This window comes from Mytilus edulis, chromosome 13 (assembly GCF_963676685.1).
Source record: "Mytilus edulis chromosome 13, xbMytEdul2.2, whole genome shotgun sequence".
NCBI classification, from domain to species: domain Eukaryota; kingdom Metazoa; phylum Mollusca; class Bivalvia; order Mytilida; family Mytilidae; genus Mytilus; species Mytilus edulis.
In genome coordinates this window covers 14,712,472-14,784,560 of record NC_092356.1, presented here as the reverse complement: position 1 = coordinate 14,784,560, position 72,089 = coordinate 14,712,472, and the positions used below count along the sequence as shown (strand labels likewise).

Below are 72,089 nucleotides of genomic sequence, written 5' to 3'. Positions count from 1 at the left end.
AGAAATCCATCTAATACAACCTTCATATATACAGAGTCAATGATTTGGTTGACTTTTATAGTCATTGAAAGACCAGGGAGATCTCAACCTCATTTAAGCGGTCTCGGGTCGATTTTTGATATAAAATTTGAATATCCAACTGGCACTTTGGGCGTACCGTAAACATAGAAGACAGGAAGTGTACCCAAATTCCTTTTAGCCACGTTTGTATCTACCTATTGACTAAATGTCTGTAAAATATTAGAAAGATTGAGAGATCAGGGGGTTCTCACCATTACATTGTGCCCTTTGTCCTAAAAATTTGACATTTTTTGACTAAAAAGTGACAATCTTAGCCCTCCGTAGATATTGAAGATGACGTTATTCTCAAAAATCCATCTAATACAACCTTCATATATACAGAGTCAATGATTTGGTTGACTTTTATAGTCATTGAAAGACCAGGGGGGTCTCAACCTCATTTAAGCGGTCTCGGGTCGATTTTTGATATAAAATTTGAATATCCAACTGGCTCTTTGGGCGTACCGTAAACATAGAAGACAGAAAGTGTACCCAAATTCCTTTTAGCCACGTTTGTATCTACCTATTGACTAAATGTCTGTAAAATATTAGAAAGATTGAGAGATCAGGGGGCTCTCACCATTACATTGTGCCCTTTGTCCTAAAAATTTGACATTTTTTGACTAAAAAGTGACAATCTTAGCCCTCCGTAGATATTGAAGATGACGTTATTCTCAGAAATCCATCTAATACAACCTTCATATATACAGAGTCAATGATTTGGTTGACTTTTATAGTCATTGAAAGACCAGGGAGATCTCAACCTCATTTAAGCGGTCTCGGGTCGATTTTTGATATAAAATTTGAATATCCAACTGGCACTTTGGGCGTACCGTAAACATAGAAGACAGGAAGTGTACCCAAATTCCTTTTAGCCACGTTTGTATCTACCTATTGACTAAATGTCTGTAAAATATTAGAAAGATTGAGAGATCAGGGGGTTCTCACCATTACATTGTGCCCTTTGTCCTAAAAATTTGACATTTTTTGACTAAAAAGTGACAATCTTAGCCCTCCGTAGATATTGAAGATGACGTTATTCTCAAAAATCCATCTAATACAACCTTCATATATACAGAGTCAATGATTTGGTTGACTTTTATAGTCATTGAAAGACCAGGGGGGTCTCAACCTCATTTAAGCGGTCTCGGGTCGATTTTTGATATAAAATTTGAATATCCAACTGGCTCTTTGGGCGTACCGTAAACATAGAAGACAGAAAGTGTACCCAAATTCCTTTTAGCCACGTTTGTATCTACCTATTGACTAAATGTCTGTAAAATATTAGAAAGATTGAGAGATCAGGGGGCTCTCACCATTACATTGTGCCCTTTGTCCTAAAAATTTGACATTTTTTGACTAAAAAGTGACAATCTTAGCCCTCCGTAGATATTGAAGATGACGTTATTCTCAAAAATCCATCTAATACAACCTTCATATATACAGAGTCAATGATTTGGTTGACTTTTATAGTCATTGAAAGACCAGGGGGGTCTCAACCTCATTTAAGCGGTCTCGGGTCGATTTTTGATATAAAATTTGAATATCCAACTGGCTCTTTGGGCGTACCGTAAACATAGAAGACAGAAAGTGTACCCAAATTCCTTTTAGCCACGTTTGTATCTACCTATTGACTAAATGTCTGTAAAATATTAGAAAGATTGAGAGATCAGGGGGCTCTCACCATTACATTGTGCCCTTTGTCCTAAAAATTTGACATTTTTTGACTAAAAAGTGACAATCTTAGCCCTCCGTAGATATTGAAGATGACGTTATTCTCAGAAATCCATCTAATACAACCTTCATATATACAGAGTCAATGATTTGGTTGACTTTTATAGTCATTGAAAGACCAGGGAGATCTCAACCTCATTTAAGCGGTCTCGGGTCGATTTTTGATATAAAATTTGAATATCCAACTGGCACTTTGGGCGTACCGTAAACATAGAAGACAGGAAGTGTACCCAAATTCCTTTTAGCCACGTTTGTATCTACCTATTGACTAAATGTCTGTAAAATATTAGAAAGATTGAGAGATCAGGGGGTTCTCACCATTACATTGTGCCCTTTGTCCTAAAAATTTGACATTTTTTGACTAAAAAGTGACAATCTTAGCCCTCCGTAGATATTGAAGATGACGTTATTCTCAAAAATCCATCTAATACAACCTTCATATATACAGAGTCAATGATTTGGTTGACTTTTATAGTCATTGAAAGACCAGGGGGGTCTCAACCTCATTTAAGCGGTCTCGGGTCGATTTTTGATATAAAATTTGAATATCCAACTGGCTCTTTGGGCGTACCGTAAACATAGAAGACAGAAAGTGTACCCAAATTCCTTTTAGCCACGTTTGTATCTACCTATTGACTAAATGTCTGTAAAATATTAGAAAGATTGAGAGATCAGGGGGCTCTCACCATTACATTGTGCCCTTTGTCCTAAAAATTTGACATTTTTTGACTAAAAAGTGACAATCTTAGCCCTCCGTAGATATTGAAGATGACGTTATTCTCAAAAATCCATCTAATACAACCTTCATATATACAGAGTCAATGATTTGGTTGACTTTTATAGTCATTGAAAGACCAGGGGGGTCTCAACCTCATTTAAGCGGTCTCGGGTCGATTTTTGATATAAAATTTGAATATCCAACTGGCTCTTTGGGCGTACCGTAAACATAGAAGACAGAAAGTGTACCCAAATTCCTTTTAGCCACGTTTGTATCTACCTATTGACTAAATGTCTGTAAAATATTAGAAAGATTGAGAGATCAGGGGGCTCTCACCATTACATTGTGCCCTTTGTCCTAAAAATTTGACATTTTTTGACTAAAAAGTGACAATCTTAGCCCTCCGTAGATATTGAAGATGACGTTATTCTCAGAAATCCATCTAATACAACCTTCATATATACAGAGTCAATGATTTGGTTGACTTTTATAGTCATTGAAAGACCAGGGAGATCTCAACCTCATTTAAGCGGTCTCGGGTCGATTTTTGATATAAAATTTGAATATCCAACTGGCACTTTGGGCGTACCGTAAACATAGAAGACAGGAAGTGTACCCAAATTCCTTTTAGCCACGTTTGTATCTACCTATTGACTAAATGTCTGTAAAATATTAGAAAGATTGAGAGATCAGGGGGTTCTCACCATTACATTGTGCCCTTTGTCCTAAAAATTTGACATTTTTTGACTAAAAAGTGACAATCTTAGCCCTCCGTAGATATTGAAGATGACGTTATTCTCAAAAATCCATCTAATACAACCTTCATATATACAGAGTCAATGATTTGGTTGACTTTTATAGTCATTGAAAGACCAGGGGGGTCTCAACCTCATTTAAGCGGTCTCGGGTCGATTTTTGATATAAAATTTGAATATCCAACTGGCTCTTTGGGCGTACCGTAAACATAGAAGACAGAAAGTGTACCCAAATTCCTTTTAGCCACGTTTGTATCTACCTATTGACTAAATGTCTGTAAAATATTAGAAAGATTGAGAGATCAGGGGGCTCTCACCATTACATTGTGCCCTTTGTCCTAAAAATTTGACATTTTTTGACTAAAAAGTGACAATCTTAGCCCTCCGTAGATATTGAAGATGACGTTATTCTCAAAAATCCATCTAATACAACCTTCATATATACAGAGTCAATGATTTGGTTGACTTTTATAGTCATTGAAAGACCAGGGGGGTCTCAACCTCATTTAAGCGGTCTCGGGTCGATTTTTGATATAAAATTTGAATATCCAACTGGCTCTTTGGGCGTACCGTAAACATAGAAGACAGAAAGTGTACCCAAATTCCTTTTAGCCACGTTTGTATCTACCTATTGACTAAATGTCTGTAAAATATTAGAAAGATTGAGAGATCAGGGGGCTCTCACCATTACATTGTGCCCTTTGTCCTAAAAATTTGACATTTTTTGACTAAAAAGTGACAATCTTAGCCCTCCGTAGATATTGAAGATGACGTTATTCTCAGAAATCCATCTAATACAACCTTCATATATACAGAGTCAATGATTTGGTTGACTTTTATAGTCATTGAAAGACCAGGGAGATCTCAACCTCATTTAAGCGGTCTCGGGTCGATTTTTGATATAAAATTTGAATATCCAACTGGCACTTTGGGCGTACCGTAAACATAGAAGACAGGAAGTGTACCCAAATTCCTTTTAGCCACGTTTGTATCTACCTATTGACTAAATGTCTGTAAAATATTAGAAAGATTGAGAGATCAGGGGGTTCTCACCATTACATTGTGCCCTTTGTCCTAAAAATTTGACATTTTTTGACTAAAAAGTGACAATCTTAGCCCTCCGTAGATATTGAAGATGACGTTATTCTCAAAAATCCATCTAATACAACCTTCATATATACAGAGTCAATGATTTGGTTGACTTTTATAGTCATTGAAAGACCAGGGGGGTCTCAACCTCATTTAAGCGGTCTCGGGTCGATTTTTGATATAAAATTTGAATATCCAACTGGCTCTTTGGGCGTACCGTAAACATAGAAGACAGAAAGTGTACCCAAATTCCTTTTAGCCACGTTTGTATCTACCTATTGACTAAATGTCTGTAAAATATTAGAAAGATTGAGAGATCAGGGGGCTCTCACCATTACATTGTGCCCTTTGTCCTAAAAATTTGACATTTTTTGACTAAAAAGTGACAATCTTAGCCCTCCGTAGATATTGAAGATGACGTTATTCTCAAAAATCCATCTAATACAACCTTCATATATACAGAGTCAATGATTTGGTTGACTTTTATAGTCATTGAAAGACCAGGGGGGTCTCAACCTCATTTAAGCGGTCTCGGGTCGATTTTTGATATAAAATTTGAATATCCAACTGGCTCTTTGGGCGTACCGTAAACATAGAAGACAGAAAGTGTACCCAAATTCCTTTTAGCCACGTTTGTATCTACCTATTGACTAAATGTCTGTAAAATATTAGAAAGATTGAGAGATCAGGGGGCTCTCACCATTACATTGTGCCCTTTGTCCTAAAAATTTGACATTTTTTGACTAAAAAGTGACAATCTTAGCCCTCCGTAGATATTGAAGATGACGTTATTCTCAGAAATCCATCTAATACAACCTTCATATATACAGAGTCAATGATTTGGTTGACTTTTATAGTCATTGAAAGACCAGGGAGATCTCAACCTCATTTAAGCGGTCTCGGGTCGATTTTTGATATAAAATTTGAATATCCAACTGGCACTTTGGGCGTACCGTAAACATAGAAGACAGGAAGTGTACCCAAATTCCTTTTAGCCACGTTTGTATCTACCTATTGACTAAATGTCTGTAAAATATTAGAAAGATTGAGAGATCAGGGGGTTCTCACCATTACATTGTGCCCTTTGTCCTAAAAATTTGACATTTTTTGACTAAAAAGTGACAATCTTAGCCCTCCGTAGATATTGAAGATGACGTTATTCTCAAAAATCCATCTAATACAACCTTCATATATACAGAGTCAATGATTTGGTTGACTTTTATAGTCATTGAAAGACCAGGGGGGTCTCAACCTCATTTAAGCGGTCTCGGGTCGATTTTTGATATAAAATTTGAATATCCAACTGGCTCTTTGGGCGTACCGTAAACATAGAAGACAGAAAGTGTACCCAAATTCCTTTTAGCCACGTTTGTATCTACCTATTGACTAAATGTCTGTAAAATATTAGAAAGATTGAGAGATCAGGGGGCTCTCACCATTACATTGTGCCCTTTGTCCTAAAAATTTGACATTTTTTGACTAAAAAGTGACAATCTTAGCCCTCCGTAGATATTGAAGATGACGTTATTCTCAAAAATCCATCTAATACAACCTTCATATATACAGAGTCAATGATTTGGTTGACTTTTATAGTCATTGAAAGACCAGGGGGGTCTCAACCTCATTTAAGCGGTCTCGGGTCGATTTTTGATATAAAATTTGAATATCCAACTGGCTCTTTGGGCGTACCGTAAACATAGAAGACAGAAAGTGTACCCAAATTCCTTTTAGCCACGTTTGTATCTACCTATTGACTAAATGTCTGTAAAATATTAGAAAGATTGAGAGATCAGGGGGCTCTCACCATTACATTGTGCCCTTTGTCCTAAAAATTTGACATTTTTTGACTAAAAAGTGACAATCTTAGCCCTCCGTAGATATTGAAGATGACGTTATTCTCAGAAATCCATCTAATACAACCTTCATATATACAGAGTCAATGATTTGGTTGACTTTTATAGTCATTGAAAGACCAGGGAGATCTCAACCTCATTTAAGCGGTCTCGGGTCGATTTTTGATATAAAATTTGAATATCCAACTGGCACTTTGGGCGTACCGTAAACATAGAAGACAGGAAGTGTACCCAAATTCCTTTTAGCCACGTTTGTATCTACCTATTGACTAAATGTCTGTAAAATATTAGAAAGATTGAGAGATCAGGGGGTTCTCACCATTACATTGTGCCCTTTGTCCTAAAAATTTGACATTTTTTGACTAAAAAGTGACAATCTTAGCCCTCCGTAGATATTGAAGATGACGTTATTCTCAAAAATCCATCTAATACAACCTTCATATATACAGAGTCAATGATTTGGTTGACTTTTATAGTCATTGAAAGACCAGGGGGGTCTCAACCTCATTTAAGCGGTCTCGGGTCGATTTTTGATATAAAATTTGAATATCCAACTGGCTCTTTGGGCGTACCGTAAACATAGAAGACAGAAAGTGTACCCAAATTCCTTTTAGCCACGTTTGTATCTACCTATTGACTAAATGTCTGTAAAATATTAGAAAGATTGAGAGATCAGGGGGCTCTCACCATTACATTGTGCCCTTTGTCCTAAAAATTTGACATTTTTTGACTAAAAAGTGACAATCTTAGCCCTCCGTAGATATTGAAGATGACGTTATTCTCAGAAATCCATCTAATACAACCTTCATATATACAGAGTCAATGATTTGGTTGACTTTTATAGTCATTGAAAGACCAGGGAGATCTCAACCTCATTTAAGCGGTCTCGGGTCGATTTTTGATATAAAATTTGAATATCCAACTGGCACTTTGGGCGTACCGTAAACATAGAAGACAGGAAGTGTACCCAAATTCCTTTTAGCCACGTTTGTATCTACCTATTGACTAAATGTCTGTAAAATATTAGAAAGATTGAGAGATCAGGGGGTTCTCACCATTACATTGTGCCCTTTGTCCTAAAAATTTGACATTTTTTGACTAAAAAGTGACAATCTTAGCCCTCCGTAGATATTGAAGATGACGTTATTCTCAAAAATCCATCTAATACAACCTTCATATATACAGAGTCAATGATTTGGTTGACTTTTATAGTCATTGAAAGACCAGGGGGGTCTCAACCTCATTTAAGCGGTCTCGGGTCGATTTTTGATATAAAATTTGAATATCCAACTGGCTCTTTGGGCGTACCGTAAACATAGAAGACAGAAAGTGTACCCAAATTCCTTTTAGCCACGTTTGTATCTACCTATTGACTAAATGTCTGTAAAATATTAGAAAGATTGAGAGATCAGGGGGCTCTCACCATTACATTGTGCCCTTTGTCCTAAAAATTTGACATTTTTTGACTAAAAAGTGACAATCTTAGCCCTCCGTAGATATTGAAGATGACGTTATTCTCAGAAATCCATCTAATACAACCTTCATATATACAGAGTCAATGATTTGGTTGACTTTTATAGTCATTGAAAGACCAGGGAGATCTCAACCTCATTTAAGCGGTCTCGGGTCGATTTTTGATATAAAATTTGAATATCCAACTGGCACTTTGGGCGTACCGTAAACATAGAAGACAGGAAGTGTACCCAAATTCCTTTTAGCCACGTTTGTATCTACCTATTGACTAAATGTCTGTAAAATATTAGAAAGATTGAGAGATCAGGGGGTTCTCACCATTACATTGTGCCCTTTGTCCTAAAAATTTGACATTTTTTGACTAAAAAGTGACAATCTTAGCCCTCCGTAGATATTGAAGATGACGTTATTCTCAAAAATCCATCTAATACAACCTTCATATATACAGAGTCAATGATTTGGTTGACTTTTATAGTCATTGAAAGACCAGGGGGGTCTCAACCTCATTTAAGCGGTCTCGGGTCGGTTTTCACTATATATTTCTTTTTTGGGCGTTCCATAAATATTTCTATTCATATTTTTTAATGTTTTCTAGAGTAAGCGGGTTTTCTTATTGTTTTAAGAATTATCATGTAGAAAATAAATCTTTGCAGTTTTTTTATTGATACCAATTTATATTATATAAAGACAAATTTGCAACTTAGAAAAGGGTTTATATTCGAGGACAACGAGAACTTACAACAGCTTGAAGAGGTCATTTTGATAAGTTCCTACGTATCTTATCAGTCATCTTAACTATGAAAATCATGTTTTTAATGTTATCAAGTATTTTTTTTTATGATTTTCAACAAAATTTTGAATATCCAACCGACTGCTAGCAGCCGGTTGGATATTGAATATCGAATAACGAATAACGAACCGGCTGCTAACTTCACATACATGATTTATACTCCTTTGGTATGTATTCCATATGGCGGTGCTCCTACTTACAGGAGGCTTATACACCGAAGAAGAACCCGAGCGCCATCTGTCGTCATAATGATCGTTAGCATAATACAACGATGACATTTAACACTTCGACATTTCGCACATCGACAATTCACGAATCGACATGTCACATGTTACAAGTTTCAAAACATCAATATACAAAAAGACAATTTACCAATAAAGAATTTTGAATTCTACAAGTTACAAATTGACAATTAACAAATGAAGAATGTTGAATTTTGATACAAAGATACATGTTACAAATCGACAATTTACGAATGAAGCATTATGATGAAATTGCACAGTTACAAGTAACAAACTGACAATTTACCGATTAAGAATGTTGAAACTACAAAGGTGCAAGTTACAAATTGACAATTTACGAATTAAGCATTATGAATTTCACAATAACAAGTAACAAATTAACAATTTACGAATTAACAATTTAGAAATTGCACAGTTACAAGTTACGAATTGACAAGTTACGAATTAAGAATTTTGACCCCGTTGGCTTTCAATAGATCTCGTGACCAATTTGATGAAATTCAAGTACGGCTTAGTGATATCAAATTTAAACGTGATGGTGTGAAAGTCAGTTACCACTCCTTTAAACAGACCTTGAAAAAAATATAGTAAAAAGCCTCGCAACCGTAGATTTCGATGAAAAATTCATGTTACGGCCAATCCCAACAACACAGTTGTCAATTTGTCAACAGTTTCTTTAACTGAGAATGAAACCAAAGTCTTATCTAAGGGTTTGAATTTTTGCCCTACTCCTAGTAACATAGATAATTTGAAACTGGAAGATGACCTCAATAACTTTGCCAGAACCCTCAGAATTAAAGAATACTTTGGTAACAAGAATAAAGAGGAGGATAATGAGGAAGACACAGACACGTCCAACTCGGAGGACGAAATCATAATTCCGCATTTTAAAAAGAAGAGTTCATGGATTCCAAAGCCCAGCAAATCTGCTACACTGGAAGATGTTATTGACAAAATCAAATCGGATGTTGTTCATCTAGCCAGCAACAAGTCCTCGTCGTTTTATAACACCTCTTCTGACGAGAAAAAAGCCATACAATCGCTGAGAAACCGAGATGATATTGTTATAAAACCAGCAGACAAGGGAAGTGCCGTTGTGATAACGGACAAAGCCAACTACATCGCGGAAGCAGAGCGTCAGCTCTCTGAATAGAGAGATTTTATAAGAAACTTGACTATGACCCTACTTCCGAGTTTAGTTCCAAAAGTATCACTGCGTTACAAACCATGCACAATGACGGTCACATAGATGAGGATACAATTGGATATTTAAAACCAGAGAACGCCAAGCCTGGTCGATTATATCTTCTTCATAAAATACACACGGTTAACAACCCTGGTAGACCCATTGTATCCGCTAACGGCCACCCGACTGAGAAAATCTCGGAATTTGTAGACTTTCATTTAAGATCTCATGTAGAAAATCTTCCTTCTCACATCCAAGACACTACAGATTATCTTCGCAAAATGGAATCCATGAACCCTCTTCCTCCGGAAACCCTCCTTGTCACTTTAGATGTCACCTCATTATATACCAACATACCTCATGATGACGGAATACAATCGTGTAGGGAAATATGGGACTCGCGCAACACTTTAGAACCACCTACCGAATGTTTAGTCCAGCTGCTTACTCTGGTCCTGAAATGAAACAATTTTACCTTTAATGGTGAGAATTACCTTCAAATAAACGGGACAGCGATGGGGACGAAAACGGCACCGTCTTACGCCAATATTTTCATGGGCAAATTAGAGAAACAAATTATTTCAACATCTTTAACCAAAACTCGTCTTGGTTCCGTTTCATCGATGATGTTGACATGAAATGGATTGAATCCCAACAAAAATTGGATGCTTTTATCAGACATGCAAACAACGCACACCAGTCAATTAAATTTACTATGAAATATCAGACTCTAAGATATCTTTCTTAGACACAACTACATCTATAAAGGACGGTGTCATATCAACAGACCTCTACTGTAAACCTACAGATAAACATCAGTACCTTTCTCCCCAAAGCTGTCACCCCAAACACTGTACAAAAAGTATCCCGTACAGTCAAGCTCTCAGAGTAAAGCGAATTTGCTCCTCTGATGAGGCTGTCACTCAGCGGTTACAGGAACTTCGCGGATTTTTAATCAAACGAGGTTATAAGAAATGGGACATAGATAAGGGGTTTGCGCGTGCTAACAATAACAGCCGCAATGACCCGTTACAGTACAAAAAGAAGAGGCGCAGCAAAATAGTTCCATTTGTTTTAACATACAATACCGCCTTTACTAACCTTTCATGTTTGATCCGTGCCAATTGGCAAAGTATTGCCAATCACCCAAAATTATCCAAAATCTTTCTCGATCCTCCTGTCTTAGCTTTTCGGAGACCAGCAAGTCTAAAAGACTTATTTGTGAAAGCTGCCGTCTCCTCTAATAAACGCTGTTCAACTACAGGATGGTGCAAGTCATGTGGTAACAAACGATGTCTGACTTGCCAACAAATACTGAATACTCAAACATTTACTTGTCACTCCACTGGGTCTGTGTACACACTATTTTGTAATGTAACTTGCAAAACCCAGAATGTTGTATACATTCTTCAGTGTCGATATGGCATGCAGTATGTTGGCGAGACAGAACAGCCATTCAACAAACGCATGAATGGTCATCGTAGTGACTACACCTGCAAGCCCGACCTCCCCGTAAGTCGTCATTTAAGATCACATGGGCATGACCAAGCTGATCTAAAAAAAACTTACCATCACCATCATAGATCACAACAAGGATTGGTCAAAGGCCGACAGACTTGCTTGGGAAAGTTTTTGGATAAGAAAGCTCAGGACAGTTTCCCCAGAGGGCATAAATTAAAAAAACATAGAAGAGTCACTCACCCTACCATCACTAACTTCCTGCCATCACCCGTGTCCAGCAACTCCGTCTTCCGTACTGGACACTTACACTTTTCGTGAATTTTTGAATTATACTAGTTTTAATTACAGTTGGCAGGGATGTGTAAATACACAGCCACGTTCTATTACTTAACCTTAATAAAAATTTATTACTCATTTTCTTATTATCAAATTACCATATATTTGGGATGTTTAAACATTTAAATACGCAGTCTCTGTTGCAATTTTTCTACCGCTGTCATATTTTAAATATTATACCAGCGTAGATCGGTCAGGACTGTTTATTGGGACTCACTGTATTCCCACGCAGTTGTTTAACATCTCAACTATCACCACCTTTTGAAATTTAGAGTTGTGCCAGTTCACATCGTAAATAACTATTTTTATTTTGGCATATCTCTGTAGTCTTTGCGCCGTGTTTGGAAATTTTAAAATTGTTCAAGCGTTCGCTTAAATTGTATTAATTTCAAGATTTGGAGTCTTAATTTGAATTGACATGATTCATTTGTCATCGTGCTATTACCGAGGAAGGATATCTGTTATCCGAAATATCTAACATATTGTTCGTTTTATTGTGTTTTTGGTGATGTTGTACCCTTTTAGACTTGTTATATATTATTTTTTGCAGTGTACTGAATCATAATTATATGATCCATCGCCTTGTAAGATTTATCGTTGACTATTTATTCAGTCATTTAATATATATATATAATATATCCAACTCGTCTAAATATCAACCCAACAATGTTAGATCTGTAACATATGAATTAACTTTTGACTGTATTTGCTTATTGGTCAGTTGCAAGTAGTTCATGCTCATTTTGAGCGAACATACAAATAATTCTTGTACAGCATTTTTAAAAATCTTGACCTTAACCAAAAACTGATATGGTTAATGAATAATGTTTTTATGTCATATCGCAACCTCCGTATATTTGGTTTCCTCGGAAATGTTTTTACACGAGACACGATGTATTTTCTGGAAAATAAACTGTACTACAAAGACTGTGCAATGTCTTGAGAGAAAGCGAAATTCAGAGAGAGAAGCACATTAATTTATTGTCTCATATAATTAGATCTCAAAGGAAGTTGAATAACGGATACTGGCGAAATACAAAAATTGAACAAAAAAGTTTGCAAAATTATAAAGAATAACAACGGAAAATAAAAAAAATATTTAATATAATAGTGTAGACCATGTACAGAATTAAGAAATCATGTAATGATAGAAGAATTTTACAAAATCGTTAATTGAAGATTTTACAGAATAAGCATTGTATTTAAAGATAAAGAACATTTAGGTCCACAGTTCATATGGACCCTTAAAAATCGTTGGATTATCTCGGTGTTGCTGGTCAGTAATGAATAAAAAAAATCACTGGTCAATTTAAAGGTTGTTGTAAGTGATGCAATATATTCTTATTTTCCTGTTCCCCTTATGTAACTTCCAGTTTTATTAAAGTTTACATCCATCAAAGCCTTAAGTAAATTTAGTTTCCTGTCATTACTACCCTCCCTTTATTTGTCGCATGTTGTGTATCATGTATTGATTCTATATATACTTCGAGCATACATATGTACACTTATAGAACAAAAACCATTTAGTAAACTTTTTAAAACGTTTTTATAGACTTGTATACAATAAATTCTATACAGAACAAAAAAGATATTAACAAAGATGTCAGTTTGTCTGCGTGTTTTACTTGTTAACTTGAAGATGTATAAATAACCACACGACACTCTTTCAAGAATTTGTAAAATCATTGATATAATGTTTGTTTATATATGCGATGTTAAGCAGCAGTATATGGACAGAACACGTTCTGTCGTGATATAGTACCAAAACACAAGCTATTACATGCTCCGCTGCTAAAAAAACCCGTTTTTTTCAAAAGTGGCCAAATCATATATCGGAACGGAGAAAAAGTGTAAACAGATGACTTACAAGATAGTCTAAGAGATTTATGAATTCGTTACCCAAAAGTGACAAAGTTCAGCTGTCTCTCATTAGAGCAAATATTAATAAAGATCAAAACCTTGACCACATGCAAACAGACAGCAAAGTACGTTCTATGATTCAAACTGTAGATGTTTTGCGGAATAACTATAAACTATTAAGGGGGACAGACGGACGGAAGGACGGGCGGCCAGACGGAATGAAGGACGGACAGACGTACAGGGGTAGTTGAGGGGGGGGGGGCATAAAAAAATATAGCTTCAATAACATCTTTTATTGCGTCAATTTGTAGACAGTAACCCTGATGATTTCTATTTTTAAGTTTTTACCATTTTTGCGTTCATGTACTTACAACGTATTTTTGTCTGAATTAGTAATTGTTTTAGATATGTATATTGATAATGAACATACATGTATCACATTCTTTACAACGTATAATTTCTTTTTAAAATGTTCCATAAAAGAGGGTCTGATTGGGGTTTACGGAATACAGAATAATGGGCAAAAATTGCAGAATAAAATGCAAAAATTGCAGAATAAAATGCAAAAAAGAAAAAAAAAAAAAAGAAAAAGTGTATAATGGGGTGCTAAAATATAAAGAATAAAGAATATCTTTGCAATACTAAATAAAAATTTATGATAATTATCCATACAAAACACATAATCATCGTGCATAATCAACACGAAGAACGTTGGAAATTATTTGCATGATAACTTGACGTTATGTAATAAAAATTACGACGTCACGAATTTTGATGGTTTTTTTTTTTGCCAAAATGTTGGGTTTGCGTCGCTTCTACCGGGAAAACGAAGTCGGTGACCATATTTTTTTTTAATATCATCTAATTCGTAAGACAAAGAGGAAAAAAATATTAATTTAAAAAAAAATTCTATGGAGCGGTTCGCGTGATTTATACCAGAAACCAAAAATTGTAGAAGAAAAATATAGATTTACCCTATATATTCAATGTAATTTAGTACCCTCTCGGACCATTTTAAAAATGGATTTTTCTTGAAAACGAAGTCGGTGACATATACTTTTTTTTACATTTTCTGATGTATATTTTCAATATCTAATTGAGTTCTAAATTTAAAAAAAATCTATGGACTAGTTTATTTACTGATCCTTGACCTTAAATGACTGAACATATATATATATATACGAGTCTAAATTTTAAAACTGCGTTCAAACCTATGATTGCGTTGGATAAAAACCGCAATTTTTATACGTGTGCATGTAAAACAAATTTTGTTGTAGAATGGTCTAAAAACAGCACAAACAACATTATCCAAAAAAATATATAGTAATTTTAATCAATTAGTTACAGCATATGCATCTAAAAGAAAGCAAAACAAAAATTGCATGTTTACAGGATCACAGTTTTATTTTGTTTACTGACGTGGACTTTCGTTGGAGAACGGAAATTATATAAACAATTATCCCCGGCTTAGTATATATCTAGGATTTTGATTGGTTAACGCACGTCGTTACAAAACCTTTAGCCCCTGGGTGTTGCTAACCCATATCCCCGGACGTTGCTAACCATTATCCCGGGGAACTTCACGCAAGTTTTCCTAAGTTCCATGCTTGCTCCTTGTAAAATATTTAATTCTGTAGATTATCCATGATGTTTGTATTAAATATTTAATTTAACTAACTAATTAACGATTTTGTCCTATTATGCCGGTCAATTACACTGAGTGACTCATTCCATTAAATGCATCACTTGACTGCCACATTTATAAGGAATGGGACTACTGACCTTGCTATGCAAATGACCCAAGTTGACGTCACACCATCTATGACGTAACTCTAACGTGTACAACATTGAGCGCCAAATTCGACTTAATCCAGTTTCTCTGTCTCCGTATTAAAAACTTCTTATATTTGACTACCTGTAGGGTTCTACCATAGGTACTACCCTACACCCCGTAAAAAATATGTAAAATTTCAGAATTTCAATAAAACTTTTTATGATAATGAAAAAACGTTGTTTTCACGTTACACGTTGTACCCGAATTTCCATAAAACTCGCCCGATTCGGACTAAGACCGGGGATACATTCGTTATCTATGTTCATATCCGTAGATATGGATATGAACGTAGATAACTTATAATACGTCCCGACTAGTTTAGTCCCTCCGCGACGTAATTGATCTCTCTTTTTTTGTGAGGTAAATGAAATAGTCGTTGGTCAGTGGAACATTACGACTGGATTATTCAGGTAACTACAATAATGAGATGTGTTAATAAACCGTATGCTTGCCAATGAGACAACTATCCACCAAAGCGAAGTTCAAATAAAGTCGATGTAAGCAAGTATAGGCAACCTACAGCCTACAACAATGAGGAAACCTAATACCATATAGTCTGCTATAAAAGGCTACATCATTACTGGAAAACCAAGGTTCTAGTAATAAACGATTTCTATTAATCCTAAAATGCTATTATCGGACCATTTTATTCTGACAGGAGGGGAAAGGGCTGACACAGATATATATTAATATACATGCCTACTGAATGTTTCTGGTAAAGAAGTTTGAAAATTCCCGCTTCCAGATCTCTGTTCTATAAAAAAAAATACAAAATATATAGTCCCTCGATCTCAACAGCTGGCCAACGCCCAGTCCTCCCTATATGAACCCTATCCGGTGCCACAGCTCCTTAAATAAATAAAATAAATAAATAATCTTTATTTCAAGAGGATGATCCCATTAGTTAAAACTAATCTTCCTGAGAGTCCTCAAAATAATAATGACATATATAGAGTATTATAAAGTTATATTATACACAATATACAATTGTATTTAAATAATAATGAAAAAGCATATTAATTTGCACAATTGATGAAAAACTTGTAACATTTTGTTTTAAAAGATACAAGTGTATTACTCATTTTTATTTCATTTGGTAAACTGTTCCATATTTGAGAACTTGAATATGTAAATGTTTTCTTTAAAAAAATTGTTTTTGGTTTTGGAAGATCGATTTAATAGTTTTTCATCAGCTGAACGTAATTAAGTTATAATTTTGGTTATCAGTAAAATGAAAATTTTCTTGTAAATAGTTAGGAACCATACCATTTAATGATTTAAATACAAGTATTGCCTTTTGGTATTGAATGCGTTTTTTAATGCGTCATTATGTCAACTTCTACTATAACCCTAGCAGATTTCTTTAATAACTTATTAAGTTTATTTATTCCACTTTCACAACAGCTTCCCCATATATTGCAACAATAATCAAATAATGGCAGAATATAAGCATTAAAATAGATAATACGTATATGCATAGGTAAATATTTTCTTATCTTTTGTAATAAATTGATTCTGTTTGATATAGTACATGACATTTTATCTATCTGCTGATTCCAATTTAGGTTTTTGTCAATATATAAACCAAGAAGTTTTTCGCAATCTACATTTTCTATTTGTTCATTTGAAATATTGATATCTAAATTGTTTCCAGTTGAACAAAGCCTTTGTTTTGAACCAATAATCATTGATTTACACTTTTTGGCATTTAATTTCATACAATTTTGCGAACACCAGTTTTCAATTACATGAATATCATTTTGAAGGTTAGAAGTTAACTGAAGTAAATTATTACCTTTACAATGTAATGTAGAATCATCTGCATATAAATCTATTAATGAATGTTCTATATTAAGTGGTAAATCATTGATATATAAAATAAATAACAGAGAGCCCAGGATAGAACCTTGTGGTACCCCAGTTTTTATGCATTTAGTATTAGACATGACGTTATTGACCTTAACTTGTTGGCTTCGTTCAAACAAGTATGACTTAAACCAGTCTAGTGTACAATTTGAAAGATTATAGTATTCACGTTTTTTTAATAAAATTATATGATTAACCAGATCAAAAGCTTAATTTCTTTAAATCTAAAAATATAACTCGATCCGTTTATCTCTCCATTATCTATATTTGCTAACCATTCATCTACTAATTTAGTAAGAGCAGTAGTACACGAATGTTTATGTCTGAAACCTGACTGGGTAGTATTAAGAAGGTCATTACTATTTAAAAATATAATATACAAACTATTAGCTATATGTCGTTCTATAATTTTTGAGAGACAAGGCAAAACTGCTATTGGTCTATAATTATCAGGATTACAGGCATCGCCACTTTTAAAAATTGGGCAAATTCTTGCAGTTTTAAAAATACTTGGAAATTTACCACTTTTGATGCTTAGATTAAATATATATGTCAAGGCTGGGGCAATGACATCGCTGCACATACTCAAAATAGTTTTTCCGACATCATCTAAACCAGTTGCTTTAGACTTGTCAAGTTTTTTTAAATACATATTTACATCTAAAATACTCATTTCTGGTATAATGAATTTTTCACTACCCGTTTGTAACTTTGATTTTACAAATTTATTGAGTGCATCAAAACTGGCACCATCATCATTATTACATAATTTGTTATCAACTTTACCTTCAGCAATATTTGTGAAATGCACATTAAATGTATTTGCTATATCAACATCATTTTGAATTACACTATTTTTATATTCTAAATGCGTGATATTATTATGTGCTTTTTTATGATTTAGACTTTTGACATACTTCCAAATAGTTTTACTATCTTTACAATTTGAAATAGCATTTTGGAAATATTTTGTCTTTGCTTGTTCTACTAAAAATGTAACCTTATTACGCCAAATTTTATAATTATATATATCACCAATTCTTTGAAAATAATCTCTTTGGTGTCTAGCGCTATTTATATCAGAAGTCCACCACTCTGGTTGTTGGGTATGTTTGACCCTTTTAATTTTCTTAGGAGCATGTTTGTCTAGGGTGCTGAGAAATAAATTATACCAATAATTAGCTGCTTCATCAACATCTCCAATCGATTCAATGAGATAAAAAGGAGTATTTGTTAAATTTTCAATTAATTTATTTTTATCAAATTGTTTGAATGATCTTTATTCTATGGACAAATGCTCCATTTTTGATATTTTTGGGTTAAGTTTTCTTGTTACGCAAACAGGATAATGATCACTGACAGCATAACTAGGCACCTTTACTTCTATAATATGATCTACATTGGTCGTATATATATGGTCTATGGTAGTTGCACATTTATCTGTTACTCGTGTCGGTTTATGTACAATTTGTTGAAAACCATACAAATTAATACAGTCCTTCCATTTTTGATTTCCGACAACTGTATGATTTATATGTGAAAAGTTTATATTAAAATCTCCTAAGAGTATAATTTCTTTATTTTCTGCAGACGCTTTATCTATTTCTTTTTCAGCTGAATCAATCCAATCTTGAAATGAACTCGATGGACGATAAAAAAAATGCCTATTAAAATAGAGTTTTTGTTTGGAAATTTAATTTCAATCCATAAAGATTCAATACTACTTATTTCTAAATCGATTCTTCTCTGATGGCATACACTATTTCGTATGTACGCAATCACACCTCCGCCATAATTAATAGCGTTTCTATCTTTTCTCTCTATTTTGTAACCTTCAATTTGTAATGTTTCGGTACTAATTTCATCACTTAAAAATGTTTCTACCATACCAAATATATCAAATAATTGTTCATATTTTAATAGAAATTTTATTTCTTCAATTTTTGGTTGTAAATGTTGAATATTTAAACAACCTAGTTTAAACCCTTTTTTAAACAACCAACTTGCTTCATTATTTCTACTTTTATTTACAGAACTAGGTGTTTTATTTTGACTCTTTCTATGTCTCTTTTGAGATTTTCTCCAATTATTATTATTACTGTTGTTTATATTATCAATGTCTTTTATATTACATGAACATTGTATACTATTACATTTATCACATAACAGATTTAAAATATTATATCTGTTTGAAAAACTAGAACAAGCTAAATGCTACCTATAAACATAATCTGACTTACGTACAGAGTTTGGTGAATGATAGTTAAAAAATGGTGCTCTGTCTACATTTTGTCTATTTAGCTCATTATTGTTTCCCCACGAGTCACGAGAGTTCATATTGAGATCATTCCTGTCCTTTACGTTTCTGGGGTTGACTTCTGAATGGTTGAAATTTCTTCTGTCTGTTGTATTCATGTTGCTCCGAGATTGATATCTTGGTTTTGTAGGGCTCCGTTTGAAGTTGTTTGCGTAATATTGGTGACTGGAACTTTGATATCTATTTCTGTTTTGTTGGTTCAAATGATGCTGTATTTGTTTTCCCTTGAATACTTTAATTACTTTATTAACATTTGCCAACAACTTTATTGTTCCATATCTATTTAGATGAATGCCATCTGTGGTGTAAAATGATTTAGCTATATGATCATCTTTATAAACAAAAGATTCATAATTTGATATGAATTTGACATCATTATAATGGCACATTTGTTTTAGGATTGTGTTATATTCAGTGACATCATATTGTATCCTTGGCAATATGCCATATACAATTGCTCGACAGTTTTGACATCTTACAAAGTTAATGATTTCTTGGAAAATGTCCACAAATTGTTGTACATTCATTTTGCTACTTGCATCATTGCCACCTACATGAATTATAATTGTACTGTATGAACTCAGATCCATACTTCTTATGTCTTCGTATAAATCTAGTACATTTGCTCCTCTGTGAACATGGACATCTATATAATCTTTTAATTTAGATGGGTCAATTCCTTTTAGGACTGAACTTCCTGCACTTAAAACCCTACTTCCTGATAATGGCGGTTTTGGTTGGGTATCATTCACAGGATTTTGTGGTTCTTCATTTATATCAGCATTTATTGACTGTTCTAGTTCATGTTCTTCATCCAACATTGGGGGACATTGGTTACCAAGATTTTCCTCCGGCATAAAGCTCTTTTGTAATTTAATGGTTTCCACTTCTTACAGTTTTATTTTGTCACTGATGCTTTGAGTTTTTCCTTGTAACATGTTAACTTTTTTTTCCAAATTTTTATTAACATTTTGAATTTCTGCTTCAATGTCTTGCATCTTATTCATTGGTTTCCTTATATCTCGGCAACCTTACCAAATCTAATATTTTGTCGACCGAAATGATTCACGATGTTAATCAATAAAGCTTTTTTTTTAATTGCATTTCATTTAAAATAAAAAAAAAATCATTTGCAATGAATTCGTAACAATATAACCCTAATATCCAATTCACAAACCATGTTGTATTCCGCCTGTCTCTTCTGTCGAGCAGTCAGTAAGGATCCCAGGCTTCCATTTTACTCTAAAAATTACCCAATGCATACCCCTGGGTCAAACGCCAAATCATGTGCAAATATTTTCATGGAGAAATAAAATTAATGTAAGAATATTGCAGATTATTGCCTTTGTCGTGCAGATGGCAAGATCGCGAGATCTTTTCCTTGACAAGTCAAAGTGATACGGCGTCACTTTGGTTAAAAGTGGGTGTATAAGAGGGTGGTGGTGGTGTTGAGGTGTCCAAAAAAATGTTTAACCCCGCAGAAATTTTGCGCCTGTCTCAAGTCAGGAGCCACTGGTCTTTGTTAGTCTTGTATGAATTTTAATTCTAGTTTCTTGTGTATAATTCGGAGTTTAGGATGACGTCCATTATCACTGAACTAGTGTACATATTTGTTTAAGGGCCATTTGAAGGACTCCTCCTGGTGCGGGAGTTTCTCGTTGCATTGAAGACCAATTGTTGACCTTCGGCTGTTGTCTGCTAGATAAAGTCGTGTTGTTGTCTCTTTGACACATTCCTCATTTTCATTCTCAGTTTCATGTAGGCGACGCGTGAAGTAAAAAATAAACAGTGTCATATAGTTCTACGTTCATAGTCATTAACAAAATATGCAGAGGGATACCTCCTATTACATTTCGATCTAGTACCATGATCATTCTAGATCTGTATATGTATCTGTAGGAAAACGTTGTAGATACAAATACTGGCTTTAATACAACGGTAAAGAAAGCGCCGCAGATGTATTGACAATGGGCGAGAGCAGTTTCGAAACGACTGTCAACGCTCGATGTGCGCACTACAGTTTCTTCAAGGTGGTTCCATTCGAATACTGTTTTTACGAAAAATGAGTTCGAAAATTGTGGTATTTTGCTCGTTGAAATCTCAAAACACTTTGTTCAGTTTTTGATCTGCATTTTTTTCCACAACATTTCTTGACTAATAATTGTTTTATCGCGCAATGGCAGCAATTCAGTGTTCATTTTGGACGAGCTTTTTTTTAATTGTCTGGTTCTATAGCACTGAGAAACCAACCCCTCGACCACCTTGTATAGAAATATTAGCTTCTGGCTTGAGCGTTTTGTCTGTATGTCTTGAAGGTTCAGTTTGGTGAGCGTGTTTGAGACGCAACCAACTTCTATGGATTTGTAGTCTCCTATTATAAATCTCGCAGGTTGTCGCTGTATTCTTTCAAGCTTATTGATGTTTGTAGGTGTGTACTGGTCCCATACTATTGGCCATATGATATCCCATTATTGACCTGACCATTGAAATATATGTGGTTTTCTGGCATTCCGATGGACAATTTCTCAAGTTTCTTATCCGATTGTTAATTTGCCTTCTTGACTTCGTTGGGAATATTGGTAGGTAGTCCATTTTAGGTCCACGTTTAGTTTTCTGGTTCCTTTAGATTTTATTACAAAATAGTGCATATTCAATACAGTTGTAATAATCCGGGTGCGGGAATTTCTCGCTACATTGAAGACCTGTTGGTGACCCTCTGCTGTTGTTTTTTATTTGGTCGGGTCGTTGTCTCTTTGTCACATTCCCTATTTCCATTCTCAATTTTATACATGCATTAACTAAGTGACTATTTAAAATAATTTTTAATTCAATTTGTTTTGCAAAGTACAGATATGATATAATAAAACATGTTTTATCTTCATTACCCAGGAGCAAAATAAATAAAGATTGTTCTTCCATTTGCTTCTTGTATTAAAACATCATTAGATAATTACATTCTTTTCTAAAATTTTCATATTGAGATAATATTAAGGAGTAATGGGTGTCAATCAATTTCTCCCATTATACATTTAGTCCAAAATTTGCGGCCCAGGACAATATAAGAATAAATTTTCAAACACCGTCTTCAGTTATATTTCATGTATTTATATATAAGTCTTATTTTGACCCGGTTAAATATTGAGTAGAAATTTCCTGCCAAGTGACAGTAATATATTTGCGAAGTTGATAGGGAAGCCCGTTCTAGCGACATCGATATATACCTTAATACAGGAATTGACACACCCCATCCCAGGTTTGGTGACCAGTTCAGTAAACAAACATGTTTATTTGAGGACACCTCTATATAAAACCGAGTCCCTAGTATACATGCTATATAAAACAAACACATGTATTTATCTGTTTGTTTACTTTTATATGTATGTGGTGTACATAATTGATTTAAATCACTTTGGTATATATTTCATATGGCGGTGCACATACTAACAGGAGGATTATACAACTAAGAAGAAACCGAGCGTCATCTGTCGTCATAATGATCGTTAGCATAATAGAGGGGGAGGACAGGGGGATACCCTTCTCCCTTCTCCCACCCCTCTTCTCCTTTCTCCTACCCCCGTTCTCCTTTCTCCCATTAGAATAAAACATCTCCTTTTGAGATATATTTTCTTGAAATATTAGAAAAAGTTTTAAAAGGAGAGATATATTTTATTTTTTCTCCTTTCTCCAACTTTTTCTCCTTTCTCCAACTTTTTCTCCTTTCTCCCAGCCTTCTTCTCCTTTCTCCTACCCCCTTTCTTCTTTCTCCCACCCCCTTTCTCCTTTCTCCTATCCCCTTTCTGCCTGTCTCCCTTACCCCTGTCCTCCCCCTCATAATACAACGATGACATTTCACACATTGACATTTAACGAATCGACAAGTTACAAATCATCAATATACAAATAGACAATTTACGAGTCGACAAGTTACAATACATCAATATACACAAATTGACAAATCACACAGTAGCAAGTTAAAAATTGGCAAGTTACGAATTAAGAATTTTGACCCCGTTGGCTTTCCATATTAAAAATAGATATTATTTGAACATGTTTATTTTACCACATGTGATAATTTAGCAGTGTATATAAAGTGCGAATCCAGACAGTTCATTTTCACTGTTGTATGCGAGTATGTTCATTGTAGAATAAAGGATCATGGGAAAACTTTATTTGTTTACCTTTTGAAATTACCAAAATAATTGATTTGAATCTAAATTTTAACATATTTTCATTATGATGTGTCTTTTTAATGTAAAATAAATGTATTAAAGTTCAAATATGTGTTATAAAAGCAACATAATATAGAATATCCATTATTAAAAGCGATCCATTTTCACTATAGATGCGATGAATTATCACTGTATGGCATTCATTTCTGATGTAGAATTTTCGAAGATGCGATGAATTTTTATTGTAGATTAATGTGATGATTAGACTTGCAACAAATGAAAAACTTGTTAGATTGCTTTAATATTTATATCTTTTTATAACTTGTATATGTCTTAAAACTGGCTGGCCATTTATACGTTTTCCCACAGTATTGAAGTTATTATAAAACATGTGTGAACTGTATTGCCATGTTTCGCTACTTTGTGATTCGCTAGGTCGTTTGAAGTTGCAAATTCCTGATTACACAAATCACACTGATACTTTTTGTTGTTTTTTTGGTTCATGTTGTTTCAAATTATGTTTGTAAAACAAATATGTTTGGATCACACAGTAAATCAAAAACAAAGTCAAGTATGCGTATCAAATCAGTTCTTTAATTTCGTTGTATACGATACGATTCTCTGCAAATACATAAATTACAAATCATAAATAACAGTGAAACTAAATTCAGTTATCCATAAAAATAATATACAGCGCATTAATTACTTCTCAATCGTAAAAATATAAAGAAACATGTTTCCTGATAAAAGTACAAAGTTTGCACAAATGATTAAATCAATATATTTCATTTACGGAACATTGTTACAATTCTTGCTAAAGAAATGAATGATAAAGTCGGATTAAATATATTCTTACCGATTATGCTCTCTTATAAAAAACATCTTGTGTGTCCAAATAAAATCCAAATAATAAACTGCCGTAAACAAATTGAAATAACATTCATAGGAAAACATAACGTCATAAAGACGGACGGCAAATACAGCAAATATATTTAGCGCCGTAAACGTCAATTATTACAAAGAAAAATAGCTTTTACAAAAAGCTTACCTATAGATTAAAAAGTGACAGCCAAGTGACGATCTATACACTATTAGTGCTTATATATAAATGTATCTTCTATCAAATATTAAAAATAAGAATATAAACAAATATAATTCTTACACTCCTCACCATGAAATTCTATAATTTCATAAAAAAAAATATAAACACACACAAACAAAAATATATAAACAATCTATAAATCTGAACCTTCTAGTAAACATAGTTTTGTTATTGGTCTTACTAATTCTGATTTGTGAGTTTTGACAACACAGCTACGTACATGCCCATCCCGACCCACTTTAACCTCGGTAACTCTGCCCAACAGCCATTGTCCTCTTTGCACATTAACCTCAGCTACAAGTACGATATCGCCTTTTCGTATATCAGTGTTTGGTCTTTGCCATTTTGGGCGCATCTGCAATGTTTGAAGATACTCGCGAATCCATCTTCTCCAGAACACGTTTGCGAGATATTGGACCTGTTTCCACCATCGTCTAGCATAAATATCTGTCTTTTTGAAGATACCACTAGGAATACAGGAATTTGACTTCATTAATAGTAACATATTTGGTGTAAGTACAGATGGGTCGTTGGGATCATCGCTCACTGGCGTAATAGGTCTGTCATTCAAATTTTTTTCAACCTCAGCCATCAACGTTAAAAGCTGTTCATCATTTAAAAGCTGTTCCTTTACTAACGCTTTCAAAATTGTACGAGTGGACCGAATTAAACGCTCCCATGAACCACCCATGTGACTTGCTAAAGGTGGATTAAAATGCCATTCAATCTCCTGTTGTAACATGTGTCTTCCAATTTTTGATTGGTTCCATTCTTTAATTGATTTACGTAGTTCACTGTCTCCGCTTACAAGGTTAGTTCCATTGTCGCTGTACATCTTTGTTGGTACACCTCGTCGGCTTATGAAGCGTTGAAAAGCGGATAAAAACGACTCCATGGTTAAGGTGTGGGCCACTTCTAGATGAACTGCTCTTGTTGTGAGACATGTAAATAGGCAACCATATCTTTTTACATGTGAACGACCTAACTTTACCAAAAGGGGTCCAAAATAGTCGATTCCGACAAATGTAAACGGGGGTTTGTCAGCAATTATCTGTTCATCAAGAAGAGGTGCCATCTGTTGTACGCAAAGTGGACGGTGTTGACGTTTACATGGAATACAGCATCCGATTACTTTCTTAACAAGACTAGGTCCTTTTAAAATCCAGTATTTCATACGTGTGGCTGCAAGCACCTGTTGTCTTCCTACGTGACCCTGATTTTCGTGATAGAAACGAACAATTAACGAAGTAACATGATGGTTATCTGGTAGGATTATGGGGTATTCATCATGGTTTGAGGTACTTAAGCGTCCTTTTGCTCGGATAAGCTCATTATCGAGTACAGGATTAAGAGAAGCGATACGGCTGTCTTTTTTCACGGGCGTATCCTTCTTCAATTTGATCATTTCGTCTTTGAAGTAAGTTGATTGTACATTAACTAATATTACATTGCTAGCAATTTTCAGTTCTGACAAAGTGAGATCACCAGTTTTGCACTGAACTTGATGATTAAGGTATCGTTGTCTGCAATAAAACTTGAACCTAATCAACCACGCTGTTGCTCGTAGTAGTTTTGTCCAGTCGGAGAAATAGTTCATTAGATAATCAGTGGTGTTGTTTGTCATAGCATGGATCGCCACCTCCTTCTTAAGTTCGGTGTCATTTTCTGTTACCTCTTGTAGCTCATTGCGTAAGTCTTGTGGCCAGTATTTTGAATCTTCCAAGAGAAAGTTCGGACCATTTAACCATATATTTAGTTTCTTACTATCACAAGCGTCTATTCCTCTTGATGCTATGTCCGCGGGATTCGGAGGTGAATCTACGTGACGCCATTGGTCTAGACTAGTTGTATTGTGAATTATGCTTAATCTATTAGCTACAAAGGTTTTGAATCGCCGTGATGTATTTCTAATGTAGCCCAACACTATAGTCGAGTCTGTCCAGAAGGTAACGTTATCAACCTTTATTTCAAGTTCATCATTCAGGATTTGGTATAAGCGGCATGCAGTGACAGCTCCTGATAATTCAAGTCTTGGTATTGACATCTGTTTAATTGGTGCAAGTCGTGCCTTTCCTATGATTAAAGAGCAAGTAATTTTGTCATTTCCATCAACTAGTCTCAGATAGGCACACGCTCCATAACCAAGTTCTGATCCATCACTGAAAAGGTGCAATTGAGCGTTCTTAATGTGTTGAAATTCTTTTGGTCGAAAACAGCGATTCACAGACAAACTTTCAATACAGGGTAGACTCGTTAACCAATTTTTCCATTCGTCACAGTAATGTTGTGGAATTTGTTCATCCCATCCAAGCTTCAATCTGCACAATTTCTGTACAATTGCTTTTGCTCGCAGTGTAACCGGTGACACAAGTCCAAGAGGATCAAATATTGAACTTACAATTGACAATATACCACGTCTAGTTAACGGTTTATCTGTTAATTTTACCTTAAACCTGATGTTATCTTCATTAACATCCCAGATTACACCTAGGGCCTTATCGTTCGGCAGCACATCTCCAGGGCTAAGATTTACTACAGCAGGAGCAAGTTCAGACTCCGGTATAGCTTTTAATACATCTCTACTATTACTGAGCCATTTTGTTAGTCGGAAGCCACCCATTTTCATAAGTGACTGTAAGTCAATAGCCAGTTTAATAGCTTCCTGCACGGATGACACAGACTTCAGACAATCGTCAACATAAAAATTTTTCTCTACTGTAGTAGATACTTCCAGATCAAAAAGATGAGAATTATCTCTTGCTGTCCGTTTTAATGCATATCCTGCACAACTGGGTGACGATGTAGCACCAAACAAATGTACTTGCATGCAATAACTTCTGGGTTTCTGGTTTAAATCACCGTTAGGCCACCATAGAAAACGCAAGGCATCAGATTTATAGATTGTTTATATATTTTTGTTTGTGTGTGTTAATATTTTTTTTTTATGAAATTATAGAATTTCATGGTGAGGAGTGTAAGAATTATATTTGTTTATATTCTTATTTTTAATATTTGATAGAAGATACATTTATATATAAGCACTAATAGTGTATAGATCGTCACTTGGCTGTCACTTTTTAATCTATAGGTAAGCTTTTTGTAAAAGCTATTTTTTCTTTGTAATAATTGACGTTTACGGCGCTAAATATATTTGCTGTATTTGCCGTCCGTCTTTATGACGTTATGTTTTCCTATGAATGTTATTTCAATTTGTTTACGGCAGTTTATTATTTGGATTTTATTTGGACACACAAGATGTTTTTTATAAGAGAGCATAATCGGTAAGAATATATTTAATCCGACTTTATCATTCATTTCTTTAGCAAGAATTGTAACAATGTTCCGTAAATGAAATATATTGATTTAATCATTTGTGCAAACTTTGTACTTTTATCAGGAAACATGTTTCTTTATATTTTTATGATTGAGAAGTAATTAATGCGCTGTATATTATTTTTATGGATAACGGAATTTAGTTTCACTGTTATTTATGATTTGTAATTTATGTATTTGCAGAGAATCGTATCGTATACAACGAAATTAAAGAACTGATTTGATACGCATACTTGACTTTGTTTTTGATTTACTGTGTGGTCCAATCAATTCTCGATTCCTATAAAGAAAAGATGGATAGAGAGGCGCATTCGGACGGCGATGGTCATATTTATGAATATGAAACAGTTAGAAGACAACGTACAACTAATTTGTCACAGTTGACGAAACTGTATAATGAACTTGAGAAGAAAATGATTTCCCGAGATAACAAGGAAACTGTGAAAAATTTGTATGTCAAACTTTGTGACCGTTTTGAAGAATTTAAAACAGCTCATATGAACTGTTTAGATTTATGCCCCGATGTTCATGTAGTGGAGACTTTGGAGATGAACTTTGATAGCTGTCAGAAAAACCTGAAGGAGTTCTGGGAAAGATTTTCAGAATGGATCAACGGATCAATGGAAAATATTGCCGATGACGAGGTTGGCAGCCGAATAAGTTCGTCGAGTTCCTCTTCATCAAAGGCCAAATTGAGGACGGCAAGGGCTAATCGATTGAAAGCCGAACACAAACTAAAGAAAACTGAAGAAAAACTCAAGTTAGAGCGTGAAAAAAGGGAGTTAGAAATAAAAGAACAATTATTAGAAAAACGTAGTGAGCTTGAAGAAGCAAAATTGGAGGAACAAATGTGGCAAGAAGCGTACGACGAAGACAATGACATTATAAACACAAATCAAAATAAAGGCATCATTTCAGAAAGAGCCGTTTCTTCACGTAGAAATAACATTTTGATAAATGATGACATTGATATTCAAGAGGTTTCAGAGACGAAAGCAACGAAGACCGATTCAGACGAAAAGTGCGAGTTCACAGCCGGAAGTTCAAAGTCCAACATCAGCAGTATTGACTCAGCGTTCCAGCGACTGGCGTCTACTCTTCAAGAAGGATTTAATTTACCAAAACCTGAACTGTTGACATTTGATGGTAAACCAATTAATTATACAAAATTTATTAAGAATTTTGAAACTAATGTAGAAAGTAGAGTAGGTGACGATCAAATGAGGTTAAGCTATTTAATTCAATATTGCAAAGGTGAAGCAAAGTCTTCTATTGAAGACTGCGTATTGTTAGAACCAACTGATGGTTATAAGAGAGCTAGGTCAATATTATATTCCCGTTATGGTAGATCACATATAATTGCTAGGTCATACATTGAAAAATTGGTATATGGAACACAGATAAATGCACAAGATCTAGATTCTTTGTCACAACTATCCCTTGATATGCAAAAGTGTGAAATTACATTATCACAGTTAGGTTTTATTTCTGACATCGATAATTCAGACAACTTGAGAAAAATTGTAAAGAGGTTACCAATGCACTTACGAGTAAAATGGGTGGATATTGCACACTCTATAACAGAGTCAGGTAGAGAACCACGTTTTACAGATCTTACAAAATTTATTGATCAGAAATCTCGCATAGCTGCGTCTATGTATGGGCTTGATCTTACTAAAGAAAAGGCTGATATTAAAGGTTCAAGTGGCATGAGAAATAAGCCGCATGATTATGTCAGAGAAAAGGTCTCGACATATGCCACAAATAATTTACATACAAGTGAAAATGTCACACATGAGCAAAAGTGTATTTGTTGTAATGGTACATGTAGGTACATAGAATTTTGTAGTAAGTTCAAGTCAATGAACTTAGCAGATAGACTGAAATTTGTCAGTAGAAATAAATTGTGTTATAATTGTTTAAAGGGTAAACATTTTGCAAATAGTTGTAGAAAACCAAAATCATGTACTGTCAGTGATTGTAATGTAAAACACAATTTATTATTACACAGTTGGGTAAAACCAGAGTCTGATAATACAGCTTCCCCTTCTGTTAACTGTGCTGCCACTGATAGTTCTTTTATCAGAAATTGTCTGGGGATTATTCCTGTCCTTGTAAGGGGTGGGGACGGTAACTCTTGTCAAACGTATGCCTTATTAGACGATGGTGCGGATAAAACTTTGTGTGATGAGCGGCTATTGAAAAAACTAAATCTCGCCACCAGACCAGTCACATTTCATATGTCTACCGTAAGCTCGTCCGGTAGTACGATTCACGGCCAAGAAGTCGACTTACAGGTAAGACCCATCGATGGCAACGAAGACGTATCGTATACAACGAAATTAAAGAACTGATTTGATACGCATACTTGACTTTGTTTTTGATTTACTGTGTGGTCCAAACAAAATACTTTCTTAAATTTATAGGGCTTGTTGTTTAGGTGGTTGTTGACTTGGCCATCAAAGAGTTGTTTTTATACGACCGCAATTTTTTTCGGTTCGTATATTGCTATGTTGTCGTAATCGTCTGCGTGGTCCGAAGACACAAAATCAAAAATCTTACGTCAACACCTAGTTGAAATTGGTCAAGAAGTGATTTATAAAAAAATATTAGAAAAGCATTGTTATTTTGTATCCCATTCTATTTCGATACACATGATAGATGTACGGTATTCAGTGATGAAGTGTCATTGCATTGGATAAATATAACTGCACTTTAAGTAAAGATGCTGATGAATTATAAAAAAAATCTATGACATGCTTCTTCTGCTTTGTCAATAGACCCATACTAGAAATCCAATGATAAAATTTGTTTACACATGCGTATAATGACTACTGCAGAAACGTGAATTTTATCAAATCGGCATGCATTTTAAAATATATTTCTTTTATCTAAAACAGTTACACTTTCAACTCTTAAATGATCCACATGTTGTTATATTATGACTACAATGTATCATTTTTAAAACAAATATTAATTCTATTGAATTTAATGGATTGTTCGATCAAACTTTCCATCTCAAAGTCAGCTGTACTATCAAACCCTTTTCTTATTTTAATCATAATGATTGTTTGAGCAAGTCGGCAGAATTAGGAATTTATTGCATAAAAATGAATAAAATTCATACAGTGAAAATGCACCGCATATACAATACTAATGAATCGCTCTACAGTGAAAAATAAAGTATCATTATTCAACAGTAAACATGACTCGCATAAATTAAGATAGCATCATAGTGGAATTCAATACAATATGGACACATTGAATAACATTGTTCATTGTAGAATAAAGGATCATGGGAAAACTTTATTTGTTTACCTTTTGAAATTACCAAAATAATTGATTTGAATCTAAATTTTAACATATTTTCATTATGATGTGTCTTTTTAATGTAAAATAAATGTATTAAAGTTCAAATATGTGTTATAAAAGCAACATAATATAGAATATCCATTATTAAAAGCGATCCATTTTCACTATAGATGCGATGAATTATCACTGTATGGCATTCATTTCTGATGTAGAATTTTCGAAGATGCGATGAATTTTTATTGTAGATTAATGTGATGATTAGACTTGCAACAAATGAAAAACTTGTTAGATTGCTTTAATATTTATATCTATTTATAACTTGTATATGTCTTAAAACTGGCTGGCCATTTATACGTTTTCCCACAGTATTGAAGTTATTATAAAACATGTGTGAACTGTATTGCCATGTTTCGCTACTTTGTGATTCGCTAGGTCGTTTGAAGTTGCAAATTCCTGATTACACAAATCACACTGATACTTTTTGTTGTTTTTTTGGTTCATGTTGTTTCAAATTATGTTTGTAAAACAAATACTTTCTTAAATTTATAGGGCTTGTTGTTTAGGTGTTGTTGACTTGGCCATCAAAGAGTTGTTTTTATACGACCGCAATTTTTTTTCGGTTCGTATATTGCTATGTTGTCGTAATCGTCTGCGTGGTCCGAAGACACAAAATCAAAAATCATACGTCAACACCTAGTTGAAATTGGTCAAGAAGTGATTTATAAAAAAATATTAGAAAAGCATTGTTGTTTTTTATCCCATTCTATTTCGATACACATGATAGATGTACGGTATTCAGTGATGAAGTGTCATTGCATTGGATAAATATAACTGCACTTTAAGTAAAGATGCTGATGAATTATAAAAAAAATCTATGACATGCTTCTTCTGCTTTGTAAATAGACCCATACTAGAAATCCAATGATAAAATTTGTTTACACATGCGTATAATGACTACTGCAGAAACGTGAATTTTATCAAATCGGCATGCATTTTAAAATATATTTCTTTTATCTAAAACAGTTACACTTTCAACTCTTAAATGATCCACATGTTGTTATATTATGACTACAATGTATCATTTTTAAAACAAATATTAATTCTATTGAATTTAATGGATTGTTCGATCAAACTTTCCATCTCAAAGTCAGCTGTACTATCAAACCCTTTTCTTATTTTAATCATAATGATTGTTTGAGCAAGTCGGCTGAATTAGGAATTTATTGCATAAAAATGAATAAAATTCATACAGTGAAAATGCACCGCATATACAATACTAATGAATCGCTCTACAGTGAAAAATAAAGTATCATTATTCAACAGTAAACATGACTCGCATAAATTAAGATAGCATCATAGTGGAATTCAATACAATATGGACACATTGAATAACATTGTTCATTGTAGAATAAAGGATCATGGGAAAACTTTATTTGTTTACCTTTTGAAATTACCAAAATAATTGATTTGAATCTAAATTTTAACATATTTTCATTATGATGTGTCTTTTTAATGTAAAATAAATGTATTAAAGTTCAAATATGTGTTATAAAAGCAACATAATATAGAATATCCATTATTAAAAGCGATCCATTTTCACTATAGATGCGATGAATTATCACTGTATGGCATTCATTTCTGATGTAGAATTTTCGAAGATGCGATGAATTTTTATTGTAGATTAATGTGATGATTAGACTTGCAACAAATGAAAAACTTGTTAGATTGCTTTAATATTTATATCTATTTATAACTTGTATATGTCTTAAAACTGGCTGGCCATTTATACGTTTTCCCACAGTATTGAAGTTATTATAAAACATGTGTGAACTGTATTGCCATGTTTCGCTACTTTGTGATTCGCTAGGTCGTTTGAAGTTGCAAATTCCTGATTACACAAATCACACTGATACTTTTTGTTGTTTTTTTGGTTCATGTTGTTTCAAATTATGTTTGTAAAACAAATACTTTCTTAAATTTATAGGGCTTGTTGTTTAGGTGTTGTTGACTTGGCCATCAAAGAGTTGTTTTTATACGACCGCAATTTTTTTTCGGTTCGTATATTGCTATGTTGTCGTAATCGTCTGCGTGGTCCGAAGACACAAAATCAAAAATCATACGTCAACACCTAGTTGAAATTGGTCAAGAAGTGATTTATAAAAAAATATTAGAAAAGCATTGTTGTTTTTTATCCCATTCTATTTCGATACACATGATAGATGTACGGTATTCAGTGATGAAGTGTCATTGCATTGGATAAATATAACTGCACTTTAAGTAAAGATGCTGATGAATTATAAAAAAAATCTATGACATGCTTCTTCTGCTTTGTAAATAGACCCATACTAGAAATCCAATGATAAAATTTGTTTACACATGCGTATAATGACTACTGCAGAAACGTGAATTTTATCAAATCGGCATGCATTTTAAAATATATTTCTTTTATCTAAAACAGTTACACTTTCAACTCTTAAATGATCCACATGTTGTTATATTATGACTACAATGTATCATTTTTAAAACAAATATTAATTCTATTGAATTTAATGGATTGTTCGATCAAACTTTCCATCTCAAAGTCAGCTGTACTATCAAACCCTTTTCTTATTTTAATCATAATGATTGTTTGAGCAAGTCGGCTGAATTAGGAATTTATTGCATAAAAATGAATAAAATTCATACAGTGAAAATGCACCGCATATACAATACTAATGAATCGCTCTACAGTGAAAAATAAAGTATCATTATTCAACAGTAAACATGACTCGCATAAATTAAGATAGCATCATAGTGGAATTCAATACAATATGGACACATTGAATAACAAAAGCTATTCTACGTTATACAACATTAATAATTGTGTTGAAATGAATATTTTTCTTCAACTACATCTTTCCTGCTAGTTTTTAATCACCTGCACGATTTGTTCGTAAAACGTCCTAAATATTCACCTATTTCGGTACATATTTCACGTATGGATAAAAACCCGTTCCCATCTCTTACTTTGTCTATCTTGTATTATTTATTACTAAACATTTACATGTGAACTATTTTTCTTCATTTTCTTCAAATATCATAATTTTTTCGTCTGTTTATTTACCATTCTACATCAGAAATGCATGGCATATACAGTGAAAATTGTATTTTAGGATCCGCACTTTACATACACTGATTTAGTTCACGTTTTCAATTTAATTTCATCTGAGTTTTTGGTGGCATTCGTGTTGCTTGGTCTTTAGTTTTCTATGTTGTGTCTTGTGTACTATTATTTGTTTGTTTGTCTTTGTCTTTTTAAGCCACGGCGTTGTCAGTTAATTTTCGATCTAAGAGTTTAACTGTCCATCTGGTATCTTTTGCTCTTCTTCTTTAATTAAAGATGACATGAAAATACTTTTGCTACTTTTCTATGCACTGTTAAAGATTTGAAAAAATATAAGATTATGCAATAGATTCTAAAATTTCAATCTGTCTAATTATATAAGTCAGACAGAAGAAGCAATCAAAAAGTTGGCTTAATGAAACACACGTACTATATTTAGATTTAAAATACAGTAAAAAGATATCATTTAAATGTATAATTTAGTTAAAATTTAATTAATTCTCAGTTAATAACATTCTGATAAAAAAGACATGAAAATACCTTTTTACTGTATAATCAGTTTGAAATAAACAATAATTATGCAGTAAATTTAACTCGGATAGGGCGCAATCAAAAAGGTCGCTTAGTTAGACAAAATATATTTAGATTTTCAATGACATGAATAGAATAGTTTAAAAGAAAGTATTAAAAAGCATTAATCAACAGAGTTGATCTTACGTCAGCTTTTCGCAGCACGTTGTTGGTGACCATGACATTGTTCAGTTCATTATGATTTAATAATGGTGATATTAAAGGCTGCCATGCTGTTTCTTACAGAAGTAATATCCTCTTAATTCATTTATCATTTAAAAAATATGAATATAAATCATTAATTAATACATTCGGAATTGTATTTATATTAAAAACCATACATAGACCGCTCTATATTGATGGTTGTTAACATTGTTACACTTTTGGAAAATAGAGATACATGTACTATATGACTATTCATTGATCTGTACTTATATGTACTTATATCGATAAAAGAGGGACGAAAGATACCAAAGGGACAGTCAAACTCATAAATCTAAAACAAACTGACAACGCCATGGCTAAAAATGAAAAAGACAAACAAACAACAGCACACACGACACAACATAGAAAACTAAAGAATAAACAACACGAACCCCATCAAAAAACTAGGGGTGATCTCAGGTGCTCATATAAGTTGAGCAATGATTGATTTTAATGTTTTATTTGAATTAATTGAGTTTTTTCCATTTATATTCTGGACGCCTCATTCAAAGTTGTTGATTCATTGAACTTATTATTGCACTAACCCTAACGTTGTCTAATAAAATAGTATAACCCATTCAGGTTTGTCGCCCCAAACTATTTTATGCATTTTTATGTCAAATTTCAATTATTTTGAGCATAACCGATAACTACCCAACTGATAGTTGAAATTAGATGAATTTGGAATTTTTAAGTTCATTTGCCTCTTCAAATGATTTGTTAATACACATCCTTTGGTCTCAAATATTGGACTGAGCGTTCCTGATGAAGGTACAGTTCAAAAACGCGCTCTATACGCGTGGTATTATTGTATTTTATCATTGGTTGATTTTCCATCGATTAGGAAGTTTGAAACCAGGTTTTGTTGTATATTTTTAAATTATTACACAAATCTTCAAATTCACTCCAAAGAAAACTGAAGACCTTATGCAACACGAACCAAACCAAAACCCAAGGGTGATCTATAATACTCATTAAGAATTTGCAGTTCCTGCTCCTCATTTGGCATCGGTCGTGGAAAATTCAAATGCAAAGATAAGTCCCGCCGGGCCCGGTTCGTCGCAATCATATGAAAAAAGTCAGTTTGTGACGACGACAATTACAACATATTCGTGACATAGACGGTTCATAACAATCAACCAAGTCTTGATGACGTCCGTAAATGTTATACACACTGAAATATGTATCATAGGTCTATTGAGGTGCATTCACACGATACGATTTTCCGTTCGATTTTCCGACACCGTCGCACATGTAAATCGTACAGCGTTCTGTTCACACGACACGATTTTCCATTCGATTTTCATCAGATTTGAACAAGTGCTTTTTTATATTTCTAAACGCAGCAACTTCCGAAATTATCTTTATACGCATGTATTATTAAAGTTTAAACAAATATTATTGAGTTATTTATTGAATGGTGATTTGATAATGAATTTCCAAGGACTATTCCTAAATTCTCCAAAATATTTGTTTCGTCTAGCCAGTTTTTTTTTTATGTATACCTGTAGCTTTTACTACTTTATCAGATATTTTATATTTCTTTAATATTATTATCTTTAATACATATTGCACTACAATCTTAATTGAGACTACCATAATTTTACATATTTTTTACGGTCTCAAATTTCTAAGCAGATATGCTGTGTCGTTGTGTTATCGCCTCATCTGCAATTTCCCAGATTGTGTCATTTTCCTGATTTTTACTTAGTGTGGATTCGCATGGAGAGTGATGCTGTCTTTACAACCGATTTTGCTATTCCGTTTGAATTTTGAGCTATATTATACTATATGGTATAGGATTTCTCATTGTTGTTGACCGTTCTGTGGCCAGTAGTTGTTTACCTCCTTGTCATGTTCTTTGAAGGACAATTGTCTTTTTGAGTAAATATTTTTTTTATATATAACTTATTTTTTTTTACACAGAATTATTAAGTCTTCTTTTTTATATTTGAAAAGGATATTTTTCCTAATGCTAATTTTTTACATTTCAAATAACATATTTTTAATGTACCAAATTTATGTTAATTGAAAATGCGTATAGCTGTTTACATGCATATGAACACAACAAAAACGACCGAGAGTTTCAGTTTCTTGATCGAATTATTGTCTAATGACCAGTTATCTCAAACTTTTGATTTTTGATTTTTACGGTTTAAATCTTCATTGTCATCAGATCAACTCGATGATCCCGATTGTCCAAATTTCCACGACCAAGCGTAGCCAAATTCTTGATCGGGCCTGTTTACGACTTCAACCCGACTGCTATCCGACTGTACACGAACTTAACTCGACTCCTTGTTGACTCCATCATGACTCTAACCCGACCACTAATGGAATACATATTCGATGATTCCGACCAATTCAAGATCTCTACATGATCTTTACTCGAATAGCTAGACCAAATCAACTATACACGATCTCAGCATGATCTCGGCCAGACTAGAACGACTTGATCGTACAGGGGTCGTAGGGATAGTCGGGCATTGGTCGGGTATGTACAATTTCAGTATAAAAAAAACGTCTGATTTTTTTTTATATCACCCGCTCCAGCGGAGGGGGCATTTAGTGTTACCCTTGTCCGCCCGCGTAAGTACAATCAGTTTCCATTCTCTAATTTTATTTTGCCTCAATCAAATTCTATGAATCGTATACACAATGCTTACTACCATAAAACACAGATCAAGCGCGAATTTGGGTGGCTTCTCTTTCATCATTCTTTGGTAATTGTTCTTTATAGCGTTATATGCAATCAAGCCGTGGCATTATCTGTGTCCCATATGGACACCTTCTCTGTTAAATTGGTTAGATTCAGTAGTTCACAAAATGCCAACAAAGAGGACCCCAATGGTTATAAAAATATCCTGAAAGTAAAGAAGGACGCTGATTTGTTATGGGAGTTTTTCTGCTCTTTACTTGAAAAGGCACGACAAAATGAGATTTGTACTGATGTTGGATAGCAATATATATATATACAAAAAAGTTTCTTTTCAAGCGGTGTACAGAATTATATATTTAAAAATTAAATACACAAAAAGAGTTTTAAAAGCAGCATTGTCTAGCGCTTTCATCCATCTTGGGACTTTTCAAGACTATGAACGTCGTTATGGGGAACACATTAGTATATATATACCATTGATAATTTAAACTCTTATTGTGTATTTAATTTTTAATATATAATTCTGTACACCGCTTGATATATATATACATCTTCATGCCTTATATATCATGTACTGCAGTACGCCGCTAGATTAAAACTGACGTGGAAAGGTAACACACGGACAGCGAAAGCTCTATTTCTAAGAGCCCAGGTGGTCGTGTGGTCTAGCGGGACGGCTGCAGTGCAGGCGATTTGGTGTCACGATATCACAGTAGCATGGGTTCGAATCCCGGCGAGGGAAGAACCAAATTTCGCAAATTTACAGATCTAACATTGTTGGGTTGATGTTTAGACGAGTTATATATATATAGCCCAGGTGGTCGTGTGGTCTAGCGGGACAGCTGCAGTGCAGGCGATTTGGTGTCACGATATCACAGTATATCACAGTAACCAAAAATTTGCGAAAGCAAATTTACAGATCTAACATTGTTGCATGGGTTGATGTTTAGACGAGTTGTATATATATATATCAAACTTCTGAATAATAGTCAACGATTTTTCCCACGTGGGAGCTGGATAGTTACAAGTAACGATACATGTACACAATAAAATAAATTATATAAACGCCTAAAAAGTGTACATAACAACACCAATGATATAAAAAGGAACTATAAATGTAATTATTTATAAATATTTCGGATAACAGATATCCTTCGTCAGTCAGATTCTGATGTTAAATGAATCATCTTTAAGTCTTCTTAGATTAAACTTTTACTAAATTTTGAAATTTATACAATAAAAAAGGCAAACCGAACATCAGTTAAGACGCTTGCACCATTCTAAAAATTTGTTGAATATGACATAGGTTATATGACTAATTACATCAGAGAGTTCGCATATATGCTTTAAATAAAAATAATAATGTGCGATGTGAACTAGCACAATTTTAAAGCTTTAACGGTGTCGATATTATGATGTTACAAGAAAGATTGCGTTAATTTCAAATAAACAGCACTGAACGGTCTAAATTTCTAAATATTTCAGATTTGACAACTGTAGTGTAGTAACATTAGAGTCTGCGATGTTTGAAACAAACGGTCGTTATAATATAATAACAAATTTTGACTAAAGTAAAATAGTTGGACGTGGCTTGGTACTTATACATCCCTCAAAAAATTAAGCAATTTAAATTGTTATATTCAACAGATTTATTTTAGAGATGAGTAAGGTAAAGAAATAGAAACGGAGACTGTAATAATAAGTAATATAACCCAGATGTGAAGCACTGCATGGTGTCGAACTATATCTTTTCATTTATCCCATTTGGTGCCAAAGTTGTTAATTTTCTAATCCAAAATCTTTCCCGAGTAAGTCTATCCTCCCTAGACCAAGCAGAGTTGTGGTCAATGATAGTAATGGTCAGTCGATTGAGATCTGCCTTAGTGTGGCCAGGGGATTTCAAATGTCGACTAAGAGGGAGGTCTGGCTTGCATTGGTAGTCGCTACGATGACCGTTCATTCGTTTGTGAAACGGCTGTTCTGACTCGCCTACATACTGTTTACCACATTTACACTGTAGGAGATACACAACATTTGTAGTCTTGCAATTAACATTGCAAAATATGGTGTATTCTGTACCAGTGGAGTGACTGTTAAAAGTCTGGGTATCCAGTATTTGTTTGCAAGTCAGACATCGTTTGTTTCCACAACCCTTACAAGAGCCCACTGACGAAGAACCTGCTTGAGAGGATAACTCAGCTCTCACCAGCAAGTCTTTAAGGCTTTTGGGCCTGCGGAAAGCCAGTACAGGTGGCTCGGGAAAGATCTTGGATAGTTTAGGATGTTTTTCGATATCTTTCCAACTTTCGCGGATAAGGTGAGACAAGTTGTCAAATTTTGGATTGTAAGTCAACACAAAAGGCACCCCCCTGTTGACCTTTTTGACTTTATATTGTAAAAGTTCATCCCGGCTGATGTTGCTAGCACGAGAAAAACCTTTATCAATGTCTTTCCTTTTGTAGCCTCGATGTTTTAGGTGACCGCGAAGTTCTTGTAGTCGTTTTTTGGCAACATCGTTGGTGGAGCAAATCCCTTTTATTCGTATGGCCTGGCTGTAGGGAATGCTCTTGGTGCAATGTTTAGGGTGACAACTTGAAGGATACAGATATTGATGTTTGTCTGTGGGCTTGCAATACAGATCTGTAAATATGTTTCCATCCCTCACTTGCGTTGTAGTGTCAAGAAATGTGATCTTAGAGTCAGAGATTTCATATGTGAATTTTATTGAGGGATGGGCATCGTTTGCATGTTGAATAAACAAATCTAGTTCTTGTTCAGTATTATCCCACTTCATGTCAATATCGTCAATAAATCGGAACCAAGAGAGGGGTTGATAAAGAAAAGAATTGAGAATTCTCTGTTCTAATTTCCCCATAAAAATATTGGCATAAGACGGGGCCATCTTTGTTCCCATTGCTGTTCCATTAACTTGGAGAAGTATATATATATAATATATAAATATCATGCATGCCTTTGTTGAGAATTTAATTTACCAATTACAATTACAATTATCAATTATCAATTACAATTACAATTACCAATTACAATTACAATTACATAAATTCAATCTATGTCAGTTTGTTGAACAAAAGGGTAAATATTTTATTTGGCATCAATTTGTATTGTGACTTATATAAATAGGATAAATGATAAAATTAAATATATTTCTGTAAGTAGGGTTGGAAAATGTACATCTATTCTCAGGAGAATGTTAGAAAAATATCAAACAGGACAATGACCTTGTAAGTTCAAAGATGCCGAGTTCAAGTTTCCCAATATTATATTTTAAAAGATGTTAAAGCAATTTTCTGGTATAGTATTGATGTACCAAACATGTTGGGAGATAATTCAATAACATTTGTACATAAAACAGCTTGTGTCAGATCCCTTTTGTATCAATGTTCATACTAAATAACAATAAACTAAACTATAGAAAACAGTAAATGTACCAAAAATCTTTTCTTTAAACTGTCACTGTGTTTTAGGTTAACGTTTTGATCATGTATATGTTTACAAATGTTTTTAAGCTCTTTTAAATGGGGTCAGATTGGTGTTCAGTGAAAATAACTGAGGAAACATAAGCATTTTTTTTCCAACATGATTTCAACATAGGAATCATGTGATATTCCAATGTTCAATAAAATGTCGTCTTTGTGTGACAAGCTCAATTCCAGTCTTTATATTTCTGTCAAAGTATTTGGTTTGAGACAACAACAATCTTTTCTTTAAACTGTCACTGTGTTTTAGGTTTGACCATGTATATGTTTACGGAAGATTTTTAAGCTCTTTTAAATGGGGTCAGATTGGGGTTCAGTGAAAATAACTGAGGAAACATTGGCAATTTTTTTTAACATGATTTCCATATAAGAATCATGTGATATTCATGTGTTCCACACCGCAAGGCTAGCATGTTAAAAGACCAGACATGTGATATTCATGTGTTCCACATCACAAGGTAAGCATGTTAAACGACCAGACATGTAATATTCATGCGTTCCACACCACATGGTTAGCACGTCAAACGAGCAGACATGTAATATTCATGTCCTCACCACAATGTTAGCATGTTAAACGACCAGACATGTAATATTCATGTGTTCCACACCACATGGTTAGCACGTCAAACGAGCAGACATGTAATATAATGTGTTCCACACCACAAGGTTATCATGTTAAACGAGCAGACATGAAGTATGCATGTGTTCCACACCACAAGGTTAGCATGTTAATCGAGCAGACATGTAATATCTATGTGTTCCACACCACAAGGTTAGCATTTTAAAAAAGCAGACATGGAATATCCATGTGTTCCACACCACAAGGTTAGAATGTTAGACGAGCAGACATGTAATATTCATGTGTTCCAAACCACAAGGTTAGCAAATTAAACGAGCAGACATGTGATATTCATGTGTTCCACAGCCCAAGGTTGGCATATTAAACGAGCAGACATGTCATATCCATGTGTTTCACACCACATGGTTAGCATGTCAAACGAGCAGACATATAATATCCAAGTGTTTCACACCACAAGGTTTTCATGTTAAACGAACAGACATGTAATATCCAAGTGTTTCACACCACATGGTTAGCATGTTAAAGGAGCAGACACGTACTATTCATGCGTTCCACACCTCAAGGTTAGTAGCCAAACGAGCAGACACCTTATATTCATGTGTTCCACACCACAAGGTTAGCACGCCAAACAAGCAGACATTTAATAATCATGTGTTCCACACCACAAGATTAGCACGCCAAACAAGCAGACATGTGATATTAATGTGTTCAAAACTAAAAGGTTAGCATGTTAAACGAGCAGACACGTAATATTTTTGTGTTCCACACCACAAGGCTAGCATGTTAAACAAGCAGACATGTAATATTTATGTGTTCCACACCACAAGGCTAGCATGTTAAACGAGCAGACACGTAATATTCATGTGTTCCACACCACAAGGCTAGCATGTTAAACAAGCAGACATGTAATATTTATGTGTTCCACACCACAAGGCTAGCATGTTAAACGAGCAGACACGTACTATTCATGCGTTCCACACCTCAAGGTTAGTAGCCAAACGAGCAGACACCTTATATTCATGTGTTCCACACCACAAGGTTAGCACGCCAAACAAGCAGACATTTAATAATCATGTGTTCCACACCACAAGATTAGCACGCCAAACAAGCAGACATGTGATATTAATGTGTTCAAAACTAAAAGGTTAGCATGTTAAACGAGCAGACACGTAATATTTTTGTGTTCCACACCACAAGGCTAGCATGTTAAACAAGCAGACATGTAATATTTATGTGTTCCACACCACAAGGCTAGCATGTTAAACGAGCAGACACGTAATATTTTTGTGTTCCACACCACAAGGCTAGCATGTTAAACGAGCAGACACGTAATATTCATGTGTTCCACACCACAAGGCTAGCATGTTAAACAAGCAGACATGTAATATTTATGTGTTCCACACCACAAGGCTAGCATGTTAAACGAGCAGACACGTAATATTTTTGTGTTCCACACCACAAGGCTAGCATGTTAAACGAGCAGACACGTAATATTGTTGTGTTCCACACCACAAGGCTAGCATGTTAAAAGAGCAGACATGTAATATTTATGTGTTCCACACTAAAAGGTTAGCATGTTAAACGTGCAGACATTCATAGTATGCTCACAGTTTGGAATAAACATAGTCACACATGATATTCATGTACTTTGACCTATAATGGTTTACATTTACATATTGTGAATTGGATGGAGATTTGTCTCATTGGCACTCAAACCACATCTTCCTATATCTATGGAAAAGCCACCTGGTGATATCAACTTGATAAAAATATATGAAATGCCTGTATCAAGTCAGAAATATGACAGAAGTTATCCGTTTGTTTAATGTGTTTGAGCTTTTGATTTTGCTATTTTATTTATAAGAACCATCATTTTGAATATTTCTTGGAGTTGGTATTTTTGTTGTTTTACTTTTTGCACTCCTTGACAAATCAATATTTTCTAAGTTATCTCCCTTTGAAATGTTTCCTTGTTCTCAATGATAGAATCATTGTAAAACATCTTTTTTAAAATGTAATGTTGGTAATAAATTATTATCAGTCACTTCATATTCCTATTTTATCAACGTGTCATCTTCCTGAATATGCATGTAATACATTGTACTTGTAACCACACCTTCTGGCTGGGATAAAAAAGACAATTTTCATTGATAATGAAGGCTTTAATTATGAATTTGTCAACCTCTATCTTACAGACAATTTTTTCCATAATAAAATGTTTCTTACATTTCCATGATCTACATAATAATGTATAGTGGAACCATATTTGCCTTATGCAAGTTCCAGAGCGTTCTAGTAGTTGGAATACATATGAATGCTAGAAGAAAACTGTGTATCACTGCAATTTTGCCCATTTATCATCAAAACCAGAAAAAACAGTTTTTCTACCCAGCATTGTAGCTATACAGTATGTATCTGGTTTTCACATAATTGGGTTGTACTTTTGACACCCTTCTGTATGACTTCTGCATTATTTTATTGAACTTTCTTCTGCGTATAACTGCATCTGAAAATAAAAATTGAAAGATCTTAAAAATAAATGTTTATTTTAAAGTTTTTTCATTATATCTAATTTGTACTTGCAAAGTAAACCATATAAAATCATAAACATCTGATAAAATAAAACAATAAAGAACTGCAGGTGCCATGAGCACATGATACCCCTTTTGCTTTTTCAAAGAATAAAGTTCCATAACTCCTCATTGTCATATCAGAAATTTATAAAATAAAAATTGAAAGAGATAATCTTAACTAATATAATCCCTACACATTTTTGTTCAGAGGTCAGCAGAAGCATGACTCCAGGTTGGTAATTTTCTCGCTGTTGGTGGTTGGGTTGTTGTCTCTTTGACACATTCACCAATGATTCATGAAAACTGCTCAAGCATTTTTGATTTAATGCCCAAAAACTGGAAAATCCCCTTTTTTGTGGAATAATACCCCATACACAGCTACTTTTGCATAAGGTACGATTTTTGGCCCTAATTCCTAAACTGTTGGTACCATAACCCCCAAAATCAATTCCAACCTTTTTTCTGGTATTGAACATTGTTGTAAAATTTCATAGAGATCCATTCCCTCAAACTAAAATCATTGTCCGGAAACCAAATGTGTCTTTGGACGACGACCCAAACAACGACATCATACCATCATACAAACCCCCCTGATCCTAGATGATCAGACTATTGACCACTGTCGGGTCAAAAACTGAATCGTACTCCGATTGGTCAATATTTTTAACATATTTATATAGTTAGAAATGTAATCCACTAGAAAAAAAACTGTTTCCAAATTGTTGGGGCTGATTGATATAATTAATAGAGACGTAATAAACTAGATTTGGTATTTTTCAGCATATTTAACATATAAGATTTTTTCTTGCCAATCTGGAGCTTTAACATGAACGATGATGTTTTTCACTTATAAGTTCCAGGCTATCTGACAGCCCTTAATGTCATACCCTGATAAGTTCTAACACTAAAAATATGTCAGTTTCCCTGGATTCTGCATTTGAATTATCTAAAGCTTATCCATATATTTCTATACCTGTAAGTAATCTGAATTAACAGCTTTTATTGGGATCATTTTAACATCTTCCAACGTTGTCTTCCTTTCGTCTGCCAGAATCCATGGAAAATCCTGGAATTCAAAATATGTTTATCAATGTAAAAGTGCTGACAAAATCATATTTAGTATGTAATCATCCCATGTTGATGGTATATTGTTAATTAAAGAAAAAGAGAAAAACATTAAACTGTATTGAAATACTCAAAATGATCTTCTTAATTCTAGTTCTTAGGATACTGTGTTGCTTGCATTCCAATATCAATTAGCCATTTGACAATAAGTCTATATCTACCATGATTTACCTTCCTTCTCACTGATAAGTATTTATTTTCTAGGATTGATATATAAGTCTTATATTTCTTGTTAAAAGATGAGGTTTATTTGTTGACAGATATTTTTCATTCATTTGTCAGAATTTGGCAGCCATTCTTTTGCTAAAGTCATGATTATATGGAAGGTTATTTCTGTTAACAGATATAATTTATTAATGAAATAAATGATTAAAAACCATATTTAATGTTGATCAACTTCAAAAGAATCTTAAAGTAAACCATTAAATGAAGAGTATCTGTCAAAATATTGTAATCTCAAAAAAACGTCGGTCAAATCTCTGACAGTCACAATAAAAATTGTCTGTGTGTGCTTTCATGACAATTTTTGTGAGTCTGCCGGTGTTAGTTTATTAAAAATAAGTAAAAGATGATGTGCATACAATAAAAGCTTATTGAAACTGTTAGAAATAATATTTTTAATAACATTTTTCAATCACAATTAGTTGCTATCATTCAAAATATTTTATCAAATGATTTAATCATATAAATTATGGTTTTTTAAAGTAAAAACCTTGTTTATGATAAATCTGTACTTACCTGTCTGAAAAACATTTGCAATTACCCCTTGGTAACCTCTTGCAATCGCTAACTTTTAAATTATCTCCCTTTCACGATCTCCCGAATAGAAGATCACTTTACCTGAGGCGGAAATTACTATATACATTATATAAAACTTAACTTCCTCAGGTGGGGAGGTGGGCAGGGTCAGACAGGTAAGTACAGAGTTATCATAAACAAGGTTTTTACTTTAAAAAACCATAGTTTATATCAAAATCTGTACTTACCTGTCTGAAAAACATTTGCAAAGAATTTGCAGCATAAACCTAAAGGTGGTGGGTAAGAGGAAGAAAGTAACTAGTAAATATAAAATATTTACCTTAATACTTCTTCTGTCTTCTGTTAGCCGTATGCAAAATTGCAGCTTTTGCAAACCGAGATTCCAAATCTGGTACATCCTTCAAGTAATATGAGGTGAATGTTGTCTCATTTGACCAATGAGCTGCTCTTAAAATTTCTTGAGAGGAAAGTCCATTGAATAAATCCCAAGAAGTTGAGAGCTTTCTTGTATCATGAGCTCTCACAAACTGAAGTGTGTCTGTATCTGCATGTTCATATGCATATTTAACCATGTTCACAATCCATCGTGCAATGGAATTCTTAGAAGCCTCTACATGATGATTCTTTTGATATGTTACAAAGAGTCTTTGTGATTTGCGCAAAACTTCAGTTCTTTTAATATAAGCTAGTAGTGCTCTACAAGGGCACAGCAGTAAATCGTTTGGATCTGTAGCATAGTTTTCAAATTTGGGAATGAATACTGGTTCCCATGGTTTATTCAAAGTTTGAGTTTTAGCAAGAAATTGCATATTTGGCAACAACCGTATACCTCTTTGCTTTTTCCTGAAATGTTTGTCATTAATTATTAAAGTGAAACTGTGTAATTCACTGACTCTTGCAGCAGAAGCTAATGCCATAAGAAAAACTGTCTTTAAGGTTAAATATTTCAATTCTGCTTCTTCTAGTGGTTCAAAAGGTGTCTTTGTCAACACTAGCAAAACCAACGGCAAATCCCAATTTGGCGCCAACTGCCTTATTGGTGGATTAATGTTGTAAATCCTTTAATTAAATTACACAAATCCATGTTAATAGAAATTCTATCTTTAGATGAATGTATTAAAGCTATTGCTGACTTGTAACCAGCTTGTAAGTGCTTGGCTTACAATTCTTTACAGTATGTAGGAACATAAGAAATTCAGCTATTTCTGGCACAGTTGCCGTACTGGGATTGATACTCTGTTCTTGACACCAACTGTCAAATAGCTTGAGTCTTGCATTATAAACTGTCTGTGTTGATTGTTTTTGTGCATTGGAAATAATTGAAGCAATTTTTGGTGCAGTGTAAGATCTTTTGACACTTTCCAAGCTACAAGATTTAGAACACTTGGATTTGGATGAAAAATTCCATTTTGACTTTATAATAGATTTTGTTGTACAGGCAGTTGTATTGGAAAGTCTATTAACAGGTTGAGAAGTTGACTGTACCACGACTGTCTCGGCCACATTGGCGCTATCAGTAAAATTACACAGTCCTCTTTCTGTATTTTTTGTAATACTCTGTTTAGAATGATCGGTGGCGGGAATGCATAAGCAAATAGATTTGTCCATTTCATTAACAGTGCATCTATTGATACTGCTGTTTCTTCCGGCCAAGGAGAGCAAAACACTGGCAGCTTCTTGTTCATTGAAGTTGCAAACAGATCTATTACTGGTGTTCCTAGCTGAAGGAACAACAAATTCACTATTGTCATATTTAATGCCCATTCTGTCAAACGAATGGTCATTTTCCCCCTTGACAGGGCATCTGCTATAATATTCGTTTTTCCCGGAATATGAACAGCTTGGATTTTGACATTGTGATTTATACACCATTTCAAAAGATCCCATGCCAAGTAACAAAGGTCTGGGGATCGCGTACCTCCCTGTTTGTTCAGATAACTGACGACAGTTGCATTGTCTGTTCTCACTAGCACACTTTTGAATTGTACTTTTATCAGAAATGTTTGCAGTGCTAACTGCACAGCTTTGAGTTCTAGCCAATTGATGTGTTTTACTTTGTACTGAGGCGACCAAACACCTGCTATCTGATAATTGTTTATATGAGCTCCCCATCCCGACTGTGACGCATCTGTCACTAGAGTCACCTGAGCAGATTCCTGTTCTAATAGCACTCCCTTGAAAAAATTTCTTCGGTTTAGCCACCAGAATAGATGTTCCTGGAGTGGTTGATACAGTGGAATTTAAATGATTTAAACTGTGTAGAGCTGGTCTCCACCAAGCTAGAAGATAAAGCTGAAGTGGTCTCATGTGCAGTCGGGCCCATGGAACTAAATCTATGCATGAAGCCATTAGACCAAGTAGTCTCAACATTACACGTGCCTCTACTGTTTGTGAATTTAGGAATATTTGAATCATCTGACTTATATTTTTGAATCTCTCTAGAGACGGAAACACAAGACCTTCTTTTAAGTGAATCACTGCTCCTAGATACTCTATTATTTGAGTCGGAACTAAACAATATTTTTTCATATTGATTATCAAACCCAGATTTTTCAACAATTCTTGAGTGTACTGTAATTGTTTTGTCAGCTTTACTTTGCTGCTGTTTTTTCCAATCGTCCAGGTACATAAATATGTGAATCATTTGTTTTCGCAGAAACGCACCTACTACATGTACTACTGCCATCACTTTTGTGAAAATCCTTGGAGCCGATCGTAGACCGAATGGTAGAGCTCGGTATTGATACTTTTTTCCCAAAATGCTGAAGCGGAGAAATTTTCTGTAATGCTTGTGAATGGGTATATGGAAATATGCATCTTGCAAATCCAGTTTTACTGCCCGGTCCCCAATTTTCAGACTTTTTAGAATCGATCGGAGGGTTTCCATTTTGAAGTGATGAGGTATGACAAACTGGTTTAGTGGTTTTAAATTTAGAATTGGTCTGAGACCTCCTTGTCTTTTTGGTACCATGAATATTGTACTGTAATAACCCTGATTTTCTGCACTTGTCGGGACAGGCTCTATAGCATGTTTTTCTAACAAAGAATTTACCTCTTCTAATATAGAAGACCTTTTTGTACCTACTCTGGGTACAACTGTCTCTTTTACTCCTGTAAAAGCTGGAAGACTTATGAAATCTAAAATTAAACCGTTCTTCACTATCTGAAGTACTAACTTGTTTTGAGTTATTTGAAACCACTGACTGTGGTAATGTAACAACCGTGCTCCTACCTGGAGACTTACCGCAGACAAATAATTGTTTATTTCTTGAAATTTTTCTGGGAGGAATTTTTCCATAAAAAATATCCTTTTCCTCCTTGTTTTGCTGGCAAGGCACGAAAATTAGACGAAGTGTCAGTGCCACGACGCGGTCATTAAAATCCTGCTTATCATATCTTGATGTTTTTGTAGGTTTGTTGTAGGATACATTAGAAGTTTCTTGAAATTTTCTTTTTCTAGATCCTTCATCAAATTTTTGCCTTCCAGGAACAAATGAAGAACGATAAACGTTTTGTGTTTCTTTAGCATCTCTTATATTTTCAGCTGAGGAATGCAAAGTATCAAAATATTTACCACCAAAAAGTTGTGCGCCATTTAAAGGTAAATTCAACAATTTAGCTGATGTGGCTTTGCTAGTAAAATCAACATTTTTAAGAAAAATTTTCTTCTGTTTATAACAGAATTAGCAACTATACGTGAAGTCATATCTGCCATAGACTTGAAACATGCTACTAAAGCTGAACATGCTTCTACCCTGTCTTCCTCTGAATCAGCAACATCAATATAGCTTGCTATCAAAGAGCCATATGAAACACTTCTTAACAATGTCCTAGCTGAGTTGTCAACCTTTTTAAATTCAGCATCCATTTCCTTATGGAAGGAAGGGAAAGAGTGTGAAAACTTTTTACGGTCTACAAAACCTTTTTTATTATTGCCCATAGTAGATGACAAACCCTCCTCAATATTATCATCAAGCCTTGGAGGGGAACAAAATTCTGTGAAATCTTTTTTCGACACCATAAAAGCCTTATCATCTCTTAGACGAACTGACCTATTTTTAAGTCTACCAGACATAGCTTCCTTCTCAACATTCTTGAAAACTTCAACTGTAGTACCCTCTAAAGGTAATTTTAAATTAGTTGATTTATTTGAATTGCCAGGATTTAGTCTTGAAGGCAAATAGGAAGTTTTGACTGAATCTACTTCAGTTTCCTCTGAACAATCTATTTTTAATTTGGTTGTCAATTTATGGAGAAAATTATTCCATTGAACTGGATCGGGAGATCCTGGTGCTCCTTCACTAAACAGAGAAAAGTCTTTTTCATGAGAATGTTGTGACTGAGAGTGGGCATTATTATTATTTTCATCAGAAATAGCTGAACCACCAATACTTATTTCATCCTCGATTTCATGGGAAACAACAGAAATCTGATCATCAGATGGCATAAATTTACTATAGTGAGCCCTTGGCCTGGACAAAGATTGACTTTCCGAAATTTCACATTTCGAGTCAATGGAAGCATGCATTGCATCCCTTGCAATAAGGCCTTGTGTCTCTCTCTACCTGTGGTAACAACTTTTTCAATTGCATTTGCACTTGATCTGCTATAAATTTGTTAAATTCAACTGCTTCAAAATGTACTCCCGTACCTTGAGTTTCACGATCATCTGCACTATGATCAGTTCGAACTTTTGATAGTTTGTCATGCTAAAAGTTGCCGACGACGCCAATTCACGCAGCTTTGCCGTTTCAAGTTTCTTGCCTGCCTCCTGCACAGAAGGGTTAACGGCACTTGAAGAAAGAGAAAGCTTCGACCTCGCTTTCTCCAACATTTTATCAACTAGCGATCGCTTCTCGTCATCCTATTCCCAGCAAATATTGCACGGGAAGGCCTTGTGACAAATCCGATGTCTATAGCATTCCTCATGCGTATCTAACACGTTCATACGTGAGGTACACTTTACACAGTTCTTATACTTGTCTTCCATCACTTCCAATTCACTCGATGTCTATTCTTACCTAATATAATAATAACGATTGCTTTAAAACCAAATATGATCAGGCTGTAGCCATTTTCTCTGAAGGTAAAGTGATCTTCTATTCGGGAGATCGTGAAAGGGAGATAATTTAAAAGTTAGCGATTGCAAGGGGTTACCAAGGGGTAATTGCAAATGTTTTTCAGACAGGTAAGTACAGATTTTGATATAAACATTGCTGTTCAAATGTTGTGGAGGTCAATGCAGCAAAAATTTTACGATACTAGGGACGAAAGACATTGAAAGGCAAAGTTGAATATTGCTATTAACTTCAGTCATAAATCCTGACAGAAAAGACGATTGCAAAATTATTTACAGAAATGAATATAATGCCATCTACAATATGTGTTTCAAATGATGCTTATTTGGTCTTTGTGGTTGTTTATTGTTATAACATAAATCAGCAGGAAAAGTTATTTAAAAATAATCAACTTTTTACATGTTTTTCTGAAAGATTGCTTACATAAAAATTGCTGACAGAACTATTGTTTCTAAAATCATCGATTTAAAAAATATATTTATGATTATCCAGTTGATAAAAAGCACAGTAATTGATTTGTTGATATGTGAAGAAAAATACTTTAAAAGTAAATAGACGTAAACCCAATAGGTTATAGTTGTAGGCTTCAAATATATGGTAGCAAATGTACATCAAATTTGTGACATTACAGCGTAATTTTATCTAATAAATGGTAAATAATAACTCATATCCTTTTTAAATTTGTTTTTCACTGTTATATCTTTTATAAACAAATCCCCAAACATGCCAGAGAGGTAATGGAATTGTACATTCACTAATTTCAGCCTATTAAGACATTTGACAGACACTTTTAAATGGAAGATGTCAGTTACTAATCAAGAGGTATTCCCCTTATCATTAAATAATTTGTCCTATTGAATGGGGATTTTTTTTTGGCTAATGGTGCAGAAATTTGCCACTAAATATACATTTTCACATATATATCATTATCAATTATCAAATTTCACTTTGCAAAATATTGGTACATAATGAACATGTCTAGAGTGTTTCTTAAATAATTATGACAACCATTGTTTATTTGAATTCTATTTACTTATTACCTTAAGATGTTGTTTTTGTTCAATGGCTAAAGCAGCTGACTCTCTGGTATATACTTGTACAGTCCACGTACAGTCTAAAAATGAAATGAAATGTAAACAACTAAATTTGTGCAAACATTCTTAAAACACCATCTTGTGGTTGGTTTCCTACTGATAAAAATACTGTGTATATCTTTTTTATTTTCCCTTTCTGTTAAGGATCAATACAAGATATTTCAAGTGTTATACTTTAGTGCTTCAAACAGTTTTATTTGTCTATAATTTCCTTGTATGTCTCAAAACATGTTTCCAGAACAGTTGTTTTTGCTGGACAAATCTGCCAAATTTGTTTTCATTAAATTCAAATCAACTAAGGCACAGGCTTCAACCAATTTCACACTAACATTGTAAAATATGTCTTTTAATATCATGTGAAAAATGTTGGTGCTTCACTGTAGAAGAATATTTAGCACTAAATTTCAAAGCCAATTAAAATCAAAATTGACCTGTACTTTATGGTCAATGACAATCTATGTGTGTCTGTCTCAAGTCAGGAGTCATTTGAATTGTTTAACATTAGCCAATTTTGGGCCTATATAGCTACTATGTGGTAAAAGTTTTGCTCATTGTTGGAGGCCATACAGTGACCTATAGTTGTCAACTTCTTTATCATGTAGTCTCTGATGGAGAGTTGTCTTCTTGACAATCATACCACATCTTCTTTTTTTATAAGTTATCTGCGGTTTGCAAGCATCTGTTATTTTTTACCAGGTTCAAATATTCATGGCTTGGATTTTATTTCATTTTTGAACAAGAAAGTGTCCAAAGTACACAGATGCCTCACTCGCACTTTCATTTTCCATGTTCAATAGGTCATGAAATTGGGTAAAAAATCTAATATGGCATTAAAATTAGAAAGATCAATCTATCATAAGCAACAAGTGTACTAAGTTTCAAGTTAATTGGACTTAAGCTTTATACAAAACTACCTTGACCAAAAACTTTAACCTGAAACTCCCACTTTCATTTTCTGTGTTCAGTGGATTGTGAAATTGGGGTCAAAAGTCTAATTTGGCTTTAAAATTAGAAAGATCATATCCTAAGCAACAAGTGTACTAAGTTTCAAGTTGATTGGACTTCAGCTTCATCAAAAACTACCTTGACCAAAAACTTTAACTTGAAGCGGGACGAACGAACGGACGACGAACGAACTGACGAACGGAGGCACATACCAGAACCCAGTGTCTCACCTATTTTTGCTGTTTGTCGCAGGGTCAACAAAAATGAGTAAAAACAATTAATAAAAATGTTCCTATAGATACTATCTTTTGATTGTAAGAAGCTTCTGTCCAGGTTTGGTAAAAATTCTGGATAGTTTATGAATCTAATAAATGTTTTAAAAACTTTAACTGCAGAATATGTGTTGACTGGAAGAAAAACTAAGTCCATTTATAAGTAAATTACAGAAAAACTTGAATGTAATTTTAACAAAATTTCCTTATAGATACTAGATTTTGATCATACATGTCATAAACAAGGTTCTGTCCAAGTTTGGTAGAAATTCAGGACTGTTTAAAAACTTTTACCACAGAGTGAATGTAATGTTACCTGGCAAAAAAAATAAGTCCATTTATAAGTAATAGACAGAAAAACAAGATTTTTTTTTACAACATTTACTTGTGGATTCTATCTCAAGTTCATAAACAAGCTTGGTAGAAGTCAAGGACAGTTCAAGAAAGTTATTAAAATTTTAAAAACTTTAACCAAAGAGTCAATGTAATGTTTCCTCGCAGAACCACTAAGCCCCTTTACGAGTATAATACAGAAAAACAGGATTTGTTTTTACAAAATTTATGACAGTTTAAGACAGTAATTAAAACATCTGAAAAATTTCAACATTTTCAGTTGACTGTATGTTCTCAAGGTTACACATCATTTTTGTTTAATGTTTAACAACTATTTGCATAATATTCCAAGTTCTAAGACCTTTTACTGCTGTTTGGTCTTTAAGTCATTTGCACATCTTAACAGTAGCTAGTTACAACTGGAATAAAGTAAAATGAGATCAATGAAAACTATTTTTATGAACCAGTAAAATTTTACCACATTTTAGGAACCAAAAGATTCTCTTAAAGTTTAAGACACTTAAAATCTTAAAGGCCCTCATAGCTACAAATACAGCATATGAGTATAAAATAAATACAACTGATTACCCCAGTATTTGGGATTTCTAAAATATATATATATATATATATATATATATAAGTACGTCTGAGTCAGTGAGAACCCTACAACAGATGTATCCATCGGATCGCCATCAATGATGGTGATACATGGCTGTGTACATAATGTATATACAACTCGTCTAAACATCAACCCAACAATGTTAGATCTGTAAATTTGCTTTCGCAAATTTTTGGTTCTTCCCTCGCCGGGATTCGAACCCATGCTACTGTGATATCGTGACACCAAATCGCCTGCACTGCAGCCGTCCCGCTAGACCACACGACCACCTGGGCTCTCAATAAAAAGAGCTTTCGGTGGGCATGTGTTACCTTTCCACGTCAGTTTTAATCTAGCGGCGTACTACAGTACATGATATATAAGGCATGAAGATGTTATTGTTACAGATCAGCTAAATTATCTATAGTAAAGGATCCTACAAATTAATGTAAGATACAGTCACAGAAAATAATTATATTCATAAGTACGTCTGAGTCAGTGAGAACCCTACAACAGATGTATCCATCGGATCGCCATCAATGATGGTGATACATGGCTGTGTACATAATGTATATACAACTCGTCTAAACATCAACCCAACAATGTTAGATCTGTAAATTTGCTTTCGCAAATTTTTGGTTCTTCCCTCGCCGGGATTCGAACCCATGCTACTGTGATATCGTGACACCAAATCGCCTGCACTGCAGCCGTCCCGCTAGACCACACGACCACCTGGGCTCTCAATAAAAAGAGCTTTCGGTGGGCATGTGTTACCTTTCCACGTCAGTTTTAATCTAGCGGCGTACTACAGTACATGATATATAAGGCATGAAGATGTTATTGTTACAGATCAGCAAAATTATCTATAGTAAAGGATCCTACAAATTAATGTAAGATACAGTCACAGAAAATAATTATATTCATAAGTACGTCTGAGTCAGTGAGAACCCTACAACAGATGTATCCATCAGATCGCCATCAATGATGGTGATACATGGCTGTGTACATAATGTATATACAACTCGTCTAAACATCAACCCAACAATGTTAGATCTGTAAATTTGCTTTCGCAAATTTTAGGTTCTTCCCTCGCCGGGATTCGAACCCATGCTACTGTGATATCGTGACACCAAATCGCCTGCACTGCAGCCGTCCCGCTAGACCACACGACCACCTGGGCTCTCAATAAAAAGAGCTTTCGGTGGGCATGTGTTACCTTTCCACGTCAGTTTTAATCTAGCGGCGTACTACAGTACATGATATATAAGGCATGAAGATGTTATTGTTACAGATCAGCTAAATTATCTATAGTAAAGGATCCTACAAATTAATGTAAGATACATTATATAAACGCCTAAAAAGTGTACATAACAACACCAATGATATAAAAAGGAACTATAAATGTAATTATTTATAAATATTTCGGATAACAGATATCCTTCGTCAGTCAGATTCTGATGTTAAATGAATCATCTTTAAGTCTTCTTAGATTAAACTTTTACTAAATTTTGAAATTTATACAATAAAAAAGGCAAACCGAACATCAGTTAAGACGCTTGCACCATTCTAAAAATTTGTTGAATATGACATAGGTTATATGACTAATTACATCAGAGAGTTCGCATATATGCTTTAAATAAAAATAATAATGTGCGATGTGAACTAGCACAATTTTAAAGCTTTAACGGTGTCGATCTAAGAATTCCAAATAAACAGCACTGAACGGTCTAAATTTCTAAATATTTCAGATTTGACAACTGTAGTGTAGTTACATTAGAGTCTGTGATGTTTAAAACCAACGGCCGTTAAAATATAATAACAAATTTTGACTAAAGTAAAATAGTTGGACGTGGCTTGGTACTTATACATCCCTCAAAAAATTAAGCAATTTAAATTGTTATATTCAACAGATTTATTTTAGAGATGAGTAAGGTAAAGAAATAGAAACGGAGACTGTAATAATAAGTAATATAACCCAGATGTGAAGCACTGCATGGTGTCGAACTACATCTTTTCATTTATCCCATTTGGTGCCAAAGTTGTTAATTTTCTTATCCAAAATCTTTCCCGAGTAAGTCTATCCTCCCTAGACCAACGGCTGTTCTGACTCGCCTACATACTGTTTACCACATTTACACTGTAGGAGAAATACAACATTTGTAGTCTTGCAATTAACATTGCAAAATATGGTGTATTCTGTACCAGTGGAGCGACTGTTAAAAGTCTGGGTATCCAGTATTTGTTTGCAAGTCAGACATCGTTTGTTTCCACAAAGGAAGTTCGAAAGATATCGAAAAACATCTTAAACTATCCAAGATCTTTCCCGAGCCACCTGTACTGGCTTTCCGCAGGCCTAAAAGCCTTAAAGACTTGCTGGTGAGAGCTGAGTTATCCTCTCAAGCAGGCTCTTCGTCAGTGGGCTCTTGTAAGGGTTGTGGAAACAAACGATGTCTGACTTGCAAACAAATACTTATTTTATTGTGTACATGTATCGTTACTTGTAACGATCCAGCTCCCACGTGGGAAAAATCGTTGACTATTATTCAGACGTTTGATATATATATGTAGGGTTGTCACTGACTCAGACGTACTTATGAATATAATTATTTTCTGTGACTGTATCTTACATTAATTTGTAGGATCCTTTACTATAGATAATTTAGCTGATCTGTAACAATAACATCTTCATGCCTTATATATCATGTACTGTAGTACGCCGCTAGATTAAAACTGACGTGGAAAGGTAACACATGCCCACCGAAAGCTCTTTTTTTGAGAGCCCAGGTGGTCGTGTGGTCTAGCGGGACGGCTGCAGTGCAGGCGATTTGGTGTCACGATATCACAGTAGCATGGGTTCGAATCCCGGCGAGGGAAGAACCAAAAATTTGCGAAAGCAAATTACAGATCTAACATTGTTGGGTTGATGTTTAGACGAGTTATATATATATATATATATATTTATATAAATTGCGGTTTTTATCCAACGCAATCATAGGTTTGAACGTGGTTTTCAATTTAGACTCATTTATATATATACACATGTATACCTTCAGGTAAAGTTTTTAATAGAGACTCTGTAATGCTGAGTTTTAACAGTAATCCTCTCAGTGACTCTTCCAGACGATACAAATATTTATCATAGCTAAAATAGAAAAAGTAGAAATAAGGTGAAAAAAAATTGCATCTATTTACATAAAAAGAATATCAGCTTTGAACAAGGTTTTACTACAACTGTCATATATATTTGATCTTTTAAAGATCCATGACAACAGTAATTTCATACACCAATTATAGTTGACCTATATTGCTAGTAGTGATTGAAAAACATAGACATAATTTGACATACAAGTGTGCATGAAAAGTATTATTCAAGCAAAATATATATGAATGTTACAACATCAACTATAATGTAAACCATAGGAAAAATTAAAGAACCCACATTGTCATTGGAGAAATAAAATAACTGTAAGAAAAAAATTGAAACATTTGGTGACTTCTCTGGCCTTAAACTTAATAGAACTAAAACTGAAGGAATATGGCTTGGCAAATTAAAGCACTGCAAAGAAAAATATGAAGGTATCAATTGGAGTAATAAACCTATCAAAAGTTTGGGAATTTACTTTGGACACAATAAATCAGAATGTCAAAATCTTAATATTGAAAAACAAATATTGAAATGTGAAAAAATAATAGCAAATTGGAAGAAAAGAAAACTAAGTATATTAGGGAGAATAGTAGTAACTAAATCCTTAATTCTACCAAACTTAACATATATAGCATCCAATACTGTAATACCAAAAGATTCGATACAAAAATTTTAAACCTTCATATACAATTTTATATGGAATGGTAAAAGAGATAAAATTAAAAGATCAAATCTTACAACAGAGTACAAAAAAAGGGGGGCTTAAAATGATAGACATTGACATTTTTATAAAATCTATACACATAGGCTGGATAACAAAATTATTTAATACTGAAACGGACAATTGGACAGTTATACCGAGATTTTATTTAAATAAATTTGGTAATAACTTGATCATACTTTTAATGAATCTAAAAAATATAAATGATCTAGATAAAACAATTTTCAAAAGTGTTCCAGAATTTTACCAAGAATTAATTAAAACTTGGATTAGTGTTGAAGGAGGTGCCGGTCATCATACCCACATGACTTTCTACAAATAAGAAAACAATTTATATGGGGAAATAATTTTATCAGACTAAATGGAAAATGTTTATTTTTTGAAGAGTGGATAAAAAGCAATTTGTTTTTCATAAATGACATCATAGATGATATAGGTCAAATTTCAGAAACATATTTACTTTCTAAACTAAAAAAAAAACAAGATTGGATCAGGCAGATATCCTGCATTAAAAAAGCAATACCAAATCAATGGCTTACCATAATAAATCAAGATAATTCAACTAAAACTAAAGTTAATATTCATAAAACTATAAATAGCCTAAAAATCATTAATTCTAAAATGAGTACAAAACAAATTTATAACATTAATATAAATGAAAACAAACCAGACAAACCTATAGGAGTTATAATGTGGGAAAAATTGTTTGCCAAAAACCTTTACTTCAAACTAGAAAATTGTTTTAACTTCATTTGTAACTACTTACCGGACAATAAACTGAAAATGTTTAGATGGAAATTAATATACTTCCATGCAATGATTTATTAGTAAAATGGAAAATACTCACAGATAATAAATGTAATCATTGCAGTATAAAAGAAGATTATGAACATTTTTATTTTTCTTGCAGTAATACAACAGTGATTTTATATCAAAAATATTGAACCTTCTTAAATTTATAGGTTTCAATGAAAGCATTCTTAATATGGAAAATCTTATAGTAGGATATAAAATAAATGATGAAGCTTACTATGAAATTAACTTCCTTTTGACTGTAATATTTTTTTCTATCTACAAATCATATTACATCTCTGACTCAAAGAGAACAAAAATAGATATCTTTAAAATATTCAAGGCAGAAATAAAATATATAGTTGAAGTCAATAATGTAATTAAAAAAACAACCAGTAAATTGATCATAAAAACCCTAAACTACATAAATGATCATAAATGATAATAAATATCCCTGAGGTCACATGACCCAAGTATTAAGTCACATGACTTGAGCATGTCAGGTGACAATAATGTACTTGAACATCTAACATATGTTAAAAAAAATGAAAATATATTATTCAATATTGTTTAATACACACTTTTTTTTGTCTTCTTCTTTTACTATTTATTTTGATTTTGACAACTTTGTGTTGTACACTCTGATGTTGTGTATAATCATGTTTACCTGGGTAGCTTAGATATATGATCTTAGTCTAAAATACCACAGTTTTCAAAGAAGTTAAAACTTCGATTATGATTCAAAACAACACGAAAATTATGGTCAACTTACCTTTCAAGTTAGACAAATTGTCTAAGTATTATGAATTAAATTTATCCAAATCACAAAGATGATGATGGCAAATATAATGCACATTTATCTAATATTAAAAACCTCTATCGGACGGAAGTGAAATTCTCCGGTAAACATGAAATCATTTAAAATATTGTAATATTGTAATGTAACATCAATTTACTTTTATTAGATATTCTCCCTGGATACCTAATAACTAATATATCAGGGATACTTAGTGCAATGCTGTACACTAAGTAAATTGTTAACAGCAATAGAGTGCAATAAAATATATTATCCACGTTAAAAAAAAATTGTACAAGAAAAAAAATTGTATAAGAAAAAAAAAAAGAATCATAATTTAGTGTCAATATGCACATCTACATAGTATGTCCTTATTATCTACAAAGTTTCGTGAAATTCTATGTGTGGTTTAAGAGGAGTTGCGATGACAAACTGTTGCAGTAGTATATTGATGCAAATAAGTTCAAAGGGGCATAACTCCTAGAAAAGAAATTGAATCGTAATTTCCTGTCGATATGCACATCTACGAGAGTGTGTCCTTATTACCTAAAAAGATTTCATGAAATTCTGTTGTGTGGTTTTAGAGGAGTTAAGATGACAAGAAATAGGACTGACTGACTGACTGACTGACTGACTGACAGAGGGACAGACGGGTCAAAAATATTATCCCCTTTGCAACTTCGTTGCGTAGAGTATAATAAAGTTGCATTTATTCCCAGTTTGGAGTAAAAAATGAGGCTTACTTAAACATGTTTAACCCAATCACATACTAAATGTGCCTGTCCCAAGTTAAGAGCTTTTAATTGGGTGCTTGTTTCTCTTTTTTTCTTTTTCTTTAATTGTTTTGTACAGTTTGTTCTCGAGTTATGCAGGTTAAGGAAAGGTTTGTATCATCAAACTCTTATAACTCTGCCACTTTCTGTATGTATGTGCGAGTCAGTAGCTTGTTGTACAGTGGTTGTTATTGGTTCATGTCTGTTATATTTGTTTTTCTGAAAATTGTTTTGTTGTAAATTAGGCTGTCAGTTTCTCAATAAAATTGCTTCATATTTTTCATGATGGTACCTTTTATAGCCAAATATCATGGGTTTTTATCATTGTATTGCTTACATCTACCTCATCTGAACTTTGTTGTATAGTGGTTTCATTGGCACATCTCCTTATCTTTATATTCAAGTTTAATTCCATTAAACAGATTTTTATATTTATTGCATATTGATTTTTATAAAAGACAATCTGCATATTCAACCTATGTCTTCCCTGTTGAATTAATTTTTTAACCAAGATTACCTGTTCACATCATATTTACCCTGTATTTTTTGTTGGTCTGTCCACTTCAAAAACAAATCTTTCAGCAGGCTTGTGGTCAGGTGTAACAACTACAACTGTCACCTTGAAAACAGCATTTTCTTTAAGTAACAGATGAATGCTATTGACAGTATTGGTAACATATGACAAAACTTCTGGATGGACACCGATCTGAAAACAAAATATATATATCTTGTTAATACAGCATACATGAGTCATACAATGAGCTATATATTACTGAGGATTAATTTATTTTTTGTGGGTACCAATTTTCCAATTGATAAAAAATCTTATTTGTGGATATTTTATTTCATGGTATGGCCAAAGTCTGAATATATGCCTATAGAAAATGTGGTCTTTTGAAAATCCTGGTTCAGGTTAACCACCTAAATCCAGAAAATTGCATACCTGCAAACTGTCACTATTTGCGGGGGACTTCCCCCATGGAGGCTCCCAAATTGAAATTTTGAATGAGCAATTTTGTACACAATTTTAAACAAAACAATTAATGTTACAATGACATGAGGCTTATAAAAGTATGAAGAAGCCAAAAACCAACATTTAAATGTATTTAAAGGCCCCCTTTAAGGTTTTTTTAGGACTATGACAGACATCTTGCACGCAAAACCCCCATGGGCATTTTGAAAAGTTGGCAGGTATGAAATTGATATCCCACAAATATTAATGAATCCAGAGTACTAACTTATATATATAAATAAATGATTAGATGATACCCAAACGGCACCTATTTGAGTTTAAACACCTTTATTTATTCAACATTAGTTTAAATGTTGTGTGTGTAGATGTATTCTTATATAACTATTAGACTTTGATGGAGAGTTGTCTCATTATGTGTCCAAGGGCAATAACTTAGAATTTTCTTATAAATATCTTTGAGATATAAAGCAAATGCCATGCAATTAAGAAATAATTCATGGGGGCTTGAATTTATACTGATTTTACCACAAGTTGGTCCTTTATGCTAAATATTTTACCACGAGCGATACAAGCGAGGGGTAAAATATCTGCATGAAGGGCAAACCAGTGGTAAAAATAGTATAAATTCAAGCCCCTATGAACTATTTCTATTCTAATATGACAAATACAGTAATTTTTTGGATGGAAGTGCTCGAGATGAAGGCAAATATTTGCAGATCCCGTAAATAAACAAACTATTATATAGACATAAAACTGAACAAGTGACATGCTTAAACTATTTACAATATCGTATTTAGATCGGTCTGGATGAATTTGAATGGCAATTTTACTAATATATGTAAAGAAAAAGGCTTATATCACATGTTAGCATTGTTTGTTTACATTTCCTTGTTCTAATGATTTTTGGTTTCACAATCGTACGATTTCCCATAAAATGCTTTTATTCTTAAGTCATTGTTCAATGACGTTGAGTAGCTCATTCATATAAAAATTTGTCATTCAGGACAGTCTTTTTATAGCTTACCATACAAAATAGGTTTTGCTAATTGTTGAAGGCAGAACAGTGACCTCTAGTTCTTTCATGTACATGTACGTCATTTGGCCTCTGATGAATTGTATTCTTATTTTATATCAAAATTATATCTCTTTACATACATGTGTAACGTATTGTAGTTACAAAAAGTATGTTGCTTACTTTGACAGGAACATTGAATTTCTTTTTCTTTTCAAACACTCCAGCAGGGTAAAGTTCTCTTGTATAAAGTATACAGTGTATTGCCACCTCCAGAAACTCACAAAATATGTCAGCTCCAACTGGAATAGAAATTATACATCAGATTCTTTTGAGGATATAAGTTTTGACATTGATTAAATTTAATTTGGAGTGAAAGAAAAGTTCACCAATTCACAAAAAGGAGGTGTACTAAAATATGATTTTTTTTGGTCAATCACTTATGAAATTGAAATAGTGAAATGATAATTTGCTTTTGGAAGCCAGTATGGTTTAATTTTGCCAAAAAAGGCTAAGAAACATCAATAATTAAATCTCATTGAATCTGTATTCATCTGACCTTCAATTTAACCTCTAAATAACTAGAGATGGATTAAGCATGAATTATGCATATTCTATTCAGTTATTAAAAGAAAAAGAATGTCAACATTGAAAGTAAAACAAAGGCAAATCATTTGATTGACTGATTCGATCCACAAATAATCATTCTTATACAGGAACAATTGCACAAGGTTCGATTTGTATTTCTGTTTATGTTTATATCATGTTATGTGACTGTCGTCAGTAGTTACACTGGTATTAAAGAGATAATAGTAACTGCAATTACGATTATCCCAATATGGCGACGGTAGATATAGGTAAAATCTTTACACTCGTTTTTCTTAAATGTAGCATGTTTTTGTCAATAGTTACTCAGCTGCAAGGTTTATCTATACCATTGCATCATATTTGAATCGTAACGGTGCACTGGAATTGTCTAAGAGCTGTGAAAATAGCCGTTGAAAAATTCGGGATGATAATCGTAACTCTATGGTATTTTTCTTCTTTGATAATCGTAATTTTCTTTATATGATAATAGTAACTGAAACATAATAAATGTGTCTTTCAGCATTTCAATGGTATTTTGTGTGTTCAAAATGTAAATGCCCAGTTAAACGATGACATTAACGCATATAAAAATAAATGAAGAAACTTACAGGTTAATATCTAGGATAAATTTACCTATATATCTCTAATTGATGAGAAAAAGGATGGATTAGCTATATCCCATATTCCAAAAGTGCAATCCTTTCAATTCATTGCTCAAAATGAAAGTCACGTATACCACATTTTCATATGTCAAAAAAGATATATGCCTGTTTCATTGATTTCAGGAAGGCATTTGATACTATTAATAGTATAAAAAAGTATTCTTTAAACAGTGTGGATGGTAAAGGATCTAGAATAGTTACCAGTTTATTGTTACTATTGTTTATTGTCAGTTTTGTTTTTTGTTACTTTTGTTTATTGTTACTTTTGTTTATTGTTACTTTTATTTTTTGTTTTTATTAGCCTTACCTATAGTCTTACGGAGCATTTGACAGACGAAAAAAAAACACAAATATGTATATTGATTAAATTACATCAAAGGGCCAAACATGTAGATTATCACAGTCGGAACTGGTTTAATTACAAAGATTTTTATAGATTTTAAAACAAATATTTTGTGCTTCAGAAAAATGCATGAAAATTAGGAAAGGCTAATTTATGTTTTCATTTAATAGAAAACTACTAATTATATGGCAAGTATGCAAATACAAAAATGTTCCTTGTTTAGTACCTTCAATATTTTTCTCTACAATATCTTCCATGCATATGTATGCAGCATACTTTTCATATACCGAGTATTTATGAATTTTTAATAAGTTTGTTTCTAATTTTGCGGAATATGCGTCATTTTATTCTCATCTTTGCAGTCATTCTTTGAATAAGTATTTTTTGTAAGAAAATTTAAAGCTACATCAATTTTATTTTTGATTTTCGGGCTTTTGGCCAAACTATAAAAGAACACAAATCCATGTTTGTCAATGAACTCCACGTTACTTAATTTCATAATACACAAAGAATCCCATTTAGGGCCAAACATTCTCTAGTCTTATATAGCATTAAATGTTTTAAGGATGTCATATTATCAAAATTGAATTTGTGTTGTTTATAGTTTATATCTGAGATACTGAAATTTCAGTGACAGTCATGAAGTAGCTAATATGAATAAAAAGATGTGGTATGTTTGCCAATGAGACAACTTTCCACAAGAGACCAACATGACTCAGAAATTAACAAATATAGGTCACCGTATGGTCTTCAACAATGAACAAAGCCCATACCGCATAGTCGGCTATAAAAGAAATGACACTGTAAAACACTTTTCAAAGTTATCCCTTGTTCATCATAACTTTTAAGTTGTGATATCATCCATGAAAAATGATCGAAGTGACATGAAAACTGTAGCCACTAATTTCTCGTCAAACGGTTTTTGACGAATACTAAATGTCTTTCCTACTTCGTTATGGCATAATAGGGTATGTTCTAGAATTAAATCAGCAGTGGCTTCCCGGGGGCAGAAATAGCACATATAACTACCTACAATAAAATAATTTAAACAATATTAACTATATTTACTTTTTACTTCAGAATAAATTATTTTTTGTTTACTGTCTTAATCAGAAATCTGATGTAAGGTGACACATGCGTGTCGCCTGACAATTATTGTCATGTATCATAATTTCCATCGCTCATTCACATATTTTGTGGCATACCTAGTTTAATAAATTTCTGTATATTAACAAAGTTCGTGTTTTCCCATTTCCAAATTTCTTGAAGCTTGTTCACCCTTCCAATTTTATAATATACTAGTATGTAGCTGTTTTCATAAGAACAATTAATTATATATGCATAAAAAGAAATGTCATAAGATGTTGGGACGTTTCGTAAATAATTCATCGCCATAATTTTATAATATGCTATCAGATATACGTTTTTAGTGTCAATATCAATAAAACAGTTTCCAGTTACGATTATCTTTTTTATTTTTAAATACCATAATTACGATTATCTTTTTTCCGAGTTACGATTATCATCCCGAATTTTTCAACGGCTATTTTCAAAGCGCTTAGACAATTCCAGTGCACCGTTACGATTCAAATATAATGAAATGGAATAGATAAACCTTGCAGCTGAGTAACTATTGACAAAAACATGCTACAATTAAGAAAAATGAGTGTAAAGATTTTACCTATATCTACCGTCGCCATATTGGGATAATCGTAATTGCAGTTACGATTATCTCTTTAATACCAGTGAGTTAATTGGATGGCGTCTAGACTAACACACGGAACTCTGATATATATTATCAAGTATATGCATTCTTAACTGTTTATTTCAGACTTTTTTAAGTTTTTTAATTTGGATATGTGTTTTAATTAGTATGTTATAAATCGAATATGAGAAATTGATTGATCGAAATAGATGAACATGATTTTGACAGCTATTATAATGCCCCTTTAGGAGACAAATTAAAGGCATAAAACATATCATATCCAAATTTCCACTGGCAACAGAAAAATTCTTCACTAGATATCAAAGGACCAGAGTAATAACTCCAAAAATTTTGAACTCTGTTGACAACTTCATATTATATTTTTATAGCCTTAAATTATCAACTACATGTGTGAACTGTAGTCAAATGGTAGTAGATTGAACTGGTCTTTCTTTTTAAATCAGAGAAATATAAACCAATCTGTTTGGGACAACTCCCTCTGATATGTCCAAATAGAACATTTGAACGATCTTTTGGCCTTGGATCCCTTTTTAAGATAAATTATTAAAAAGTAAACCAGAACTAAATTCAACTGTTCAAGGGGGTTGTTTTAAATTATATGTTCCTAGGCTTTTAAATTACTATGAGTTACTATGATTTTTGTTTTCTTCCAATCAGATGCAACTAGCGGACGCTAAGAGTTGACCTCAGGGTCTTCGTGTCAATAAATAATGACTGCATGATCTCCAAAAACTGATGAATAACGGGTTACACTAATGTCCTGACAATGTCCTGACAGTGTCCTGACAGAAATGAAAATGCTTAATACTTTTTTATTATTGGAAGGATTTACTTGAAATTTGGAATCAAGCAAGATGAGAACTTATATTTAATAAATAAAATTAAAAAAAAATAAAAAAAATATTTATAAGAGTTAGAAAACTTGAACTGACCAACTTGACTTTGAAACTACTAATGTCCTGACCGATATGAAACGGCTAAAAAATGTTTTATTATTGACAGGATAGACTTTAAATTCGATACCAAGGAAAAATGAAACATTAAATACAAAAATATTAGAAAAAAAAAGAAAAAAATATTTTCAAGAGCTAGAAAACTTGACCTGACCAACTACGTCCTCCCGTGACTAATGTCCTGACCGATGTAAAATGCTAATAATGTTTTTGTACTTTGAAGGATCGACTTCAAATTTGATGTCAAGCAAGATTCTAACATTGAATACAGAGATGTAAGAAAAAATATTAAAACAAATAATTTTAACATGTTTAAGTGTTAGAAAACTTGACCTGACCAACTAATATGTCCTGATCGATGTAGAAAATGTTAATAACTGTTTTGTTATTAAAAGAATTGACTTAATAAAAGTTCCTTACCAAGGAAAATTTTAATATTCAAAATAAGAATTTATGAAAAAAAATTTGTTCGATCGTTAATTTTTGAAATGTTAGAAAACTTGACCTGACCAACTTGATGTTTATCATGATGAATCTCGTGACCGTTATAAAATTGCCAATAACTTTTTTGTAATTGAAAGGGATATAACCAAGTTTTATATCACTGAGAAAAGTGATATGTGATTAGAGATGCTGTAGATACTAAGTAAATGCACCTTTTCTACATTTAATATGAAAGGATTATAAAGATGTACATAATGCAATTAAGTCCAAAGACAGTAACATGAATAATTAAAATTTAATCACACCTACATTAATTAAAATTAACACAAATTGGAGTGTTTACTTACCTATATCTTTCTTATTTATTTCACTATTTTTTGTTGTTTAATTAATGAGGGATTAAACATGTCAAATAACATAAATAAAAGGACAGGAAATGGGCTTCTTTTGATTTCAATATATTGTTTTTACAAGCATTCAAACTGAGACAACTATAACAGTTATAGTAGTCTCAGATTCAAAGTAGAATTATGTTAGAATCACACAGAAATATAAAAACTTATAATAAATATAATTTTATTATGTCACTGTCTTTTGGATTTCTTATACACATAAATTACGAATAATAAAAAGTGCATCCAAGTTCTTTCTTAACTATGTTTAAATAAAGAAAATAATTAAATATCATATAATTTAAAGAATTAAGTCTATTCTGTCTTTAGAGAAAAAAAAACAGTTATATAATATTTGTCTTTTCTTCACCAGTCAGGACATTGCAGGACAAGGTAAACATTGGTCAGGTCAATTTTAAAATATTTTTATTTTACATGCTTATACTAAGTGTTGTAATCTTCCCTGATACCAAACTTGGTAATATCCAAATAGATAACAAAAAAGTTATTGTCATTTTTATAACGGTCAGGACATTCTTCATGACAAAGATCAAGTTGGTCAGGTCAAGTTTTCTAACATTTCAAAAATTAAAAAACATTTTTTTTTTCTCTCATAAATTCCTATATTTAGTGCTATCATCTTCCATGGTAAGGAACTTAAGTCATTTTTTTCAATAATAAAAAGTTATTTACATTTTCTGCATTAGTCAGGACATTAGTCAGAGCAGAGTCGACGTTGCCGTTGGTCAGGTCAAGTTTTTTTTAACTCTTTAAATTATTTTATTTAAATCTTATTCTTGTATCTATATATTTAGTATTATGATCTTCCTTGACATCAAATTTGAAATCGATCTTTTAAAGAATAAAAAAGTTATAGGCATTTTACATCTGTCAGGACATATTAGTCATGGGAAAGACGTAGTTGGTCAGGTCAAGTTTTCTAAAATATTTTTTTTCTTTTTTTTTCTAATATTTTTGTATTAAATGTTTTAATCTTCCTTGATATCGAATTTGAAGTCTATCCTGTCAATAATAAAACATTGGTTAGCCGTTTAATATCGGTCAGGACATTAGTAGTTTCAAAGTCAAGTTGGTCAGGTCAATTTTTCTATCTCTTATAAATATGTTTTAAATTTTATGTACTAAATATAAGTTCTCATCTTGCTTGATTCCAAATTTCAAGTAAATCCTTCCAATAATAAAAAAGTATTTTCATTTCTGTCAGGACATTGTCAGGACATTAGTGTAACCCATGAGTAATAACTTCTATTACTTTATTCCTTGGTATTACACTGTATGTGCTTCGTTTTTACCGATTTCTATTTTTCGTGCAACGTTTTTGCGATTTTTCTTTCACGTGTTTCCGTGTTCATTGCCCCCCCTTTACCACCCTCAAATACTGTTCCCAGCCGTGTTAAAAAATTGGAGCTCGAAAATATCAAGGGACAAAGTAACATTATGTTTTGCTGAAACTGGTCACCATATGACGGTGGGGATAATGTAGTGTGATTGTTTTAACGAGATATATACTGTATTCATTTTGTGATTCTCCAATCTCTGTCATGATGATTATTTCTTAATTATTTTGGAAAAACTTCGTCTGCAAACTAAGAGCTAAGATGAAAGGGAGATAACAACTTCCGGTTTAAACAATGCGATCAACTACCAAGTCATTAATTCAATTCAATTCAATTCAAATATTTAAGAAGATATTTAATTTTTTCATTTTCTTGCCAGGACATAAAATCTGGCATATGTTTAATTACATTTCCTATAAAGTTATCTCTTAGTTTAGCAATTTTTTTGCAGTATAAAATAAAATGGGCTTCATCCTCCATTGTATTACAGGATGTGCATAGTCTTTTTTCTCTAGGTATTTTTAAATGTCTTCCTTTTTCTATCATTAAATTATGATCGCTAATTCTCATTTTTGTTATGTTCCTTCTCTTTTCAAAAGATTTACAGTTTAAGTAGTTTTCCATTTCTAAATTTTGCTTTAAACTTTTATATAAATACAATTTACTTTTTTTATCTATTTTTTCAAATTTTTGTTCAAATATATTTGTGTAGAAATTTAAGAATTGATGTTTTAAGTTTTTTTTTAACAACTTTGAGTAATTTTTTCTTTTGTTTCCCTCAAGAATGGATGCGTCCATATTTACCTCTTTCAAAATATTTTTAACATATGTAAACCAGGTATAGCAACCTGAATTATCTAAACTTTTAGAAAGTAAAAAGGATTCGTATAATAATGGATTAATTTCAGAATTTAGTAATCTTGATAAGTAAAGTATACTTTGAGTTTTTATATGCATCTCTAGTGGGTATCTCCCTAGCTCTGTTCTCACAGCTATGTTTGATGAAGATTTTCTTGTTCCGAGGATATATTTACAGAAAGACAAATGTAATTTTTCTTAACTTGATTTATCAGTAAAATTAAGGGGGTCTATATTTGTTTTGGAAATATTTGCACGTTTTTCTGCTCTAAATTTTGTAACATAAGTATCCATATAAGTTATTTCTGAATTATAAGTGGCTATTGGTTTAACTATAGAATCAAAAAGACTGCAAGCTACTTTAACTGGCAGATTATTTAAGGAACCAGTATAAGTTTTAATGGCAAACATCACTTTCCTTGCTTTATTTACAAGCTCTTCAGAGCTATGCAATAAGTTTCCATTTGATTTCACAAGAATTCCAAGAAATGAATACTCAGAGACATTTGACAAACTTTCATTTTTATATTTTGATAAAGATGTTTCCACTTTTTTATTATTTTGCTGCAGAATCATTGTTTTAGTTTTATTAATATTTAAAGTTAATTGCCATTTTTCACAATACTTTTCTAAGTTGTTTAGACTATTTTGTAGGCCTTCTTTACTTTCAGATAATATTAAAAGGTCATCAGCAAATTGTAAAGATCCTACTTTAGAATCAATTAGTTCTAATGGACAGCTATTTTCATTTGAAAACTCTGCATCTAAATCATTAATAAATAAATTAAATAAAGTAGGACTCAATGAATCCCCTTGTTTAACCCCTTGTGTGATTTCAAAATATTCTGAATGCCACTCTTGATGCTTGAAGGCAGATTTTGTTTCCTCATACTGACCTTTAATAATACTAAATATTTTTTTCCCTGCTCCTGCCTTATACAGTTTATAAAGTAAAGCTTTTCTCCAGACAGAATCAAAGCCTTTTTTAAATCTTCAAAGCAGGCATATATTTTATTTTTATTTTTGTGTAAGTATTTGTTTATTAAAGATATACAAAGTTGTATACAGTAACGGCCTGTATTTCTAATCGGATATGATTTTATTTCTACTCGGATATAGGCAAATAGATATGATTTGACTAACTATAGATTTTGATTGAAACCTAACCATACATACATCTAAAGTATAGCATTCACACCAAATGTTTTTTTCTATATAGCTACAGTATGATTTATTGCCTTGAACATTAAAAAAAAATAGATTTACAAGATATTTAACCAATTTGTAAAAAAAAATAGACAATTTTGAAATTAAAAGTCAAGAACAACACAAACATGTTTCAAATAACTGACTTGTAACAGGGACAAAATGTGGTTGGGCAAGTTAAACCAGGTTTTTGCTCACACAAACCTTCCTCATTTTCCTATCTATAGTCCGTATGTCGGACAACCAAAAACACTAAAAGCATTGTGCAGAAAAAGAAATTTCAAGGTGCTAAATCAAATACTACTTTATTTGGATATACATGTATGGTCAAATATAATAGGAGGATAACTATTAATACAAACTAAGACCTCTTCAATCGTTATTGACTTCCGACTGAAAAACTAAATTTAAGAAAAAAATCGACCGATTATAAGCTCAGTCTCATGATCGTTCAGAACTTTTTACCA

The 72,089-nt window shown here is 33.2% G+C and overlaps 4 protein-coding genes across 4 annotated transcripts; 2 read left to right on the top strand and 2 right to left on the bottom strand.

The window, feature by feature from the left end:
* The first annotated feature begins 9,941 nt into the window (after window positions 1-9,941).
* On the top strand, window positions 9,942-11,679 carry LOC139500121 (uncharacterized). The gene is made up of 2 exons (XM_071288859.1): window positions 9,942-10,281; window positions 10,649-11,679. The coding sequence occupies exons 1-2, from the start codon at window positions 9,942-9,944 to the stop codon at window positions 11,677-11,679; spliced, it is 1,371 nt and encodes a 456-aa protein (XP_071144960.1).
* A 13,299-nt stretch (window positions 11,680-24,978) lies between these two features.
* LOC139500120 (uncharacterized) lies at window positions 24,979-27,672 on the bottom strand. The gene has a single exon (XM_071288858.1). The coding sequence runs from the start codon at window positions 27,670-27,672 to the stop codon at window positions 24,979-24,981; it is 2,694 nt and encodes an 897-aa protein (XP_071144959.1).
* A 105-nt stretch (window positions 27,673-27,777) lies between these two features.
* On the top strand, window positions 27,778-30,532 carry LOC139500119 (uncharacterized). The gene is made up of 2 exons (XM_071288857.1): window positions 27,778-28,126; window positions 28,362-30,532. The coding sequence occupies exon 2, from the start codon at window positions 28,472-28,474 to the stop codon at window positions 30,530-30,532; it is 2,061 nt and encodes a 686-aa protein (XP_071144958.1). The 5' UTR covers window positions 27,778-28,126; window positions 28,362-28,471.
* A 13,712-nt stretch (window positions 30,533-44,244) lies between these two features.
* LOC139499950 (mitotic spindle assembly checkpoint protein MAD2B-like) lies at window positions 44,245-69,835 on the bottom strand. The gene is made up of 7 exons (XM_071288613.1): window positions 69,731-69,835; window positions 63,276-63,394; window positions 61,644-61,813; window positions 57,928-58,022; window positions 52,679-52,752; window positions 45,650-45,742; window positions 44,245-44,609 (listed from the first exon to the last, which is right to left on the bottom strand). The coding sequence occupies exons 1-7, from the start codon at window positions 69,762-69,764 to the stop codon at window positions 44,574-44,576; spliced, it is 621 nt and encodes a 206-aa protein (XP_071144714.1). The 5' UTR covers window positions 69,765-69,835; the 3' UTR covers window positions 44,245-44,573.
* Between the last annotated feature and the right edge of the window lie 2,254 nt (window positions 69,836-72,089).

What these genes read in the sequence shown, in the direction of transcription:
- LOC139500121 (XM_071288859.1), top strand. Translation starts at nt 9,942, where the DNA reads ATGCACAATGACGGTCACATAGATGAGGATACAATTGGATATTTAAAA. An exon ending in TGATGACGGAATACAATCGT is followed by an intron (nt 10,282 to 10,648) that starts GTAGGGAAATAT and finishes TATCTTTCTTAG; the next exon opens with ACACAACTACATCTATAAAG.
- LOC139500120 (XM_071288858.1), bottom strand. Translation starts at nt 27,672, where the DNA reads ATGCAAGTACATTTGTTTGGTGCTACATCGTCACCCAGTTGTGCAGGA.
- LOC139500119 (XM_071288857.1), top strand. Translation starts at nt 28,472, where the DNA reads ATGGATAGAGAGGCGCATTCGGACGGCGATGGTCATATTTATGAATAT.
- LOC139499950 (XM_071288613.1), bottom strand. Translation starts at nt 69,764, where the DNA reads ATGACAGAGATTGGAGAATCACAAAATGAATACA. An exon ending in AATTCAATGTTCCTGTCAAA is followed by an intron (nt 61,814 to 63,275) that starts GTAAGCAACATA and finishes TTTTGTTTTCAG; the next exon opens with ATCGGTGTCCATCCAGAAGT. An exon ending in AGACCAACAAAAAATACAGG is followed by an intron (nt 58,023 to 61,643) that starts GTAAATATGATG and finishes TTTCTATTTTAG; the next exon opens with CTATGATAAATATTTGTATC.